Source organism: Sminthopsis crassicaudata, chromosome 5 (assembly GCF_048593235.1).
Source record: "Sminthopsis crassicaudata isolate SCR6 chromosome 5, ASM4859323v1, whole genome shotgun sequence".
Lineage (NCBI taxonomy): Eukaryota > Metazoa > Chordata > Mammalia > Dasyuromorphia > Dasyuridae > Sminthopsis > Sminthopsis crassicaudata.
Genome location: NC_133621.1, coordinates 190607717 through 190676687, shown reverse-complemented (window position 1 = coordinate 190676687; position 68971 = coordinate 190607717). Strand labels below are relative to the sequence as shown.

Below are 68971 nucleotides of genomic sequence, written 5' to 3'. Positions count from 1 at the left end.
AAGTCCCGTTCAATAATGTTTTCTCTTCTCCAGGCTCTCATTACTTCTTGCTTGACATATTAGGACAAACTCCCTGTTTCCAGTCTTCACCCTTTATGATTTGTCCTCCATAGTGCCACTATATTAACATTCCTAAGACACAGGCCTATTTCATTCCTCTGCTTAAACCCCCCCCCAAAAAAAAAACCCACAAAACTTTATTGGCTCCCTCCTGTTTCTATAGGTTGGATTATAAAATCTTTTTTTATTAAATTCAGAAATTTAAATCTTAAATTTTTAAACCAGCTGGATTAAAAAAATATATATTCTTAGTCACCTACAGAAATCTTCAATGATACAAAGAACAAAAGATTAGATGTAAAACAACTTCTGTTATGTAGAGTTTGTTTCTATTAAATATATGTTAAATTTTAATAAGAGAATAGAAAATATTCCCTTTCCTCCTTCTGAATTTTAAGTTTTTAAGAAAAATTTTATACTCTTCTATTGTAGGTGCCTTTTTCTTCTTCTTTAATCTTTGTCACTTTTCTCTAACTTCTCCCTCATCTCTTTCCCCTACCCTCTACAAACCCTTCCTTGTATCAAGTTGGTATAATCAAGAAATTGGCTGTATCTGACAATATGTCCTATTCTGCACTTGTAATCTTGCTTCTTTGGCAATATTGGCAGGGTATTTACAGTCCTCCACAGTCTGGCTCCCATCTTTCTCCTTCATAATAACCAATATTTGTGCTGCACTTTAAATTTTGTAAAATTTATGTACTTTCATTGTCCCATTTGAGCCTCACCACAACCCTTTCAGGTATTACAGGGTTTTTCTCCCCTCTCATTTTATCGATGATTGAAGCTTAGAAAAATGATTACTTGGTTATAATCATGTAAGACAAAGGCAGAATTTGAACTCGGGTCATCCTGGCTCCAAATTCATCATTGAATGACTACATACAGCATTTATTAGGTACTTACTATGTACAAAGTATTGTGATAAATTCAAAGAATACAAATGGAAAAGTCCAATCCCTGTTCTGCAGGACCTCACATTCTAATGGGAGAAAACAAATATGAAAGATTTCCTCTAGAAGTCAGACGAAAAATACCATTTTCCAGCAGCAAATTTTTAAAGCCTCTAATTTAATTAATGATATGATGTCTGTTGCCGATATTGAACAATAGTACTAAGGGCTTGGGTCACAAGAACTTTCTTTTCTCAGACTTCAGTAGTTGTAATTGTGTAGCATGTGTAGGAACAGGTACCAACCTGTGAATCTCCAGGGCTTGCCTCCCAAGAAGGTGGCTGGGGACACTTGGAAATGTTATTCCCAAGCCTGTTGGGCTATGTCCTGGGCTATGTCTGTGCATCAGATGGTCACGGTGGTGATGCTTGTGGTTTAGTTTTCTAGACAAACTGTTTCTTCCTCCTTCCTCAGGTTGGAAGCTGCTCCAATAAGGCTCACTTTCCTGCTCTGTAAGGGGGAGTGTTAGTATCTGGTGATAAGTTGCTAGTTTTGCTACTGTTTCTCACTACCTCTATGTTCCAGACAAACTGGCATACTTTGTTGCCTCAAATCAACATCTCTTTTCATAGGCTGCTCCCCTCCCTTCCCAAGAATGAACTTCCTCTTCACCTTGTTTTAAAAATCTGTATATGAAGGTAAAGGAAGACATGAAAGAGGGTGGGTCCAGAGGTGGAGATGAGAGCAGTGTTAGATCTGGTAAAATACTAAGTGGAAAGAAAAGGTTCTAAGGAAGAAGTATATCTTGGGAATTTCTTTTCATTCCAAGCAAAAAACATCCTGAAGTGACACTAGAAATTGGTGCTATCGGTAGGTCAGAGATGTAGATGGAAGTATTTTAGGTAGAGTTGATGACCAGGAAGAAATAATGCAGAGTCAACAGGTAGAATTTAGTCAGGTTGTCACGTTAAAATTTCTAAGATGAAAAGTTAGAGATGTCGTCAACCCGACAGAACTGTCCTTTAATCTGTAGGTGGCTCGAGCTCAACAGAGCACAGGCTAGAGATAGGAGAGTCAGGAATCAAATAAAAGTTTAAATTAGTTAAATTAGTGAGGGGGACATGTTGCCAGAACCCTGCCTCTAGTGAGGAGGATCCATTTTGGAGATCTCAGTACTTATACCAATGGCTTAACAGAGAGCTGTAGCCCCAACAATGAGGGATAACACCATCAATATGACAAATTTGCTTCAAAGCAGGGTTCCATGACCAGAAATAACTCTGGGATTTTATTGTGGCTGAGATCATTCAGAAGATGAAAGCAAAGGATTGTTGCTATATCAACTCAGAACACAACTTGCTTACTGTGCCTTAACTCTGGAAAACAGGGTGTCTCCTAATATTTTGACAATGTTCTAGGAAAGGACTTGTTTCAGTAAGGAGACAAGGTAAGAATTTGATTACCTGATGCTGAGATATAATGTGAATAACCATTTTTGGGATATATATCTGTAGAAAGACGTGTGTGTGTGTGTGTGTGTGTGTGTGTGTGTGTGTGTGTGTGTGTGTGTGTGTGTGTGTTGTCTTTCAGTGGTTGGGATTATTTTAGAATCAAAGGTTAAGCTTCCATAATTAAGACATCTTAATCAAGAAGCATTTATTAAGCAGTTACTGGGTGCCAGGCCTTGTCCTAGGTGCTGGGCATACAGAAACAAAAATAAAAATCACTGCTTTCTAGAAGCCTTTAGTAGAAACAATGTGTACATATTGTAATTACATTCATTTTGTAATAGGAATTTCATATTTACTATGTATGTGTAATTATATATGCATTATATATCCATACAGTTTTGTATATAATGAATACAAAATAAAATGTAAGCTTTTTTTAGTGAGGGAGAGTACTAGCATTACTCAATCTTGAAATCAGTAAATAATTTATGAAGTTTTAAGAGAGTATAAAGGGCTTTGATAAGCTGGGATAGTCCTGACCTGGAGGACTTTGGAAAGTCCCCATTTTTAAGCAAATCAATGAAAAGCTTGTGTTAATTTTTTGATAATTCATTAATGTTTTTCCTTTCAACAGTCTAGAGGCTTCCACGGAGTTTGTTAGGTTTCAGAAGCTTGTCTTTGAAAATGAGGTAAAATGAAATAATATTTATAAAACTCCATACCTTGAAGTGCTACATAAATGCTAGCTATTATTATTAGCAGACAGTAGGGAGTAGGCTAGAATGTCCACATTCTGGAATCAGAAAGTCCTGAGTTCCAATTAAGTCTCAGATACTATGATCCTAGGCAAGTCACTTAATTTGTGTCTGTTTCAATTTCCTCATCTGTAAAATGGAGATAATAATAGCACTTACCTTCCACGCTTGCAGTAAGTTCCAAATGGAATAATATTTTAAAAGTTCCTTAAAGTGATATATATTTTTCCATTACTTTCATGAACATGCCTATAGATTTGTTAGTCTATGCTTTGTCTACCTGTATGCTCTCCTGCTATTGGATTCTCAGTTTCCCTTCCTTTAGTTCTCTTTCCCCCCAAATTTGCTTTGCCACAGAAGGCAGATTGATTTCTCACAGCATGGTTCAAGGTGACTAGAACCAGAAGACACTAAAGATATGGGATGATAACCTTGAGAGCAGCAACTCCAGCTGCTCCCTATCTTCAAATCCCACCCACAAAGGGTTTACTGGCTGCATTAGTTGGGGCTGTGGGCAAATATTCTAAGCATCTCTCACTTGGAGTATGTGCAAATATGCCCTACCAGACAGGGCGTGTCTCTTGCTAAGTGCATTCTCAGAGTGTTATAGGCTAAGGAACATGAAGTTGAAGCACCTTTAAGAGTCAAGGGTTAATAGAAGAGTGGGAGTCTTCCTTGGATAAGGGAGAAGTAGTCTTGCCTATAAATACCCTTGTAAAAGTCGGGAGTTTTTTATGGGGGGCTGAAAAATCTTAGGTGGGGGATTGAATGAAGATTGGAGTATTTGTAATAAAGTACAAATTTAGAGGCCAAAAAAAAAAAAAAAAGAGTATCTCTGCTAGTTGGTGTTTGTCTTAGAGAGATGAATGAATGGATAAAACATTTGTTAAGCACTTGCTATATGCAAAGCACTGTGAGAAGTGCTGGGAATACAAATAGAAAAAACGAATAAGATTTCATATGGGAAACCTATAGGAGGTTTCATCTTGTAAATCAAATAGAATGGTCCTGTGGTCCTTAGAGTAAGTACATTAACAAAGCAAGGGAGAATCAAATGTCATTTCCACTGATAAAATGGTATTGGTTGCTGATATTGAACCCTTTGACAATCCTAAGGACTTCGTTCATAATAATCCAGCAGGCTGTATCCCCTCAAGGTTTGCTTTCCAGGATAGTGGCTGAAGGATCTGGGCTGAAAATTTATTATTATTATTTTTTTTTCTGAAGCATTTGGGGTTAAGTGACTTGCCCAGGGTCACATAGCCAGGAAGTGTTAAGTGTCTGAGCTCACATTTGACCTGGTTCGATTTGCCTGGCAACATGCTGCTTTCTGTCTCTCCTGTAGGGTGCTCTGTTGCTTCAGCTATGCTGTCTGGCTTGGTCTGTGAGTGCCATTTGGTTAGCAGTTAGTGGAAATAGCTGATCCCTTTTCCACAGGAGCTACTTCCTGAAATAACGACTGTAAGTTAGCAGCAAAATTAGTGGTCCAGGGGGGTGCTATCATTCCTGGGGTTCCTGTACTTATTTCCCTAAATGGTAGTGGCATTCATCTTTAGCATAGTTATGTCTTGAGAAGGATGCTGATGAATAAGGCACTTTATCAAATGAAAGACAAAATTTTTATTTGTAATTTCATGTTTTTGTTCATTGCATTAGGGTTGAAGGAAAGTTAGGAAAGGGGAAAGCAAATGAAAGGTGAAAGTGGAGAATATATAATGAGAATGATACCTAGGAAAACACTTTTTCTCTACTTCCATTTGGTAACACAATTTACTTTTAAAATATTTTATTGGCATTTTTTTTTGTTTGTTTTGACAACATCCCAATTTATCTTCCCTTTCTCTGTTCCCCAGCAACATGTCTGTCAATGGATACAATATTTCATAACTTTTGTTTTCCCTTTGCAAATGTAGTACCCCTTTTTTTTTGTTTCTCTTCTTTATATGCCTAGGGTATGTTCATATAATTTCCCAAAGATACCATTTCCCTCTGTATTCCAACTCTGTTCACTACTGCTACTCCAGAAAAGGCTATTTTTTTCCCTCCCTCCCTCCCTCCCTCCCTCCCTTCCTTCCTTCCTTCCTTCCTCCCTCCCTCCCTCCCTCCCTCCCTCCCTCCCTCAATCCCTCCCTCCCTTCCTTCCTTCCTTCCTTCCTTCCTTCCTTCCTCCCTCCCTCCCTCCCTCCCTTCCTTCCTTCCTTCCTTCCTTCCTCCCTCCCTCCCTCCCTCCCTCCCTCCCTCCCTCCCTTCCTCCCTCCCTTCCTCCTTCCTTCCCTCCCTCCCTTCCTCCCTCCCTTCCTCCTTCCTTCCCTCCCTTCCTTCCTTCCTTCCTCCCTTCCTCCTTCCCTCCCTTCCTCCCTTCCTCCCTTCCTCCCTTCCTCCCTTCCTCCCTTCCTTCCTTCCTTCCTTCCTTCCTTCCTTCCTTCCTTCCTTCCTTCCTTCCTTCCTTCCTTCCCTCCTCCCTCCCTCCCTCCCTCCCTCCCTTCCTTCCTCCCTCCCTCCCTTTTTCCCTCCCTTCCTCCCTCCCTTCCTCCCTCCCTCCCTCCCTTCCTTCTTTCATATATTCATTTTTATTAGGCTTTGTTTTCCAAATTTTTGTCCCTCTCTCCCTTACCTCCCCCACACCAAGGCAGCAAGTAATATGATATAGGTTAAATATGTGCAATTCTTCCAAGGGGATATTTTACATTTGCTTCTATTTTTCTTTTTCTTTTTCTTTTTTTTTTTTGTTTTGTTTGACTGATTCTTGATGTTTCATAGTCATTCATTTCCATTTGTTCAATTCTAATTTTTAGTGAATTACTTTCTACTAGCTTATTGATCTTCTTTTGCCAATTAAACTTTCAGATGATTTTTTTTCCCCATTTCACCAAATCTATTTTTTAAAGAGTGATTTTCTACAATTTCTGTTTCTTTTTCCAAAGCTCTCAATTCCTTTCCTCATTCTTCTAACTCTCTTTTAAGATCCTTTTTGAATTCTTCTAAGAGAGCCTTTTCAGTTAGAGAGTAACAACTCATATTACCCTTTGAGACTTCATCTGGAGTTGTTTTGCCTCAGGGTTTGAGATCTGTTCTTCCTTGTCTTCTTAATAGCTATCTATGATCAGAGCTCTTTTTTCTTTTATTTGCTCACTTTTAGAGATTGAGGTCTTCTCTTAGGGCAAAAGAGAGATTGTTCCAAGCTTCCTCTACAGGCAACAGTGGCTTCATGCTGCTCTGGGGCTGGTGCTGCCAGCTTCCTTCCCCTGCTTGTTATGCTGGGGTTCAAGGGTTTGTCTTCTGTAATTGCACTAGAGATCTCACAGCTTGTCTGCTGATCCACTGGCGTCTGAACTAGACAGAGTAGCCAACACTGCTGTATTTTGACTAAGAGCCTCCCAGTAGTTTCTCCCAGCATGTGGAGGCCTCGCTGCCCTGGACTTCCCTGTGCTGCGCCTGTGCTGGGCTGCCTCTTCCCCTGCCCAGTTGAGACAGATCTTTCCTGAAATTCTTCCAAAATATTATCTGCTGGAAATTTGTTACACTTCAAATATTTGTGGGTTCTGTCACTTCAAAACTTGTTCAGAGGCTTGATCTAGTGTTGATTCTGAGGGAAACCAGGAAGATCTCGAGGACTGCCTATTCAGCCATCTTGGTTCTGCTCCTCAATATATGCAATTTTTAAAAACATATTTCCATATGTGTTATGTTGTGCAAGAAAAATCAAACCAAAAGGGGGAAAAAAAACTTAGAAAGAAAACAAACAAAAAAAGATGAAAATAATATGCTTGAAACCACATTCAGTATCCATACTTCTCTCTCTGGATATGGATGGCATTTTCCATCTCATATCTTGAAAAGGTCAATTTCTAAATCCCTCAAAATGATGAAGAACAAAGAAGCCCCAAAGGTGTTCAAAACCCTAGAGTCACCCTGTGATTAAGACCAACAATAACAACCCAAAGCCACTTTGCACTAGTGGGGATTTTAAACATCAAATCCTCCAGTCTTTTCCCTCCCTTCATCTGCCCAATCCTTCATCCCCAAATCATGAATCAACTATTGAATGAGTGTCAAAGTTCAGGTTCTTTGCTTCCTTTTCCCAAGATCTGGTCCTTGTAGATCCAGATAAGAATGAAATAAAAATCTTTACTGGTTCTAATGACCCATTACCTCTGGGGCCTCAGGGTCCCAGCTGACTGAACACTCTCCACCATTTTTCCTGACTTCCTTTCGTATTGTGAGTAGATTCCCTCAATAAAGCTGGAGTGCTTCACCTTCTTATGTGTTCTGTGTTTCCTTGGACTAAACTTTGGTATCCTGACCCTTTCTAAGTTGGTATGAAGATAACAATGAAATGAAAAAGGTGCATTTTTTCAATTCTCAGAGGCCAAGTTTGATCATTAGAATCATGTTGATTTTCAAGATTTTTTTTTTTCTTTTTGGTAACATACAATTTAGAGAATCCATTAGAAAGAAATGCAGGTCACAGCCATAACATATACTCTACCCATAGGAGGGTGGATCAATGTTTTTCCATAACTGTATGTTCTGATAGGTGTGTCTGAGGTTGGACATTCCAGCATTTACTTAGGGGCCTGCCAATTCTAGAGCAACTGGTTCTTGAAAATGAAGGGCTAGAGGTAATAGTTGTAATCTTTACCGATAGAGATAAAATATAGCCAACATTTGTATAGATGGGTCCAAAGTGACCTCTGAGTACAAGGAAATAATGATTGCTACTACCATTAATCTTTCAGTTTCAGGAACCAATTGCTCTAGAATTGCCCCCAAATAAATGAGGCAGTTAAAGGAAGATATTCAGTAAGGAAAGTTTTTATTTTAGATGTTTTTAGGGGTTATATTCCATTGTGGTGGTGGCTTTTCTGGTCTGTTAAACCTGTTAGGGGGTTGAGAAATTCGTATTTTCTAGACTGGGAGTAGCGGACAAATATGGACTAAAGAAGGAAAAGGACACAAGGTGATCACTGGGAAATTTTATGAACAAGGAGCCCTCTTCATATCCAAAGTATGTTGAGATAGAAGAAAGAGAACAGCCAGAAAAATAATTGAAAAATGATGGTTAGAAAAAGATATACAGTAATCTTAACTTAAAGATACTAGGTATCAATAGCAGGCTAGAAAGAAAATAATCTTCTCAGTATTTGTATGCTTAAATAAAACAATCAACAAGGGTTAACCCAGCTGAGGGCAGATACTGAATCAGGGTGTGAGTCATTTGTCTTTCACTGGAATGAGGAGAGACCCCTGGCACTAGAGAGTCAAGGGTTACCCACGCCCACATTCTTACCTAAGCCTCACCTGCCCCAGGTATGTGCTAAAACTGCTGCTAAGAATGACTGAAGGAACCCAAACTCTGTGAGTCACACCTAAAAGGGAGAGCTAAGCAATCATGAAATCTACTCCAGCACTGTGAAACCTTTATATCTGCTTTCATTCTAGCTGCCCCTGCTCCAAATAGAGCCAATCTAGTGACTTGCAGGCAATAGTTGTGTGATTGTTGTTTACTGAATCTGAACTGAATTGTAAGGAAATCAGATGTCCCTGGGGTAGCACCCAAACAGAAAGGTCCCCTGCAGCCTGCTGTGAGTGACTTCCTGCTGCCACCAACCTAAATATACAAACCACACTGTATAGCTAGTTTGGCAATTCAAGGGGTTTTTTTTGATTCTTTTTGTCTATTTTCTAACTTTTTTTTTTTTTTTTTTTTTTTTTTTTTTGCTCTTGTTTAGTTCTTTCAGTCACTCTCTCCTCACTTCTGCTTCTCAGAGAGGATTCTTATTTTCTTTTGGAACTCAGCTTGGGTGCTTTTGTAAACCCTTCCCTTCCCTTTCTCCTTCCTGAAATCATCTTATTTTTACATGTTGTTTTCCTTTGTAGAAAGTCTCATCTTCAGAGAACTTGCAATTTTACTTTTATCTTTGAGGCCCCGTCATCATCTAGCACAGTGCCCTGTACATCATAGAGAGCTAATTTAGGATTTTCTTGGCAAAAATGCTGGTGTGATTTCCATTTCCTTCTTCAACTCATTTTATAGATAAGGAAACTGAGGCAAGCAGGATTAAGTGATTTGTCTAGAGTCACACAGCTCACTGGAGGCTAGATTTGAACTCAGATCTTCTTGACTCAGTACTCCATCTTCTGGGCCATCTAGCTGCCCCCATTTTCTATTCAGCAATTCCACTTTTTAGGCCATCTTCAAAGTTACTGCTTTTCCTTAGTTGTCGGCTTTATTTCTATACCAGGTGAATGAAGCTTAGAACTAGTTTTTCAATGAAATAAAGAGAAACTAGAAAATTATGATAGCATTAGAATTATAATTTGACAATGGTATAGACTAAATAAGTGTTTTTTTGGGAATCTAATAGTTAATTTTTCTAATGGAAATTTCATTCTATTTTTCATATAAGTGCACATGAAAATTTTTGGGATAAATTCACTCTTTTATATTCCAAGGAATCTATGATCTCAATGATGTGAGCATCTCAGTAATGAAGATTACAACCAATGCATATTCTCCCACAAATTCAATAAAGTTGGGGAAAGGAAGGGATGCCAATGTGGTAGGGTGACTTTTTTGTGTTCTGTCACTGCAGAATTGTCCCGTGGATAAATATCTATGTGGAGGACTGATAATCCTGCAGTGGCAGAACACAAGAAAATCTCCCCGAGATAGATCTCATATGAGAAAGGCAAGAAAGACTACTATCCTGTATAAACATCAGATGGCAGTCTGAAGAAAAGGTGATGTAGTAAAGCTGAAAGAATTTTTAAAGATGTACCAAAGTACTGAAGAGGAATGATTAAGAGTCTTCAGTTATTGATAGATGGGAAAGGATAAAAAGAGCTCCTTGTATAGAACCTGGCCAAACAATGACTAAGGTGGGCTTGGCCAGAGTATGACAACTATCAACAGTTATTTGGAAGAAGTTAACTTCCACTAACTCCTTAACAAAGCTGACCAAATTCCTGGCAAAGAGTAAGAGCAAAGCAAAGTTGTGTGAAGGTATCTGAAGAAAAATGGCCACTTTTTCCTCCTGCTTTACAGTATTCAATTTGACAAACATTTATTAAGCCCCTTCCTAGGTACAATGTACCATGCAGGATTCTTTTTTTTTTTTTTTTATTATATATATATATATATTTTATAATATTATCCCTTGTATTCATTTTTCCAAATTACCCCCCCTCCCTTATTCCCTCCCCCCGACGACAGGCAATACCATACATTTTACATGTGTTACAATATAGTCTAAGTACAATACATGTGTGTGAATATCATTTTCTTGTTGCACAATAAACATTAGAATCCGAAGGTACATGCAACCTGGGCAGACAGATTGTAGTGCTAACAATTTACATTCCCCTCCCAGTGTTTCTTCTCTGGGTGTATCTACCTCTGTCCATCATTGATCAACTGGAAGTGAGTTGGATCTTCTTTATGTTGAAGATTTCCACTTCCATCAGAATACATCCTCATACAGTATTGTTGTTGAAGTATACAGTGATCTTCTGGTTCTGCTCATTTCACTCAGCATCAGTTGATTTAAGTCTCTCCAATCCTCTCTGTATTCCTCCCATGCAGGATTCTTGAAAAGATCTAGAGTCAGTTCCTGCCCTCATGAAATTTATAACAATTCATGCTATGTTCATTTTTTCCTGTTTTTTCCCCCCATCTTCTCATGGTTTTTCCCTTTTGTTCTGATTTTTCCTCTCTCAAAATAATTCATAAAGAAATGTGTATTAAAAAGTCAATGTACATGTAAAACCAGAAAAAAAAATTAATAAAAAAAGAAATTTACAATCTAATAGGAAACATTCACAAATGTTTTTGTGCCTTTGTGATCCTGGAAATGTGCATAAAAGTTTTTGGCCCTCCTTTTGTACCAGAGAAGTTTGAATTTTTTTCTTTTTTTTCTTTTATGAGGTAATTACAGAACCTTATTGTAAAATTTGCATTAAGTATTTGGTCATAGGCTCTGCATTATCTTCAGCTTCCACAAAACTCCCCCCAAATTCTCATTTAATTTCTTATGTTGAATCTTGATATATTGAAACCGAGATGGGAAACACAATGAGGAAGAGATAATTGCATCCATATGTGGATGAGATTATTTGTAAGGTCTTTTTCAGCTCTGAATTTACAATCTTTTGTTAGAGAGTGGATTGATGACCACTACCATTCTTCCTTTTAATTGTTAATGTTCCAAGTCTTTTTAAAATACCTCCTTCTTTTTTGTTGGTTTTTTCATCAACCTACTGCTTCTATTTGGAACCTTTCTAACCACTTTCCTCCCTTCCCTTCATTTGATAAGAATGCAAATGTTCAGTTCATTTCTTTATATCTCTTAGTCTTGGACTTTAGCCCTAGCCCACTCAGATATGAATGCAGGCAAGAATCATAGGAAACATTTAGCACTCTCTTGTCACTTCTGCTTCTCAGAGAGGATTGTTATTTTCTTTTGGAACTCAACTTGGGTGCTCCTGTGAACCTTTCCCTTTCTCCTTCCTAAAGTTATCTTGTTTTTACATATCTTGTACATATTGTTTTCTCTTTGTAGAAAGTTTCGTCTTCAGAGAACTTGTCATTTCATTTCTGAATTTGAGGCCCCATCAACACTGAGCACAGTACCTGGTATATCATAGAGAGTTAATTTTGTTGTTTAATTTAATCATGGGGCAACTAGGTAGTGAAGTAGATAGAACATCAGGCCTGGCCAAGAAGACTTAAATTCAAATTTGGCCTTAGTCACTTATTAACTGAGTGACCCTACCCAAGTCACTTAATTTTGTCCATCTCAGTTTCCTCATCTATCAAATGAACAGGAGAAGGAAATGACAAAACACTCCAGTATCTTTGTTTGGAAAATCCCAAATGGGATCATGCAGAGTGAGAAGATTGCACCACAAGTTGAATTGATTTGGTTTTCTCAGTCTGGACATTCCTCAAAGGAAGGTGTCCATTAATATTGTTATCAGATATTTTAGAAACTCCATAACATAAGCTGTTAAACTCAGTGTCAACTGAAAACCAACAGTTTTGTTGTTTTTTCTAGGTGGGAAAGAACAATAAATCAATTTCTTATTTATGTGTGTTTCTAGACAGCTCAGGCTGAATCATTTTTATTATTATCCATCATCAAAATACACACCTACACACAACTCTGAGTTAAGTAAGATGTGTTGATCTTTATCAGTAAGAAAACAGTAGGATAAAAAAAGTAAGGGTTTCACCCAAGAGTTAATGATTGTTAGAAATGACAGCCAGTGTCCAGTCTTAAGAATTCCTCCTTTTAAGTTTGTTGCAGACAGAGTCATAAGGTTAGAGTAAGGAGACTTGAACTGGAATCCTGGCCAACTCAATTATCATTTCTGAATTTGTAAAATTAAGTCAATTAATCACCAATAAATAAATATATTAAGTATCTATTATGTGCTGGGCACTGTGCAAAGTTTGAAGGGAAAAGAAACAAACAAACAAACCAAAAAACCCCTCCAACCAAACCCAACAAAAACTTAGACCCTCTCTTTGAAAAGCACGTAATCTAATGGGGGAAAGGGAAAATAAGATCTCTTCCAGCTTAAACTCAAGATCCTGGAAAATTGCCTTCCATTACACATCCAGAGATGTGTGAGCCTTTTTTTTCACATAGTCTCTTAGATTTAAACTTCTTGAGAGCAGACTTTGTGATGTCTATTTTTATATCTCTAATTTAATCCTATACAGTTGATGCTTAATAAATATTTGTTGATTTGGATCTGATAATGAATATATTTTCATTTTACTTTGTGTGTGTAGATTTGTAATCAGTCTATAAACATTTATTAAACACTTACTGGGCACTAGGCTGTACTAAGCATTGATACTACAAAAAAAGACAAAAATCAATCTCTACTCTCCAGGAGTTTACAATCGAATGGGAAAAATCAACAGGTAAACAAATATGTACCAACTACTTATTTACAAGATAAACAGAAGCTAATTAACAGAAGGAAATCACTAGAATTAAGTGGGTTTGAGAAAGGATTCCTGTAGAAAATGAGATGTTAGTTAGAATTTAAAAGAAGCCAAAGAAGGCTGTGGGCAGAGAGGGGAGACAGAGGAAATATATGGAATGGAGAGATGTAGTGTTTTGTTTTTGGAACAGCCATTGTCCCTGAATCAAAGAATACATGACAGGGAGTAAAGTATAAGAAGACTGGAAAGGTGGGAGTTTAGTTATGAAAGGCTTTGAACACCATACAAAGGATTTTGTATGTTATCCTAGAAGAGATAAGAAGTTTATTGAATATGGATGTGATGCTTTATGAAAATCACTTTGGTGGTTGAATGAGGGATGGATAGAATTAAGATAAGTAGACCCAACAGAGTTTGCAATAGTTGAGGAGGGATGAAGGCCTGTGGACTAGAGTCTTCTATTCAACAAACATTCATCAAATACTTATGTGAGTTAGTTTGATGAATTGAAATTCATGAAAGGGATCAAGCATGAATTTATAGATCTAAAAGACATTAGCATAAAACTGGTAATTGGTTTTATTGATGTTTTTTGGCAAGGCAATTGGCATTAAGTGATTTGCCCAGAGTCACCCAGCTAGTAAGTTTGATCCTCTTCAGGACTGGTACTTTATCCACTGAGCCATCCAGCTGCCCCAGTACTGCTAATTGGAATCTTTGAAGTCACAAAGCAAGAGAGTATAGAATGAGAAGAGAAGAGGATATAAAGCAAAATTTTTGGGAACTTCCTCAATTAGTGTACAGGTCGATGATCTAGTCTAGTTGGCTGGTTCATTCTCCACGTCTCTATATCCCAAAACTCATATACATGAATTCTTTTCTTTCTGTACACATTCTCAGTGACCTCATCAGCATTCATAAATTCAATCATCATCTCAATGGCTATATTTGCCACATTTATATATATGGCCCTAATCTTTCCCCTGACCTTCAGGAACAGCTTGATTCTGTTTAGAATTGAGCTCATTATCTTCCCTTTAAAACCATCCCTCTTTTAAACTTTTTTATTACTCATCTCTTATCAAATCTAGGAGTGAATATTGTAATATTCTATATTATAGGTATTCATAGGTATTTTTCAAGGCTAAGAGTTGCAGGAACACAATTCAGGAGCTTAGCTTCAGAATGCCCTGCATTTGGCTTCAATTAAAAGCTAGAAAGTGTTGGCTAATGCTATTTGATTCACACTCTTTTGGAATATCAGTGGTCAGTAAAGAATGTCTCCTGGTTATTTTCTTTGGTCCCTTTTCTGTAGCTGTAAGGGAGCCTCAAATCTTCTCCATTAGCTTCTCAGTTTTTCTGCCTCACTGGCTTGGTTGTGCAGAATACCAACCAACTCTTTGATGACTGTTTATGGATATGTGAAACAATAGAATGGGGTTGGAGTAGGCCCAGGTAGAGACAGAGACTCATATCCCAGATCCATTTTTCCTTGCCTCCTATATTACTATTTCCTTCTCTTTTAATTCTTTTCTTATCATCAAGACATAAGTGAATTATTCCTAGGACTTTACTCCCTTTATGATCTCTGATGATGATAAATTTCTTTTTTTTTTTTAAATAATAGTTTTTATTTACCAGATATATGCATGGGTAATTTTACAACATTGACAATTGCCAAACCTTTTGTTCTAATTTTTCCCCTCCTTCCCCCCCCCCCCCAGATGGTAGGTTGACCAATACAGGTTAAATATGTTAAAGTATAAATTAAATACAATACATGTCCAAACAGTTGTTTTGCTGTACAAAAAGAATCGGACTTTGAAATAGTGTACAATTAGCCTGTGAAGGAAATCCAAAATGCAGGCAGACAAAAATAGAGGGATTGGAAATTCTATGTAGTGGTTCATAGTCATCTCCCAGAGTTCTTTCGCTGGGCGTAACTGGTTCAGTTCATTACTGCTCTATTGGAACTGATTTGATTCATCTCATTGTTGAAAATAGCCATGTCCATCAGAATTGATCATCATATAGCATTACTGTTGAAGTGTACAATGATCTTCTGGTCCTGCTCATTTCACTCAGCATCAGTTCATGTAAGTCTCTCCAGGCCTTTCTGAAATCATCCTGTTGGTCATTTCTTACGGAACAATAATATTCCATAACATTCATATACCACAATTTATTCAGCCATTCTCCAACTGATGGGCATCCATGTTGTTTCCAGTTTCTGGCCACCACAAAGAGGGCTGCCACAAACATTCTTGCACATACAGGTCCCTTTCCCTTCTTTAAGATCTCTTTGGGACACAAACCCAGTAGCAACTCTGCTGGATCAAAGGGTATGCACAATTGGATAACTTTTTGAGCATAATTCCAAATCGCTCTCCAGAATGGCTGGATGTATTCACAATTCCACCAACAATGTATCAGTGTCCCTGTTTTCCCACATTCCCTCCAACATTGCACATTATCATTCCCTGTCATTCTAGCCAATCTGACAGGTGTGTAGTGGTATCTCAGAGTTGTTTTAATTTGCATTTCTCTGATTAATAATGATTTGGAGAATCTTTTCATATGGCTAGAAATAGTTTCAATTTCTTTAATGATAATAAATTTCAAAGAAGACACATTATCTCCCTGCATTAGATTGTAAGCATTTCATTTTTGTTTAGTCCTGTTCATGATCATCATTACCTTTTTATATTTCTCTTAACTTTAAATTTTTTTTACAGCTTTGCTCTTTTCATCAGGAATGCTTGGAGGTCCTATATAACATTCAAGATCCATTTTCCCCATTGTAGGATTTTAGTTTTGTGTGGTAGGTTATTATTGACTGGTTATAAGCCTCTATGTTTTTTTCTTCTGGAATATCATATTCCAATCTTTCTGCCCCTGTAAGGTGGTAGCTACTAAATTATATTAAATCCTGAATATGGCTCATTGATACTTGATTTTTTTTTCTTTTTGATTGTTTCTAGTATGTTTTTTCTTGACCTGAAGCTCTGTATTTTGTCTAGTATCCTCCTGAAGATTTCATTTTGGGGGTTTTCTTTAGGAAGTAATAGGTGCATTCTTTCTATTTTGCTTTGTACTTTGGTTCTTAGATATCTGGGCAGTTTTGTTTAAAGATTTCTTGAAATATAAGGTTTAGGTTCTTTTTTGGGGGAGGGTGTCATGGCTTTTAGATAGTCCAATGATTCCTAAATTTGTTTTCTTTCATCTGTTTTCCACTTCAATTGTTTTTTATATGATTCATTATACTTTCTCCTATTTTTCCAGTCTTTTGTCTTTGTTTTAGTATTTCTTTTCTCTGGGAGTCATTGATTTCTCTATTCTAATTTTCAAAAAGTTTGTTGCTCAGTCAAGGATTTTTATCTCTTGTTCTAAGGTATTAATTCCCTTTTAAATTCCTTCAGAATTTTCATTTTTCCTCTAACACTTTCATTTCATTAATAAAAACATTTTTAACTTTTTACCACTCTTCATTTCTTTCAGGAATTCTTAGTTGAATTTGTGTCTAATATGTGTTTTTCTTTGCAGCTTTAGATATTTTCTTCTGGGTTTGTGGCTTCAGAATATCTATCACCAAAATAGCTTTTTACTATGTGATTCCTTTTTCCCCAGGCATCTATATGACTTCATACTCGATGTTCAGTCTAGGTTCTGAGCACTTTTAAAGGAAAAGTCTGGGCTAGTCCTGTTACTGCTTTCTAGAGTCAGTAAAATATTCTATTATTCTAGGATTGCAGGACATCTCAGTCTGGAGACCTGCAAACTTTGAGTATTTCCAAAGGGATCTGATTCAGAGCAAAATCTGATTGCTATCTGCCTGGTCTAAGTGATACAAGTTCCTAATTTAAGTTTGGTTCTCAGCAGTAAGTATTTAGTCGCTATCAGTCATTTATGAAGGTTCAATAATAGAAATGAGGTTTTCTTTTGATCTTCAGCTTTTCCAAAATTATCACTTTTCACAATCTCTTTCGGTACCAATTCTACATAACATTCTCTTTATTATGTTTCTTCATAAAATAACAGTTAATATAATTCTTCCAAGAAACAAATTTTTCACCTTCTTTTTCTTTATTCTCTATAATTTCAGAGACTATTTCTTATAACTCTTTTAAGTTTCTTTAAAGTTGCTAGTATCAAATATGATAAAAAAAGGAAAATGATAAATGTTGGAGAAGATGTGGGAAAATTGGAACACTAATGGATTATTGGTGGAGTTGTGAACTGATCTAACCACTCTGGAGAGCAATTTGGAACTATGCCCAAAGGGCTCTAAACCTATGCATACCTTTTGATCCAGCAATACTATTATTAAGTCTGTGTCCCAAAGAAATCATAAAAAGGCAAAAAGACCTACTTATACAAAAATATTCGTAGCAGCCTTTTTCATACTAGTAAAGAGCTGGAAATTGAAGGGATGCTTCAAATGGGGAATGGTTGAACAAGCTGTGGTATATGAATATAATGGAACACTATTGTACAATTATTTCTTATGATATTCTTATGATAAACTGCCAGATTTCAGAAAAAAAAACCTGGAAAGATTTGTATGAACTGATGCAAAGTGAAATGAGCAAAAACAGGAAAATATTGTACAGTACCAGCAACATTGTGTGATGATCAACTATGAATACTCAGCTCTTCTCAGCAACTCAATGATCTATAAGACAAGTATAAAGGACTCATGAAGGAAAATGCTATCCATATTCAGATAAAGAACTAGTTGACTCTGAATGCAGATTGAAGTATATATATAAATATATATTTTTATTCTTTCTTCCTCTCCTTTTGATCTGTTACTTTTTTCACAACTGTGACCATACAGAAATATGTTTTACATAGTATCACATGTATAAATATTATCAAACTGCTTACCATCTTTGGAAGAGGGAAGTAGAGGAAGGAAGAAAAATTTGGAGCTCAAAATATTTTTTGTTTGTTTGTTTAATATTTTTATTTTTTCCCCAGTTACATGTAAAACATTTTTTTAACATTTGTTTTTTAAAATGTTGAGTTCCAGATTCTCTCCCTGCCTCCCCATTCCCAACCCCAACTAAGAGGGCACATGTGAAGTTATGCAAAACATTTCCATAAAAATCATGTTATGAAAGAAAACAACCCTCCCTCCCCACAAAAAAAACCCTCAAGAACAACAAAGTTTTTTTTTTTTTTAAGAGTATACTTCAATCTGTATTTGGATATAATCAGTTCTTTCTCTAGTTAGCATTTTTCATCCTAAGTTCTCAGCGTAGTTTGGATCATTGTATTGCTGAGAATCGCAAAGTTATTCACAATTGATCATCCCACAACATTGCTATTACTTTGTACACGGTATATTTCACTTTGCTTGTGTACTTCAATTTCACAAAAAAAAATTTTTTTTGACATGTAACTGGGGAAAAAAGAAAATATTATTTTATAAAAAAAAAAAAAAGAAGTTGCTAGCCCCCAAAGGCAAATCCAGTATATTCCATTTGGCTTTTATAGGTATAGAAACATATTATAGCCTCATTAGGGGAAGCTTTTGAAATAGGTGTTACACTTAGTTGCATACTTATTGTCTTCTTTTAGAGAATGTCAGATGTTTGAAGTCAGAAACATTCTTTGTTTCCCCAGAGCTTGGCACAGTGCCTGATATATTATGTTTGTTTAACAGATATTTATTTTGAATTGTTGAAGTCAGAAAGAGTGTCAAGACCTGAGTAAATATATGCAGAAGATACCAATGCTGATTGTGATGTCACAATTTTAATGCTTCTTTGGGATCACTTTTCAATATCACATGATGATAGATTCATAAATTTAGAGTTAGAAGGGACCTTAGAGACTAGTTCAACATTCTTATTTTACAAATGAGGAAATTAAGGCACAGAGAAATCAAGTGACTTATTCAGGGTTATGGAGCTCATAACTATTTGAGGAAGAAATTCAACTTCAGGTCTTACTGACTCCATATTTAGTGCTCTCTCTAATATACTGTGCTACTTCTCACAGAGCAGTGATTCCAAAACAGCTGAAAAAATCTTGGGATATTGATTTTAGTTATTCATTTTAAAATAAGATTTATTTCTATCTTTTGTTTTTATTTGTTGTTTTCAGTTGTGCCTGCTTCTTCATGATCTCCCTTGGATTTTTCTTAGTAGAGATGCTAAAGTGGTTTGCCATTTCCAGCTCATTTTGCAGATGAGGAAGCTGAGGCAAACAGTGTTAAGTTATTGCCCAGCTAATAAATGTCTGAGACAGGATTTGAACTCAGGTCTTCCTGACTCTAAGCCTATTGCCCTATTATTGCCACTTATTGCACCACTTAGCTGCCTATCTTTATTTTTGTATCATAGTCATTTCATTATCATCTATTTTTCTATCACATATGTAGATCCATATCTTGTTACAAGAAAAGCTTTATTTGTTTTTATACCAGAGCCATTTTATAATATATTTTTTACTCCTTTCACTACTCAATTGCACTCTTGTAACAAAACACAAACAAAATGTTCTGTATCCTCCCAAAAAAACCAGTTAAGCAAAATCAATTAATACAGAAATCATGACTGACATCAAGAGCATGTATGCCGCATTCTGCCCTATGATCCTCAATGAGAAATAACAAATATGTTTTATCATCTGTTCTCTGGGACAAAGAATTATTATTACAACAGTGATTGTAATGATGATGTAATGATGAAAATACAATGATTATTACAATAACTAAGAGTATAGCATCCTTTTAGTATTCTTTTCATTTTTATTATTGTAGTCTTTGGGTATATGATTTTTCTGTTTCTGCTTATTTCACTCTACCTTCCTACCCAAAAAGTTTTTCTATGTGTTGTGATTTATAATGGATAGTTCTATTAGAGGTGCTTTTGACATATCTGCCCAGTAGTGAGATTGCTGGATGAACACTTGGTCACTTTTCATTCCAGATTATTTTTCAGAATTATTAGACCAATTCATAGTTCCGCCAAAAATGTAAGAGTGTTTCTGTTTTACTATTATAGCCTACAATTGAAGGTTGCTTTTGCCAGTGTGACTGAGAAGATATAAATAACTATGAATATACATGCTTTTGAGCACAATTTCTACCGAGGATAGAGATGGGGCTCTCTAAGAGGAAAGATAGAACTCTGGTCAAACTACTAACTAGGGCCATGTGGTGCCATAGAAAGAACCCTAGTGAAAAGATAATGATAAATGTTGGAGGGAATGTGGGAAAACCAGCACACTAATACATTGTTGGTGGAGTTGTGAGCTGATCCAACCATTCTGGAGAGCAATATAAAATAATACCCAAAGGACTATAAAACTGTGTATACCCTTTGATCTAGCAGGGTCTCTACTGGGCTTATATCTCAAAGAGGTCTTAAAGGAGGAAAGGAACATGTATGTGCAAAAACGTTTGTGGCAGCCCTTTTTGTAGTGGCAAGAAACTGGAAACTGAGTGGATGCCCATCAGTTGAGGAATAGTTGAATAAGTTATGGTATATGAATGTTAAGGAATATTATTGTTCTATAAGAAATGATCAGCAGGATGATTTCAGAGAAGCCTGGAGAGACTTACATTAACTGATGCTAAGTGAAATGAGCAGAACCAAGAGAACATTGTACACAGCAACAAGATTATGCAATGATGAATTTTGATGGTTGCGGCTCTTTTCAACGATTAGATGATTCAGGCCAATTCCAATAGACATGTGATGGAGAGAGCCATTTGTATCCACATTCAGATTATGGATCACAACTTAATATTTTCACTTTTTTTGTTCTTGTTTGCTTGCATTTTTTTTTCATTTTCTTTTCTTTTTGATCTGATTTTTCTTGTGCAGCATGATAAATGTGGAAATATGTATAGAATTGTACATATATAACATATATCGAATTACTTGCTGTCTAAGGGAGGAGGAAGGGCAAGGGAAGGAGAAAAAAAATGGAACACCAGGTTTTGCAAGGGTGAATGTTGAAAACTATGCATACATTTTGAAAATAAAATACTAAAAAGAAAGAAAGAGAAAGAAAGAAAAGAAAGAAAGAAAGAAAGAACCCTGGCCAGAATAAGGAAAATTGGATGCTCATCCTAATCTGAACTTGTCATGTTATATTTGGAGAAAACCACAACCTTCAATGACCTCAAATATGAAATAAAAAATTTGGATGGAATGGTCTCTAAGATCCATGTAGTTCTGATATTTCATGAAAGTTATGAGGTGTGGTTGTATTATATTATTTTACTGGTCTTGACAGCAGACAGTGTATCTGGTTGATTCTTATAAACCACATAATTTCCTAGGAATTCCAGGAGCAAATTCCTCTATACCAAAATTCTTTCCCACCCAGCCAAACCAGGAACCCAATTGCTGAAGCAATTACTTGTCTTTGTTCCATAATAATTATCTTCCTTGGAAGAACTGAACAGGTATTTTATCTCCTTTTCTCAATACAAATAATACACCCAAATTGCTCATTCTCCTAAAGGGGTGGAGAAGAGGCATTTTGTGTATCTTCTTTCCTGCTACATTATACTTAAAAAGATTTTGTGCAACAGAATATTTAGTCTATATATAATGTCTAGCCCATCATTATCTCCCCCCTTTCTGAATTCCCATGGAAATTTATAATCATGAAACACTTTGAAATGTGAATTATTATTACTTTCAATATTTATCTTATTTCTTTATTTAGATTCCCCCTTCATTTCTTTTCTTATCTCTCTTAATAACTATCATATCCAGTAATCATGTTTATAAGTGTCTTCCCTCCCCACCTCAAGTATTTTCTCCTCATCAGTAATTCAGATATGGTTTATTTGGATCTTGTTATTTCACCTCCTTGAAGTCTGTTAGTTACTCTATTATCTTTTCCACACTTCTTTACTTTCAATTTGCTGCTAAATATTTTCATTCAATTCCAAATCCACTTGAATGTGGCAAAACTCATTTCTCTATGCTGTTCATAAAATTACCATGGATAAAAGTCACTATTTTACTAAAATATCTTCAATATCACCTTAATCTAATAGTCTGGAGCATCTTTCAAAAAATCAAACATAACCTTTTAATTATGAAATCATCTTTTTTTTTTTTTTTTTGGTGAGGGGAGGCAATCAGGGTTAAATTACTTACCCAAAGTCATACAACTAGTAAATGTCTGAGGTCACATTTGAATTCAGATCCTCCTGACTCTAGGGCCTATGCTTTATCCATAGTACCACTTAGTTGCCCCAAAGGCTTCCTTTTTTTTTTTCCCCCAAATGCTCACTAGTGATCACTTTAATAGTAAGTGATGGAATTTTTTCTTGTGAATATATTCCATTCTATTGCTTAATTTAGAAGCCATGGTAATATCTAATCTTCTCTTGTCTTATAGTAATTCATCCCTTCTCCTGAGGCTTTTAAAGAATACTGGGTGACTTAATCAACTGGAAAATCCATAGCTAGCACCAGCCTGGTTCTCTGCCCCAACTGACTTTTGAGAGGACAGAACTGTCCCCAGCTGAGTGCTTTGCGCACTCTCTCTCTGGATTGATGGGTTGTTGTGTAGCCCTTCTTAATTCTGTTTCTTAGTTCTCTGGCCTGGAACAGGAGTATAGACCTTAGTTTCAGAGCTTTGCAGCACTGGTGCTTTTGGGTTGCAGTCCTCAGCAGGATTTTACTCCTGAAAGGCTGTGGCTAAGCTAGCTGCTGAGCATAAGCAAACTTCTACGTCCTGGAGCCAGTGTCTGTATGGCCCTGGAATGAGTGGGAGTGGAGGTAGGGAGGAATGAAAGTATAAGGGTGGGTTTTTATGTAAACCTATGTCATAATCTTGGGTCTGCTAATAGTCTTGTTCCTAATAACTTGAAAGGTGGGGTGAAGTGTGCTAAGTTCAAGGTCAGTAGCCATAAGTTTCTGTCTGTTTTTTTAACTTTCTTTTGAATTTTGGATATTCTAGATCATGGAGACAAGTTGAAGTTGCTGTATCTTTGGTCACAATTTCTGCTTTGGAGAGGTTTGAGAGGTTGTAGGATCTATTTAATCCAACCCAATACATGAATAGAATACCAGTATTTGTCATCTAGTACTTATTGAAGTTATTCATTAAGCAATTCCTAAAGATACAAGTACAGAAGCAAGACAATTTCTGCACTTAAGAAGCTTAAATTCTGATGACAGTAATAGTGGTGATTAGGGAAGGGTATTTTGATTTGGAAAGTTAAAGGGATTACAGGTGAATTCATAAGGGAGTTAATTGACCATTCCTTTCCATACTAAGACAGTATTGACTTAATTATGGTCCAAGATTAGCAAACTGCAGGGTGTACATGTGTGAAGTGGTATGACTGAGGCCAGTTAGACAATAATAGATCAAGTAAGGTTTTCAACAATAAAACAGTTTAAGCCCTAAGGCAGATTCAATTTAAGATTGCTTTCAGGGATCAAAGAGTTAAATAACTGAGATAATGATTCTGGTGGGCTGGCAAGGTTTCTATTTGTCTGTCTCATGCCATAAATTCCAGCCTATGAAGAGAAGGATTTACATTAGATCAAAAAGAGCAATCATATTTTTCCCACTATGTTTTCTGATCCCTGAATTTATATATCTACATACAAACATACATACATATATATATATATATATATATATATATTACATGCAATGATATAGTCTCTCCTGCTGTCATTTATATTGGTTATTTTTTAATAAATTATAATCTTCTGGAACCATATTCCAGTCATGGGACTCATTTCACCAAATCCCAATGATATTAATGAGGCCACATTGACTCCCTCTCTTTAGAACACAAACAGGGAACTGTATAATCAGCAAAGGTGTGTGCTATTTTCATAGACTGTCTCGTATAAAGGGAAAATTTTTTTTCTTTAGATGATAAAGTCTTCTACATTTTCCTACTTAAAGATGATATCTTATATTAGGATATTACAATACCTCCCAAGGTGATCCATAAACACTAAGAAGTCAGCCTAACAAAATTAATAGATGAAAACTAATTATTATTCTTATTCAGAACTTGAGGGTGGGACTTTTTAACTTTTCCACATAAGCCACTCAGTGCTCAGCATAGTGATTGACACATAAACACTAAATAAATTCTTGTTGACTGAGTGCTCATCAATGCAATTTTATGACTACAAATGACTAAACGTTTTATGGCTTTTCAGATAGTTTTATGACTGTATGCATCATATATCTGGGATAGACATTGTAGATGTACAATGATTCTTTCTTAATATTGAATAGGAGTAACAGACCAGGCTGGATTACTTTTGACAAGTTGTTTAATGCTTTTAATGATTTCATTTGTTTTATGCCTTAAAGACTCATCTTTCTGATGGAGATGTTCTCCCAGGAATATTGGGATAATGAGTTACAGTTGTAAAATTTAATATACTTCCATTTTTGAAAGGATTCAAGTTGCAGGCTCTACAGCACAAGGAAAAGATGTGTAACCCAGGGTTCAAGCTGGTTCTTTTGCACAAGATTCATGTCACTAGTGGAGACGATGTTGACTTAAGGCTGCATATTTGTGTGAGAGGCAGTTGGCACAAGAGCTTGGGAAAAGAGAGATGTTTTTTCTTTCCCGTTTCAAGAGAGAACGTGAGTTTCAGTCTCTCTTTGAGAAGAAACCCAAAGAAAGACGTTATTTTAGGAAACAGTTGTTCTTGTTGCTGTTCATGCTTTGTTTTCAAAGGGGACCAATGACATCATGGGGTGATAATCTTAATAGGTTTGTGAGTTGGATTTAAGAGGCAGAGTTGCACAAAGTTGTCAGCCTTACTCTCTCTTCCTGAGTCACCAAAGTCCAGTGGCAGGACAAAAGTCAAGATCATTGGAACGCAGTGAATGATCTTGACATCTTTCATATCTAACCAAGCTCTAAGCTTTCCACGGCACCTGGGTGTTCAGGGAGGACTGGCCTCTCTACTTTGAGGGCTTGCCATCTCCTTTTCAGGGCTGCTCATCTACCTTTGGTGAAATGGGCAGATGAAAACAATTTGTTCCAATAGCCATGAAGGCAGTGAGCATTACTCAGCATGAGCACTAGCTCAATATGTCTTTGATTTTTAGCTTGCCTCCCTAGAGACTTTGGGATAATTCTCCTTTGATAAGATCAGAGTTGCTGATCTTGGTTGATCTTGATTGAACAGATATTTTGCTCTCCTTGTGAAGGACTCATTCATTCTGTATGTCATCTGAATATTCTAATCTGTATAACCATCAGTTACAATGGTGAAGCTTTGAATGCTTGTCAGTATACTTAAAAACAACAGATTAAAACAAAGATCCAATGATAAATTTAAGAACTACATCCAAATGCCCTTATTTTGTTTTTCAAAATGAGAAAGGTTATATTAGAAAGTATCTAGTTCTAGTGTTTTGTGATTGTATAATTTTGTTTCTATACCATTAGTTTGTACTGCCTCCCCTAAAGAGGCAGGGAGGCCATATTGTTCAATTTTCTTCAAAACTGAACTTCAAATTTTAGGGAAGTGGTAATATTGTGGAAAGAGCATTGAGTTTAGAGGTTAAAAATCTGAATGTCAAAAAGCCTCATTTCTAATATATATATATATATATACAGAGAGAGAGAGAATTGACTCAATTTTATAATAATTAAATAATAATTAAAGCCATTCTCCAATTGATAAATGGTCAAAGGAATAAACAATTTTCAGATGAAGAAATTGAAACCATTTCTAGTCATATCAAAAGATGCTCTAAATCACTATTGATCAGAGAAAGCAAATTAAGATAACTCTGAGATACCACTACACACTTCTCAGATTAGCTAAAATGACAGGAAAAGATAATGATGAATGTTGGAGGGAATATGGGAAAACTGAAGCATTGTTGGTGGAGTTGTGAATGCATCCAACCATTCTGGAGAGCAATCTGGAATTATGCCCCAAAAGTTATCAAACTGTGTATGCCCTTTGATCCAGCAGTGTTTCTACTGGGATTATATCCCAAAGAGATTTTGAAGGAAGAAAAGGGACCCACATGTGCAAAAAATGTTTGTGGTAGCTCTTTTTGTAGTGGCAAAAAACTGAATGAACACTGAGTGAATGCCTGTCAGTGGAAGAATGGCTGAATAAACTGTGGTATATGAATGTTATGGAATACTATTGTTCTGTAAGAAATGACCAGCAGGATGATTTCAGAGAGGCCTGGAGAGACTTACATGAACTGATGCTGAAAGAAAAGAGCAGAACCAGGAGATCATTGTACACGGCAATAGCAAGACAAAGATCAATTCTGATAGATGTGGCTCTCTTCAACAATGAGATGATTCAGGCCAGTTCCAATGATCTTGTGATGAAGAGAACCATCTACACCCAGAGAAAGGACTGTGGGACCTGCGTATGGTTCACAAATAGCATTTTCACTCTTTTTGTTGTTGTTTGTTTGCATTTTATTTTATTTCTCTTTTTTTCTATTTGATTTGATTTTTCTTGTGCAGCAAGGTAATTGTATAAATAAGTATGCATATATTGGATTTATACCTCCTAGTCTTAGATGGACTATTTGCCAACTAGAGAAGGGGGTGGAGGAAGGGGGGGGAATTGGAACACAAGATTTTGCAAGAGTTAATGTCAAAGAATTATCCATACGTATGTTTTTTTAAAAATAAAGTTTCAATAAAAATTAATAATAAACCTGTAAAAATTTAGAAAAAGGAAAAAAAATTTGAATGTCAGTTCTGCCAGGCTATGCTGTTTATGTCATGGGACTATATAAGAAAGTTACTTCATCATTCTGAGCTTATGTTTTTGTGCATAAAATGGGGATAGTATCGCATCTAAAAAAAAAGCAGGACTTGCCACAGTCATATCAGAACTTTTGCTAGTCTAACTTTACTTGATGATAGTTAACATAAATTCACAGAAACCAAATCAGAGAGGAATTCCATTAACATCAGTCATTTAGGAGAATAAGAAGGAATGTAATGAATGTCTGGATCAAGAGGCAGGTTTTCTTTTTTTTCTGTGCCATGGCTATCCTCAGGGAAAATTGCAAAATTATTCAGCTTTCTATCATCTTCTGATAGACACATACTCACAGCATCTCAGAACTGGAAAGGGTTGGATATTACCTATATTCCAATAAGAATCCCTTCTGAAATATCAACTCCCTTATTCTCAGGCAGCTATCATCTTGTATTAGTCTCTGACTCCTTCCTTCTTCTCCCACTCCCCATTTTGTCATTCTCCTAGGCACTGTCTAGCGTCCAGGGGGCCAGAATTACCATCATATTCCCTCATTAAAACTACCATTCTCAATGGTAGAGCTCAGGGTAGAGTCGACAGAAAAAGAACTAATTGAATTAATTTACACCAAGATGTGAATAACTTGCATTTATCTTAATGTTTTAGCCTTTTCAGGGATATTTCTATTTTCAAAGTGGAAACTTATTATAATTAATTGTATTCGTATTTCCATTGTTATAGATATTCCTTCCACTTGCATAGTTAAAAAATCATCTATGTGTTCTTATCCTGTGTGGTTATTATTCATACTTTCCTATAAATTCTTGAAAGAATATTTACTCAATACCCAGTTATTTTATCATTTCATCCATACCAGTGTAACATAAAGTCTGTCCATTTATTAATTCTCACTTTCTTAACATAGGCTGTAATATTTTTCTCTAAAATATAATCTTCTCTGGGAGCAGGTTTCTTGGGGGGTTTCTGGAAGCAGCCAATAATCACCACGAGTGCAGCCAGGAGTTAAAGTCCAAATCCTTTATTGTCTCCTTCAAAGTCTTTTCTCCTTCACTTGAGCCTCCAGCCAGCACAAAGGTGGAAAATGGAATGAATCTGTCTGCCTGGGAGAGTAGGCTTGTGATTTAGTGGGCTTCTCCTTATATATGCTCTCTTAAAGGTGTGAATCTTGTAGAACTCTAATAAGTACTAAGTACATTAATGAACTAGAGAACTGTTAAGTACCATGCTAAATTAGATAATTATTGTCTCTCTCAATTCCAGTGACTTAGCACCTTGTAAGAATTCTAACAATAGCCCACTGGATTTTTTTTTTCCTTAATGCTGATTTTCTAATACTTTCACCACTAGGAAGCTAAAAGAGATTTTAGAGTTCAATTAATCACACCCTTTCATTTTACAGATAAGACAACTGAAGTTCAGAAAACTTCAGTGAGTTAGTCATAGTCACAGTCACATGGGTATCTTAGGTGATAAATTGCATCCTACTTCCAGCTGCCAACCATCCTCTGTGTGATTTTTATTATTCTGGAATATTGATTATTTCTTGGCTCACAATCAAATAGGATGGATGAGAGAAAATTAGGTGTCACTGTTAAAAAGAGTTTCAATTAGTGAATATTCAATTTCTCCAACATTGTTTTCAAGTCCATAACTTCCTTTTTGTATATAATTATTTTAGACTTGCCTAATTCTAACAGAAGAGAGTTAAAATCTATAATTAAATGCCACCATCTGAGCAATATGTTATTTTCATTAAGTTGATTTTTATTAGGTGGATTGCCATGTTATCTCTTGGTTCTCATTGAAGTCTTTGTAATGCTGCAAAGATCAATGTAATTTCCACAATATTATCTGCAAATAGAAACAATTGTAGAACATCACCATCAAAATTAATGTTATTGATGAAATTTTAAAAACATAATTATAAAGTACATATGCCTCACTTTTAAGCCTCATATTTTTTTGGGGGGGGGGAAGGAGAAGGGATTTAGATTTATGACTAAGGAATTCTTACTAGTTTATATCGAAAGAATTTCCACAGAGTTCTTTTTACTAATTAAATGATAGATTGAGGTTCCCTTTCACATCCCCATTCCCCTGCCCCAAATAAAGCTTAAAACTGAGAAACATATGCTAGAAGTTAAGTGACTTCAGCATGATCACCCAGTCAATGTTGGTTAAATCCAGGTACAAATGCTTTAAATATCTTTGATATGACTGTTTCTGTCACATATATTCTCTTTGTTCCATTAACATAGGCATAAATTTAGATTTTTATCGTTTCTTGACTGGATTCTCTAATATCTTCTAATTGGTCTTCCTTTTTCCAGTCTATCCCTTTTCTAATATAGCTTTCACATATCTATTAAATTATTGTTTTTAAAACAAAAGATTACTCCATTGCTCAAAAACATACAGTGGCTCACCATTATTTCTAGAACAAATTTATAGAATTCTCACTTTGAATTAAAGATCCTCCATAGGTTTCTTCCTTTTTATGTGTCCCTTATTTCCCAGAGCATAATTGATTTTTATAAAAGCCCTGTGCATCTTATAGCAAAAAGGAAATTTTAATATAAAATCTAGTTTTTTCAATTTTCATTTTAAGTCTATAACTTCTTCCTTGTTTTTTAAAATTATATTGAATTTTCAAGTTCTAATAGAGTTAAAATCTCTCAATATATGGCCTTTTAAACCTTTAAATTAACTTTTAAAATGCTTCATGACTATGCCATTTAACTGCACACATTTAATACTGATATTCATTGTCTACGGGGGTTTAAGCATGAAGGTATTGTCCCTGTTTATCTCTGTTAATACTTTGTATTTTGGTTTCCTCTTTGCCTAGAATAATGATTTTTTGGGAACATGGGAGGCATGATAATATTTATTCCAAGCATCTCTATATCTTCCTATTTTATGTATGTGTATCTGTAGACAGCATATTGTTAAGCTTGTTTTTTCCCCTAAATATATTCTATAGTTCTTTTCCTTTTTATAGTCAAGTTAATTCTATTTACCTTTATTATGATAATTATTATATTTAGTTTCCCTTCTAAAATAAGCAAACACGTAAAGGATCTGAAGTTTCATCAGTGCAGGGAATTCTTGGTCTGTAACATGTAGGATAAAATACAAATTTCTTAGCCTGAGCTAAAGGTGTTCATTTGAGCCTCACAATAATCCTATGAAGCAGGTATTAGAATTATTCCTTTTTTATGGTCAAGAAAACTGAGGTTTGGAAAGATTGAAGAACTTGTCGGATCATATGCCTAGGAAATGCTCAGAGCAGGGCTTGGCAAAATAGTTTGAGGGGTTAAATCCCATGCAGCCTATTTCATATGGATTTCAAGCTTAGAATGCTTTATTTTTACAATAGACTTTTCTTTTAAAATTCAAAAACCACTCCTTCTCGGGCCTACATAAAAACAGATGGTAAATTGTATTTGGTCCATGGGACTTAAGCTTTCCCTCCTAGTCTAGAGGCATATTTTGAACCCAATTTTTTTTTGATACAACATTAGTATTTGACAATTTGATAATTCCAAAAATGCTAAGGATTACAATATTTCAAATGGATCTATGATCCCATTGGCTCAAGTTCCAGTCATTGAGTCATTCTAGTAATGACAATCCATTCATATCTGTCTATCCTGGATGACCATTGTCCATGTTCTTTGATAGACTCTCCATGTGGGGTTTACCCAACATTCTGGTTCTTCTTCCTTTCCTGAGGAAATTAGTGGAATAAAACAGCTCATCTTCTGTTCTATTATATGTTTTCCTGTTTGCCGGTTTTTACTCCTATTCTTCAAAATTCCTTGATCTTCTTCCACTTATCATGCTCTTCTTCATTAACTTCTGCCTGATTTCTAATTTTATTTTGGGTTGAAACTTTCATGTGTCATGTCTTGCAGTCACACAACAACCCCGGTAGCATTGAAAAAGATGAGCCTTTGTTTCTAATTGAAGTTTGATGTCATTAAATGAGCTTTGCTATATTCTGACATCAGTATAGCCTGGTCTCTTTCTTCTATTTCCATATGAATCCATGTCCATTTATATTGTAGGTCCCAGTTATACATATTGAGGGGTAAGTTCTATAGGTTTTTTGATATAGTTTTTTTTTTTTGTATTATCTACAGATAAATGTAGGTAATAATTTGGGCAAAAGGTCTTCTTCATTTGCTTGGTAATGATAAAGTCAGCTACTATACCAGCTATGTGGGTTCACTGGATAAAGTGCTGGGTCTGGAGTCAAGAAGACTAGAGTTCAAATCTGGCCTCAGATGCTTACTATCTGTGTGACTCTGGGCATGTCACTTAACCCTGTTTGCCTCAGTTTCCTCATCTGTAAAATAAGTTGGAGAGGGAAATGGCAAACCACTCCAGTATCTTTGCCAAGAAAACCTCAGATGTGGTCATAGAGAGTTGAAGATGACGGAAAGGACTAAACAAAAACAACAACAAAGGTCAACTCTTTCAAATGCTCATGGACCTGTTCTGGGAAGTTTTTAGATGATCTCAGGCTTAATGCAATTGGTACATTAATCTCTTCAAAAGGATTATCTGGAGGACATTATCAGTCATATAGACTTTTCAAATTGGTCCATATGCTAGGTTTCGTCTACCATGGAATTGAACAATTTTGGAAAGGATTTGGCTCCGTCTTTTTATAATTGGCTTGATGTTTAAAATTTTGTATAGCAGCAGTGTAAGAAATAAGTATTAAGGGAATAAGCATTAGTCATAGGAGATTTTTTTTTTAAATCTCATTTTCCAAGACAATCCCAATAGATTTGGATAGAAAATGCCATCTGGAAACAGAAAAAGTACTATGGAGATTGAATGTAAATCAACACATGCTATGTTCACTTTTTTTTTTCACTCCCATAGTTTTTCCCTTTTGTTCTGATTTTCCTCTCCCAAATTCATAAAGCAGTGTGTATTTAAAATAAATAAATAAATAAAGGGGAAAAAATCTCAATTTGAAGATACTATCATGGGTTATTGAGAAAATCCAAGGAAATAAATAAAAAACACTAATAAAAGAATAAACTAGCAAAATAATAGCATATAACAAAACTTGCAAAAATCATTAGCTAACTTATATTACCAATAAAAATGAGGAAAAGGTGATAGAAATAAAATACTTTAAAATTAGAAAGAGTATTGTCTAAATGTTTGGAAATTAATTTGTGAATATATAGGATATATGAAACTAATTGTAAGATAATTTTGGTAGAAAGAAAGAACTAAACAATTGGAGATATTTTCATTGATCACTGTTAAAATGAACTAGTATAGCTAAGATGACAGTACTTTCTGAATAAATCAATACACTTAATGCTGTATTAATCAAAATAATGGTATACTCCATAGAATTAGACAAAATAATAACAAAACACCTATGAAAGTTAAAAAAAAATCAACAGAAAGTGTCAAAAATAAAAGGGAAGAGGAACTAGTACTCAGATTTAAAGTTGTTACAAAGTAGTAATGATTAATAGTATATAGTTCTATAATTTAAAAAATAGATCCCTGGAATAGATTAGATCAGTTGTTCTTAATTTTTTTGGCTTTAAGATCCCTTTATGATCCACATGTGCAAAACGTTTGTGGCAACCTTTTTTTGTAGTGTCAAGGAACTAGAAACTGAGTGGATGCCCATCAGTTGGAGAAGGCCGAATGAATTATGGTATATGAATGCAAGCTTGGAGAGACATACATGAATGATGCTAAAAGAACATTATATACAGCAACAACAAGATTATGTGATGTTCAAGGCTCTTTTCAACAATGAGGGGAATCAGGCCAATTCCAATAGATTTGTGATGAAGAGAGCCATCTGTACTCAGAAAGAGGACTTCAAGGACTAATGTGAATCACAACATAGAATTTTCACCTTTTTTGTTGTTTGCTTGCTTTTTTCTCATTTTTCCCCCTTTTTGTTTTGATTTTTCTTGTGCAGCATAAATGTTGAAATATGTATAGAAGAATTTTACACATTTAACATATATTGTATTACCATCCTCTAAGGGGGATAAGAGAAGGGAGGGAGAAAAATTTGGAACATAAGGTTTTGCAAGTTTTGAAAACTATCTTTACATGTATTTTGAAAATAAAAAGCTATTAATTTATAAAAGGTCTCTTTATACTCCTAAAAAGTTTTTGCGGTCCCCAGAAGGCTTTTGAAAATACGGGTTCTAAGACAATTTTCACATTATGAAATTGAAACTATTTCCACTCATATGAGTGTTCCAAATCACTATTGATCAGAGAAATGCAAATTAAGACAACTCTGAGATACCACTACACACCTGTCAGATTGGCTAAGATGATAGGAAAAAAATAATGATGAATGCGGGAAAACTGGGACACTGATGCATTATTGGTGGAGTTGTGAATGAATCCAGTCATTCTGGAGAGCAATTTGGAATTATGCCCCAAAAGTTATCAAACTGTGTATGCCCTTTGATCCAGCAGTGTTTCTACTGGGATTATATCCCAAAGAGATTTTGAAGGAAGAAAAGGGACCCACATGTGCAAAAAATGTTTGTGGTAGCTCTTTTTGTAGTGGCAAAAAACTGAACACTGAGTGAATGCCTGTCAGTGGAAGAATGGCTGAATAAATTGTGGTATATGAATGTTATGGAATATTATTGTTCTTTAAGAAATGACCAACAGGAGGAATACAGAGAGGCTTGGAGAGACTTACATCAACTGATGCTGAGTGAGGAGATCATTATACACTTCAACAACGATACTGTATGAGGATGTAATCTGATGAAAGTGGATATCTTCAACATAGAGAAGATCTAATTCAGTTCCAATTGATCAATGATGGACCGAATCAGCTACACTTAATGAAGGAACACTGGGAAATGAGTGTAAACTGTTTGCATTTTTGTTTTTCTTCTCAGGTTATTTTTATATTCTGAATCCAATTTTTCCTCTGCAACAAGAGAACTGTTCAGTTCTGCATACATATATTGTATCTAGGATATACTATAACATATTTAACATGTATAAGACTGCCTGCCATCTAAGGGATTCAGAACAGAAGTGAGTGCAAGGGATAATGTTGTAAAAAATTTCCCATGCATATGTACTGTCAATAAAAAGTTATAATAAAAAATAAAGTGGAAAGACAAAAAAATAGGTTCTATTTATTGATATTTAATGTATTAGAAAATTAGAAATGGAAAAATTAGAGAATAATTGCTTCATTAAAAAACCCCTCTAATAACAAACCCATATACCACCATTTATCCTGCATTAGTGAATATTGTGAATATGTGTATGTATGTATGTGTTTGTGTGTGTATGTATATCTATATCTATCTACATCTATATCTATATCTATGTCTATATCTATACTAGATAAATAGTGCTACTTGGCATATTATATTAAGGAAAATATCCCTGAATTTCTATAGTTTTAGGTGTTTTTTTTAACATGAAAATCAATATTGTATTTTAGGAAATATATAAGGTCATAGAAACACTGTGCAGTGGAAAGAGTGCTGAATTTGGAACTTGAGGACCTGATTTCAATTCCTGACTTTGTGTGACTTTGAACAAATCATTTAGCTTATTTGTGAATCTTTTTCTTCAACTTCGAGAGGAGGGATTGCTCTAGATGACCTAGAAGATCCATTCATAAATACATGATTTTATGGGAAAGTTAAGTGAAGAAAGCAGAATAAAAAAACAATATATATATATATATATATGTTTATTACAATCTTCTAGTCACAAAATATTATTGTATTACATATAGTAAACAAAGTTTAAATATAAAAGATTCTTCCTCACACATTAGGTGTATATACTTATCAAAAGAAGTAAAATACAATTTTTATAAGTGAAAATAAATATCAAAGGAAGCAAAATAAAAATAGAATGATAAACAGAAGGAACTATAGTTGGGACTCAGCCAATTACAAAGTGCACATTCTCATTCTCTACAGACTGCATTCCAGAGTTTCAAGTGTCATCTCTAAGTAGACATATATTTGCTTTCTCACATATTCTCCCACATACTCCTACTTCTTTCCTCTGACCCAGAGAAATAGTGTGGATTGAATTTAGTCAGAGGTGAGACTAAAGCAATTTCAAGTTAACTGTTTACTAACAGTGTGTTTTGTGCTTTCTCCCCAACATTTCAGTTAAGTAGACAATGCCAATATTATTGTACCCATTTTAAAAATAAGAATACTAAGAATAAAAGACATGAAATAACTTGGCCAAAGTGACAGTTAAACAGTGTAAGACTAAACCCCAAATATTCTGAATCTAAATGCCATTCTCTCTCCATGGCCATGCTTATTGGTGAATACTCATTGGATAGCCAGTAGGCTACCCGATCTTTTCATCTTGCCATGCTATCAGACATATTCCTTATACTTTCCATTTTTTTGTGCTGGGAACAATGATAATGTTACTGCTACTGTTTCTTCTTGAAAAGGTGCATCATTCAATTGCTTTATGCTTCCACTCACAATTCCTGTGATTTCATGCATTTTTGGCTATAACTCTCTTGTGTATCTTTTCTTCTCATTTTGTAATATAAGCTCCTTGGGAGTACAGAATAAATGTACATTTGTGCAATATGCCACAGTGCATGGCATAAAGTAATATCCGGATCATTGCCTTTTCATCCATCTATCCATCCATCCATCTGTCCATGCATTCATCTGTCCATCTATCCTACTATATTGCCTCTTGTTAATTGAAAATAGAAAGTGCAGGCAAAAATTATCTCATTTTGTAGCTAATTTAAGGCAGATAGCCCCCCCCAAGTGATAAACATCAAAGAATATGAACAGGCAATTTCCAGAAGAAATTAAAGTTATCTTTAGTCACATGAAAAAATTCTATAAATCACTATGGATATGTATTACAACAACTCTGAGGCACTACCTCATTCCCATCAAATTGGTTAATATGACAGAAAAAGAAAATGACAAATGCTAGAGGGGATCTAGAAAAATTGGGACCCTAACACACTGTTGGTGGAGTTGTGAGCTAGATTGAAGAATAACTTGACTATTCTCAAAGGGCTATAAATCTGGCACATACTCTCTGACCCAGAAATACCACTACTTGGTCTGCATTCCAAAGAGATCAAAGAAAAAGGGAAAAGATCTATTCATAAAAACAAAAAATAGCAGCTCTTTTTGTGGTAACAGAAAGTGTAAAATGGAGGGGTTGCCCTCAATGAGTTGTAATATGTGATTATGGTGGAATACTATTGTGCTTTAAGAAATTATGAATATGGTGAGTTCTGAAAGATTTAGGAAGACTTATATTAACTCCTACAAAGTGAAGTGAGCAGAACCAGGAGAACATTGTACACAGTAATAGTAATATTGTAATGATGATCAACTGGGAAAAGCTTAGCTGATCTGATCGAGACAATGATCCAAAATAATTCCAAAGGTCCTATGATGAAAATGCTATCTATCTCCAAGAGAGAGAGAACTGATAAACTATGAAGGCAAATTGAACTATAAATATATATTTTTAAGAAACTTGCCTTTTCTTTATTTGTCTACATAACATGGCTAATATGAAAATGTTTTTCATGACTTCACATGTGTAGCTAATATTAAATTGTGTACCTTCTCTAGAATAGGGGAAAAGTGGGAGGGAATTTGGAGCTCAAATGTCTGAAAAAATGTTTGTAAAAATCTTTACATGTAATTGGGAAATATTTAAGAAAATGAAAACATATTAAGAAAAGAAATTAAGTCAGAAAAAGCTGAATCTTCTTGCCTGAGATCATACAGTTGATTCAGGAGGAGAGATGACAAGTAAATCAGAACTACAACATGGATTTCTGACCAAAGAGATTGGGCTCAATCCCAGAAAAGGAGAGTCCTGATGCAGGGGGTGTTCTAAATAGAGCCAGATGGCAAGTTATGATGAAGTGCTGATTAATTTATGATATTATGAAATGGGAGCAGGCACACCCAGTTATTTGGGTATTTACCAGGAAAGACCATGATGGCAGCTGGAAGTGAGGTTACACTTTAATAAGGCAAAGAAAGTAGAAGGATGAACAGGCACAGAAAGTGGAGAGACAAGAGGCAAAAAAGGTACAGAGGCAAATGGTGTGACCACGGTGGGATTATGTAGTGAAGGAAGGCAGACGATGATGTGGGAAAGTGGATGAGAGGGATGGGGAGAGACACATTGAGTCATACATGTAGCTGTGAATTAGGATTGAGAGCACTCAGCAGCATGGATACAGGATGGAGATGGAAAACGTCTAGGGTAGGAGACAGGAATTTGGGGCTTCATATTTTGGGGAAGCAGGCAGATTTGTCTTTGTCATTTTGGGATTAGTTTATTAAAATATCCAAATCATCTCAAAGTTGTCAGTAAAACTTTAAAGTTAACATATCCATATTATCTCAAAGTTATCTGTAACATAGGGTGTTCCGTTCGTCTTACCATGGGTGTGATTTTTGATTAATATATGGCACAATCTTCAAATTATGCTCCTTTGCGCTTTGGGACAGTCTGTGTGTAATTTTTGGATATCCTTTTTCAATCTTGTTTCATCATTTGTCAGTCAGACCTGACTCTTTGTGGTTCCTTTTTGGGGTTTTCTTGACAAAAATACTAGAGTGGTTTACTATTTCCTTCTCCAATTCATTTTACAGATGAGAAAACTGAAGCAAATAGTGTTAAATGACTTGTCCAGGGTCACTCAGCTAGTGTCTGAGGTTAGATTTGAATTCCTGTCTTTCTGATTTAGGGCACACTATTCACTGCAATCTTACTTTCTGCTATTGTTACTTTATACTGGCTACTTATAAACGTATTTATTGTACTCAGAATGGTGATTTCCTTGATCTTTACATACTCCTATTATCCTTCTGATCATTAAATTAGTTGTTCTCAAGGTTCTTTAGCTTTAGGGCCACTTTGTTTGGCAAGTGAAAGACCATCCACAGGTACTTTTTTTCTTCTTATGTCTCTCTTCTTTGTTCATCCTTTCTCTTTCCTGACTCTCCTCATATGTCTCCCTACTTCCTTTTCTCTCTCCACCAGACTTTACTTCCTTTGATTAATTGAAAAGCAGGAGTGGGGTAAGAAGAGGAAGGTTGAGCAAGAAGAAGAAAAGGGGGAAATAAGGAATTGGAGAAAGGAAGAGTAAATTATTCAGAAGAGGGGAGTTCATTTTTGTACATGTACAAACAATGGAGCCATTGTCTCTAAAAAGCAGCTGTTAAAATGTCACCTGGGAAAAGAACTGGAAGGGCTAGCCCCTGAAAGTTTCCCATGATTTAAGTACACTGGGTTTATAGGATAAGCTAATTGTCACTTTGGGACGGGTTTATAGATTGCCACAATGGAATAAGAATCAGTGTAGATTAATGTCAATGAGCTTGATGGAAAGCCAGTGATTTTCTGTGAGCAGGGGCATGAGGGCAACCAGTGAAAAACTCATGCTCACAATTTTGAATAGGGTTTGGCCCTAATGCTCCTTGCTAATCCTAATTGTTTTATGTGTCATTCACTTGTGGTTTTTATGAGTTGAAAAAAAGAGAGACAATGACAAGAGTGTGTTAGCTCCTGAGTCTTAGCACTGATATGAATTACACCTCTGACATTTATTACCTGGGCAATCTTGGACAAATAGTTAAACTCTCCAAGTCCTATTTTCTACGTGTAAAATAAGTGGGCTAGGCTTAATGGATACTGATATTCCTTCAGACCTACATCTAAGAGGCATGACATCTATGTTTAAGTATAACACTCTTACGCTAAGGTCAAGATAGAGTCTTGACGTGGGACTTGATTGGTATAGTAAAAAGAGAATCCCTACATCAATGGAAGTAGGTGATCATCTTCTCTGAAACCTAGGGTCTTGTAGAGTTGTCCTGAACACTTGCCCAATGATTTGCCCAGGAGAGACATGATTTCTTCCTGTCTCTAAATACAATTCATTATGCTACACTGCCTCCCACACTGAATTTTCAAACTACTAGAAATACAAAACCAAAACCAAACCTAGAATTTTTTTTTTCCCACACGAACTATTATCTGGCAATATCTCTCTGAATCCTATACTTGTGCCATTGGTTTTGTTGTATGTGTGGCTTTATATTGTTATTGTTAAATTTAATATTAGAAAATTAAGCTTATTATCTTTTAGGTTTCAACTCTATTATTAATTAGGTTAATAATTGCCTCCCAGCTTCATGCTTTTATAATTTTATTATATTATTATTAGATTATATATTGGATGGATGAATATATATATACATATTATATTATTATCAAATCATAAATTTGATAAACCTGCCATATATTCTTTTACCCAATATTTTAGGAAGGTGGGACAAAGTTGGTCAGAACAGTTCTGACCATTTGATTTCTATATCATCCAAGCTTGATAATGAACAGGCATTAGAGATGATGAAATATTTATGTGCTAAAGGGCAGAGGCATGTCTATACACTGTTATCCCTTTAATATATATGAAGGAATTTTCTGTTAGGTCAGTTTACCTAACTGAAATTGCCTATATGTTTGATGGCCTATGAAAGTTTAGCTTGCTGGGCGGTTAGGTGGCGCAGTGGACAGAGCACCAGCCCTGGATTCAGGAGGACCCTAGTTCAAATCTGGTCTCAGACACTTAACACTTCCTAGCTGTGTGACCCTGGGCAAGTCACTTAATCCCAGCCTCAGGGAAAAAAAAAAAAAAAAAAGAAAGTCTAGCTTGCTAGCTCTGAAGGTAGCAGAAACAAGAAAACTATTGTTGGAGGGATACTTCCTGTAAAATCAGAATGTGAGCTCCTTGAAGGGACTGGGTTTCTTTTCACTTGAATTTGTATTTAGTGCCTGGCACGTGGCAAAAACTTGTCCACCTTCCTGCCTAGAAGAGAGGTCGCAGGGATCCCAGATGATAAAGCTGTCAGCAGAGACATTGTTAGGTAACATAAGGACACTTCAGAAAGAGAAAGGACATAGAGATCTTGAAGTCCCAGAGACAAATTGCCTTGCGCTCATGGGATCCCTATTCAGGTGGATCACCATTAGTATATGTTGGTGTGTATCATCCTCCGTTGATGTTGGGTATTTTTATAAAGAGTACATTTCAGGCTTCGAGGGGAATGATGCCATCTTGTCAAAGTATTTCTGTTTTGCGCTAAATGTGTCTACTGGAGGCTCCTGGAATTTAGTTTTAGAAGTAATGACCCTTTCAAAGGTACTTGAAATTGGAGTAGTACCCCTTCTTTGGGGGACTCAACCTGATACTGTAAAGGAGGGCTGCACTTCAGGGACTTGTGATTTTCTAATGGTGTAAGTTAAAACCCTTCTACAGTATGATAGATGCTATTTAGGAGTTCCTGTGGCTGAACATTTTAGCATCCTCTAGTCAAGTGGATCATAAATGGGGGGCATTCTATTCACCACTCTCCCTCGATGACTAACCAGTTCTGAGTGTGTCTAATTATACTCTCGGGCCGGCCGCCCTCTTCACAAGGACTTGGTCTGAAACTTAGTCAAATGACTTGCTAAAATCTTGATATGCAGCACCGACGGCATTGTCCCATAGTCAGTAACCGGCTTCCTTTTTATACGTCGGTCCAGGCAGTAAAATGGAAGCTCCCTAAGAGCAGCGACAGGTTTTATTTATTATTATTATTATTATTATTAATTATTTGGATATCTGATTGTATAGAACACTTAAATATTTGTCTGGTCGAATTGAATTGAAGAGTAATCGTAACATCTCACGGCCGGGGTTTCCCTTGTTCACTGAGGGCTCCCGAGCAGAAAGAGAAGCTGCCACTTGTTCTCATCCTCAGTATTCCTCTGGCTTCCATCCCAGTGCAGGTGGAAGGAGCGCTGGAGGGAAGGGATGGGACTGAGTAGAGGGAAAAGTGGGAGCCACCCCTCTCTCCCGCCCAGAGGGAGGAGGGGGCGCCCAGGGCCGAGGTTTTCAGGCTTTGAGCTCCCGGGACAGAAAGTTGAGCGGAAGCATGAATTCAAATTCTTCACTTCTCTCCCACCTCAAAGTGAGAAGTCCTTGCGGGGCCCCTGACTATGGGACTGACTAGATGCCCCAGGTGCAGCTTTCCCTTGTATGATCAACAACTCCGGAACAGCGGGAGATGCTCGGCGGTCACAGGCGAGGTTGCACAGCATCTGCGGGGAGCAGATTCCCTGGGGTGGGTGAAAGCTCGGGCCAGGGGAAGGATGCAGGGAGAGCCGCACCGGCTGTTAACGGACTCCCGAGGGATCCCCCTCCTTGCCCAGTGAACTGCCTGGGAGAATTGCTGCTCCAGACCTTACTCTTTCACCTCTTGCTCAGCGACGGGCCTCAGAGGAAGGAAGCCCGCCTTAATGAATCGCGCTTGATTCAGCTGGGCCGGGAAAGAATAAGGTTCCATCCCCACCCTTTCGGGGGTGACTGTGCAGCTTACGTCAGGGAGTTTTGAGTTCATTCTCTGGCACCAGGACTTTATTTTCATAACAGCATGAAGTTCAGTGGAGCTGGAGTGGGCGTGTCCTCGCCCCTCCACCTTTCCCCCACCCCTGAGCTCGCTCTTTCCCTCCCCTCCACTCCCCGCCCTCTTCCGTCTTGAGTTGCATTTATAACTGTTCCTGGGGTCAAGTGAGGGATTGCTGCCCGAGAGCCCAAGGCTACACACTAACGTTTCTGGAAGGAGCCCATTATCCCCCAATTTCAAGCCACTTCCCAAAGCCAGGGGTAAGTCAGGCCCACGAGGGCCAACACTACCCTGTAGCTTTTTTGGAGTTAAATAATAGCTTGGGGCTTGAGATACAGTCTCAGGATGCTAGGATGGGGACCGCGGAGGGACCGAAGAAAACGAGGGCAGAAAAACCTGTAATGGGATAGGTCTGCCTGCGTGAAAAAACTCTCAAAAGAATTTCTTTGGCTGGTTTTACGTTTGATTCTTTTTTGGCTGTACTTTCAAGACTCAGAAGTAGAGTTAAAAACAAAAACATAACGAGGGTTCTGATTTTCTGGGACTCAGGTACGAAGTTCTGAGGGAGGAGAAAAGCTTGCAAGAAACCTATACCCTAACTTTGGTCAAGGTAGACGTAAACAATTGACTAGGTCATTTGGAGCCATTTTTTTCGGATTACAAACCTTTAGCTGCCTGGGAAGTGGAGAGTTTCTGGCGATGATCGAAGGGTAGAATAATGATGGTTGGTCCCCGGTGCCTTGTTTTCTTCGCGCTTAATTTTCTTTTTTTCTTTTCCCAATAAATTCTCCAGTAAGCTGTAATCTTCCCTGTGCTCAAGGTGGAAAAGCATTATTTTTCATCCTAGAAAAGTAAGACCTCCTTTTTTTCATTCTGATTCTCTGTGAGAGATCCCAAAGGGTACATATCCAACTATGCTGATCTAAATATCCTGATATAAAAGTGGACTATTGTACTTTGATCTTTTAATCCCATTGGGTGGCAAAAGCCAAGACAATCTTTGCTTAGAGATCACAATCAGGCTGGGGCTGGAGAGAAGAGAGCAAACAAATTTAGCTGTAGATAACACGGGTACACGTGTTCTGATAGTCCTTGCTCCACGCTGCTCCTACTTCTAAACAGTGATTACAATGAACTGATTATCTGCTAATGATTTGAAATATTCTGATTAGTTATCTTTTATGATTAATTAAAGTGAACCTATAAGCATCCCTAAGGAAAAGTTCATGTTAAAGGGAAGTCTGTTTCATGTCAAAGGAACGGACTAGGTGACCTGTGGAAGTCTTGACTTCCAGTTTTGTGTTTTGATCAGGCTATCTTCCTCTGCAGAATACTAGTATAAATCAATTCCTGGGGCAGAACTTTTGAAAGCTTCAGAGAGCTAGATATAAGGGTGAGTACTAATTTGTTGAAGGGGATATTCTCATCACTGCAGATTCTCTTTCTAGGAGTGCTTAAGGGGTTGAGGCCCATGGAAGGGGGTCAGAATAGATTCTACTTGGTAGGGGATTAGTTTACTGAAGCTATGAGAGCCGCACCCTCCAGGTGTATGTTGGTTGTAGCCTCCTGGTGGAGAGAGGTGAGGGACACTAGGTGGTACATTGGTACATAAAAGAGTCCCTCCCAAGGGTGTGTAAACCCACAGAGTTCTTTAGCACTCAAACAGGAGATCTGGCCAAGGAAGATTATAGCAGTTCAGTGTGGTTTAGTGCAGGGCTTCTTCAACTTTTTTCTACTTGCAATCCCTTATCAGCAGAAAATTTTTTTACATAACCCATGTATGTATGTATGTATGTATGTATATACATACATATATACATATACATATACATATATATATATATATATATATATATATATATATATATATATATATATATATATACATTCACATGTAGAGAAGAGAGGCAGTTTCACAGTGCTGGAGAAGATAGCTATAGAATGTACTAACACTAGACACTACTGATTTCTTTCCTAATGTTTTCTAGTATCCTAGTTTTTGCTTTTCTGATCATAAAGTCCATATTAGCTTATTTGAGTTCTGATGAGGTTAGCAGTTAGCTGGAGAGGTATATATATATATATATATATATATATATATATATATATATATATACCCCCACATTCAGTTATGAGACCCCATATGAACCACAGTTAAGCTGCAGTTTAGAAGAAAAGTGTATCAAGAAGGTAGGTTCTAGTTTCTTTGCTAAACTATTATCTGTGCTTTTGTTCCGTACTGTCTGAATCTGTGGATCATACTGTTCATGGCATTTTCTTGGCAAAGATACTAGAGTGGTTTTCCATTTCCGTGGCTGGTGGATTAAGGTAAACAGCCTAAATGACTTGCCCAGGATCACATAGCTAGTGTGTGACTGAGGTTGGATTTGAATTTGGGTCTTCCCGTCTCCGGGCCTAGCCTTCTATCAACTGGGCCATCTAATTAGATCGATTAGTTTTGTAATTTTGGGCAATTCACTTGGCCTCTCTAGGCTTCATTTTTCCTCATTTAGAAAATGGAAGATTCAAAGTGTGGAAAGTCAATCTGAGATCAAACCAGATTAAGAGATATTGGGGAAATGTTTAACAAAAGAAATAAAAATACAATGCAACATAGATAATATTAATTTGTGGTTTTCTAAATCTCTCTGTATAGGGCAGAGATCCCTTTCTATAGGATTAGATGAACTCTATGGATACTTTTATCTCTGATATTCAAATATGATAATTCTATTGTCACCTGTGGCCCAAGGTACAGATTCTTAAAACAAAAAGGGCTTCAGATCTAGATTTATACAGTCTGAATTTGATTCCAAGGTAAGTCAGTCTTTCCCCCTACTCTATCCTTCATTACATCCCCATTCCTGAGTGGAACTTCTGGGAAAATCTCTTTTTCACAAAATTTAAGTATGCTCAGATCTAGAATCTACCCCTGAAGGGATCAAAAGCATCCCTTCTAGAAAAGTACTCAATGGACAAAGTAGCAGATGACAGATATAAAAGATCTATTTATTTTCTCAATCTCAAAAGAATTGCTTAAAGGAAAAAACTAATAAAGATGTATTAACGTATTTTAAACACTTTGTGCAACTGTTGAATAAATATTTCATATTCACCTCAGATTTGTATTGTCTTACTATGAACTTCTTGGCAAGTCAGGGCATAGTTTAAGATTTAGCCCTACTTCTGCAGAATTTTCCTGGTTATTTTTTTCTGGCAGTGGTTTATCTTTGAGAAGAAATACTGTTATAGCAATTTACTTCTCACTCTCTGCTCCCAGGATGCTCACTGACTTATTTGTTCTCCAGTTTGAGGAATCCTAATTTGAGAATACAAGAAAGTCCATTGCTTCGGTCTTCTAGGTGAGTTCTAATTCTGGAATTTTGGCCTGATGGACAATTACTTTGGAATTCACATGAAGAGAAGAGAGGCAGTTTCACAGTGCTGGGTTAGGTAGCTGTAGAATATACTAATACTAGACACTAGGTGCTTTCCTGATTTCTTTTCTAATGTTGTCCAGTGTTCTACTTTTTGCTTCTCATAATAAAGTCCATATTAGTTTATTTTTGTTCTGATGAGATTAGCAGTTATCTGGAGAGGTATTTGATCTTTTGGTGGCTTTTGCTGGATAATTTTCTCACAAATGATATATGACGAAACTCAATCCTCTTGTTTTAGTCAGACATTTTTCGTTAATTACCTTTCTGGATTAACATATTTCAATAAATGTTTTATAGAATTCTTATAAGATTTTTTTTGGATATGTGCCATTTTTTGATTCTCAATTTCCATGGAGATGGTACCAATGTCTGGAGTAGGATTATGCCCAAAGGAATCCCACCCCTTTCTAAGAAGAAATGACACCTGGATATCATTTCAGAGATTGCTATGTACAGAGGGTCCTGCACTTATGGTAACTAATGAGTAACTGATGTTAATTATAAGGACAACATTAAGTTATTCAACATTTACTGAGAATATACTAGACAGAAAACAATGTATTCAACAAGAAAGAGAGAGCAGTCCTTTGTACAAAATAAGTACTTAAGAAATTTTTGATGAAATTTAAAGTACAAGAAAATTATACAAGAAATTTCTAGTACAAGAAACAACATTTAATTAAAAAGATAACATTGATATCATATCATAGTATTTAAGTGTTGGAAGACACAGAGATTATATAAACCAATCTCTTCTTATAGAAACCAATTATTATATATCTTATTATATAAACCAATCTATTCTTCAACACATAAATGATCAAAGGGTATTTCTCAATGTATCAATATCATATGAGTACTGTTCCTTTGGATGGTGAGAGAACTGCAAGACTTTGTTGTCAAAGGACCAAGTGAAGAAATTTGGACTGGTTGAACTTGGAAAAAAGAAGGCTTAGTGGGAAGATCATTACTATCTTCAAGTATTTGGATGACTGTCACGAGTTTTAGAGGAAGAAGACATTTTTATAATTGAATGTAAGAGAATAGAAAACAGAGCTAAGGGTGGAAAATACATAGAAGTAATTTCAGGTTTGATGGAAGGAAAAGCATCCTAATAATTGCAGTTGCTCAAACAGAACGGGTTGCTTCTGTAGGTCATGGATTCCCTGTCATTGAGCTCTGCATATCTTGTAGAAAGTTTGCTTTTTCAGATGTGGATGAAACTACATTCACTCTGAGGTCATTGCTAATTCTCATATTCTGTGATGAATTGGGAGGGTATGGTGTTAGAGGGGGCATCAATGTGTATACAGATTGAAATCTCTAAGTATGAGGGCCGGTTCTGTGGAAAGAAAGCCTGAGCCAGATACTGAAATTCTTGAGAAAAAAGAGATTGCATGTTGATAGATTACCACAAATAGTGTCTGAGTTGGGTGAGATAGAGAGATAACCAGAATCTCAAAAAAAAGGAGAAGTTGCTGAAGATCTGAAAGCAACAATAAAAAACAGAGAATGTCTATTCCTCTTCATAGGAGAAGGAGCACCAGGATGAAAGATTAATGATGAATCTGGATCTTCAGGAGGAAACAAGGTTTCTGAGTGTTTGTTCATGATTAGAACAGAGTTCCAGAAAGCCTAATGGAAGGAGAAGACTTTCTTTTAATAATATTTTATTTTTCCAATTACATTTAAAGATAGTTTTCAACATTCATTTTCATAAGATTTATTACAATTTTTTTCTTCCTCCATTACCTCCTTCTCCCCAAAGCATTAAGGAATTTGATATAGCTTATACATGTATAATCAATTTAACATTTCCATATTAATCATATTGGGAACAAAAAACCAGAAATAGAAGGAAAAACCATACGAAAGAAAAAAAACCCCAAAAAGCGAAAATAGGATGCTCTGATCCCACATTCAGTCTCCATAGTTTTTCCTCTGGATACAGATGGCATTTTCCATCTCAAGCCTATTGGAATTGTCTTGGATCACCACATTGCTGAGAGGAGCTAAGTCTATCATAGTTGATTATCACACAATCTTGCTGTTACTATATACAGTGTTCTTCTGGTTCTGCTCATTTCACTCAGCATCAATCCGTGGAAGTCTTAACAGGCTTTTTTGAAATTATTTCTTATAGACAATAATATTCTACTATATTCATATACCATAACTTATGCAACTATTCCCCAATTGATGATCATCACTCAATTTCTAATTCCTTGCCATCACAAAAAGAGCTGCTACAGACATTTTTGCACCTGTGGGTTTTTTTTTTTTTCTTTCTTTTTTATGATTTCTTTGGGATAGAGACCTAGTAGTGGCAATGCTGGATCAAAGAATATGCACAATTTTTATAGCCCTGTGGGCATAGTTCCAAATTGTTCTCCAGAATGTCAAAACTCCACCAACAATATGTTAATGTACCAGTTTTGCCACTTCCTTTCCAACATTTATCATTATCATTCCCTGTCATCTTAGTCAAACCGATAAGTGTGAGGTGGTACCTCAGAGTTGTTTTAATTTGCATTTGTCTAATCACTAGTGATTTAAAGCATTTTTATATGTCTGTAAATGGCTTTGACTTCTTCCTCTGAAAATTGTCTGTTCATATCCTTTGACCATTTCTCAATTGGGAATGAGTTGTATTTTTATAAAATTGACTCAGAGCTGGTTTTTCAACTCAGGTTTCCTAATCCACTGTCCAGTACTTTTTCTTGTCATAGGAGCCTTCTTCAGTGATTCTTAATTAACATTTTTATGCTAAAACTAAGTAAGCATGCTGAATCGTTAAAAATTTGTTTTTTCTCTCAAAAATGTGTATTTAAGATTCTTCATTTAACTTCTGGGATTTGGAAAAGCACAAATTTGGAATAAGAAGAAACAGTTTGGAATTCTGTCTCTGTGCTATTCTATGAATTAGCTGGGTGATCACTTAATCTCTCTAGCCTTTACTCCCCTCCTCTATAAAACAAGGCTCTAAGATGCTTTCCAATTCCAAATCCTGTGTTGCTAAAATTTAATATATGAACCTCACAGGAATATAAATTAGCACTTTTTTGAAAGAGGTATTTTACCATATGTTGGTAATGAAAGGTAGTTGAAAAAGCCCCCTTTTACAGCAATGATTATTGTGATTATTGTTATTGTTTCAAATAATGCTTCAAAGACAATTAATGGTCCCCTCCCACCTCTACAGTGGAGAAGGGTACATCAGAACTGAAAGTAAATTGTTATTCCCTTACCTTCTAGAAAAAAGAAAGTACTTATTCTTTTTTTTTTTTCCTGCTTAGTGGTTGTAAGGATCTATCTCACATCAACTTCAAAGAACAATCTCTCTTCTGTGGTCCTCTTGACCAGTTGTTAAGACATTCATTGCAGGTACCAAAGTGAAGGCAAGAGAGGAAGGGCAAAGACATTAGGGGAGGAAGAGTTTCTATATGGTCTTCTAGGAAAATCTCTGTTATCAGTGTTAAGTTCATTGGACAAAACCCTACTTAGTCTTGAGAGCTGCAAAATTTAGTTCTCCTTATTTACCTACCAAAGTTAAAATTACCTGCCAAGAAACTGGAAACTGAGTGGATGTCCATCAATTGGAGAATGGCTGAATAAATAATGGCTTTGAATGCTATGGAATATTATTGTTCTATATGAAATGATCAGCAGGATGATTTCAGAGAGACCTGGAGAGACTTACATGAACTGATACTAAGTGAAATGAGCAGAACCAGGAGATCATTATACACGGCAAAAACAAGACTATACGATGATCAATTCTGATGGACGTGGCTCTCCTCAACAATGAAATGATTCAAATCAGTTACACTTGCTCAGTGATGAAGAGAGCCATCTTCACCCAGAGAGAGAACCGTGGGAACAGAATGTGGAATACAACATAGCATCCTCTCTCTGTTGTTATTTGCTTGCATTTTGTTTTCTTTCTCAGTTTTTCTTTTTTTTTTTTTTCTTCTTGATCTGATTTTTCTTGTACAGCAAGATAACTGTATAAATATGTATACATATATTGGATTTAACATATATTTAAACATATTTAACATGTATTGGACTACCTGCCAGCTAGGGGAGAGGGTGGGGAGAAGGAGGGGAAAATTTGGACAAAAGGTTTTGCAAAGATCAATGTTGGAAAAATTACCCATGCATATGTTTTGTAAGTAAAAAGCTTTAATTAAAAAATAAATGAAGATATAATGAGAAAAAATTAAAATTACCTGCCAAAAAACCAATTATCTTCATGGGAATGAATGAAAAGATTAGGGAAGGATTCTTCCTGCCAGACTCTAACTACTCTTAGAGATCAAGGAATGGGAGAAGTAAGTGTTGAAAACTGAAATGAAATTTTAAGCTGACATGGAATGTGATTCCACTTGCTCCCTAAATTGGACTTGGTTACTGGACCTGCCCACCTCTGACTACTGATCCCTAAATTTCCTTACAATCACTCAGAGGGAATATGTGGACAGATTATCAAGTTCATGAAAAACTGGAACTTGTAAAAAAGGAGAGATTTTTTTTTCAAGGAGATGTCTTCCATGGGTTATCAGGTAGAAGAAATTTATAATATGTTTTTCTTGAAATGTAGCCTCTCAGAAAATATTTGAGTGGGTGAAAGAATAAACACGTTAATGACAGGGGGATCCTGTTCCATTTGCTTAAAATAGAGGGAATTCTGTCTCCTCTTCCTCTTCTGCAATAGCAAGAGGAACTATATACCAGGGATGTTCATTAAAAATGATCAATCATATCTCTAATATTTAGATGTCACCTCTGCTTATTTCATTTATATCCTTCTTCCTTCTATTTCTCATTCTCTTGAGAAAATATCAGAACAAAATCTGGATCCTTTTTTGTCCTATTCCTTTTGACTGCTGTACACAGTGGAGTTACCTCAAAGAAATAAGGTCAATGAAGTCTAGCCAATTAGACATGTGTGTGTGTGTGTGTGTGTGTGTGTGTGTGTGTGTGTGTGTGTGTTTTGGGGGGGGATAGAGGCAGAATAGTAGAAGTATATTGAGATCATAGGGTGTAGTTTATAGTGTGCTAAACCCGAAGTCAGGACACCTGGGTTTGACTTCCACTTCAGATACCAGCTATATAATTAAAGGCAAATCACTTATCTTGTTAATCTTAATTTCCTTTATCACATTACAAAACAGGTTTAATAATGATTATCTTTCACAACCATTGTGAATAAAATACTTTGCAAACCTTAAAGTGCAAAATACATGTGGGTTATTATTATTATTCCTAAATTGTTCTGTCTACTATGAGCTTGAGTAAACTGGACAAAAAAGAGTGTCTGGGAGATACTTTGATCTCAGACTCATTTTCTCTTTTACTTGTATGGTGTACAGATACTTAGTAAATGTTGGGAGTCAGAAGACAGAGATTTCACAATTAGTGTTCAATAGATATTTATTGTGCAAGGTATTATGCTAGACCTGGGAAATATAAAGGAAAAATCAAAAAGCTTACATTCTTAATGTAGGCCATTGGCTTTGAATGTGAAGCAAGCATTTTGCGATTGGGAATTAGAATTTAGGAAGGAATTTAGGTTATATGTAAATTAATATGCATAAATTTATGTACATGCATTTATAGAAGAGTACATACATATGTGTATATATAGGGACATCTATCCAGGTATATATGCATGTATACATATGTATATACACACCTATAAGTATATATATATGTGTGTGTGTATATATTTCTATGAATCTCTCTCTCTCTCTCTCTCTCTCTCTCTCTCTCTCTCTCTCTCTGTCTCTCTCTGTCTCTCTCTGTCTCTCTCTCTCTGTCTCTCTCTGTCTCTCTCTCTCTCTCTCTCTGTCTCTCTCTCTCTGTCTCTCTCTGTCTCTCTCTCTCTGTCTCTCTCTGTCTCTCTCTCTCTGTCTCTCTGTCTCTCTCTGTCTCTCTGTCTCTCTCTGTCTCTCTGTCTCTCTCTCTGTCTCTCTCTCTCTCTCTCTCTCTCGTTGCTCAGATTTAAAGCACAGACTGGGATTCAAACAATCTTGGGAGTTTGTCACTCTTTTTCTTTCTTCCTCCAACATCACAATTTATCTAATTCTATCTCAACTCAGGATTTTCCTTGGGAATCAGTATTCGCCTATAATGTCTATGTCTCCATAATAAAAGAAAATAAGCCTCAAATTCTGGGCAAATACCCAGGATTGTCAGACATTTAATATAGGACAGGCTTTATTGGCCCAATAGAAAAAAAAGCAATCAAAAGGATTTGTACTCAAGTCCATAATTGGGAAAGCCATCTCTCCTTGCCTCTTTGGAATATCCCATTTTTCCAAGGACACCTCTCTCTCTCTCTCTCTCTCTCTCTCTCTCTCTCTCTCTCTCTCTCTCTCTCTCTCTCTCTCTGTATATATATATACTATATGTGTGTGTATGTATGCATATTTATTCAGACTTAAGGTACTACCTTACTTTGACATCTTTCACATTCTTGGTTGCTAGAGAAATAAACCACTCTACTCTAGAAAATTGCATTTCAACCAGAGATCTTTTGGATTGAGATTATTACCAGTGGAAAAGCATTTTAATAGTGAAAACTTCCCCATTCCCTGCACCTGAACAATCTACTTAACTCCTGGTATCGGTGAAGGACAAGATTCATCTCCGATTCCATATTTTGGCTTTGTTCCTTTATTTCTTAATTTAAGCTTCCATTTGTTCCAGGATTTGGTCCTATCTAGGAGCTCCCCTTTCTTCACTATCTCAGGTACTTTGCTGATAGAGCTGTAAGCTCTTTGAAGGCAGGGACTATTTTTCTTTTTGCTTGTATTTGTACCCAGGATGCTTAGCCCAGTATTTGGAACACAGTGAATGCTTAACAAAATATGTGTTGCTTACCTAACTGGTATTCTTTTCTGTCTTTGAATTCTTCTTTCCCTGATCTTTTTTCCACTCTGGTCCCTTTAACAATAGGTATAGATTCTTAATGCTTTTCTTTAGCCATGATGATCCTTTCCTATTGCCCCTTCCCTCCCTTTTTTCTGAGTAACACATGACTTCCTGGTTGAGAGCATGCTGTTGGTATGCTGGTGGAAGAAGGGAGGGACTGTTTATGATATAAATCACAGAATCTTGGGATAGGAAGGAGCCTTTGACGTCATATAGTCCAATTCCTATCCGAACGAATATCCCCTCCAAACTATTTCCAACAAGAAGGTTAGAAACTAAGGAATTGGAGAACGTTTTTCCTGGGTCAACTATTTGCTCCTGGAAAAAGGTCTTATCCTTTGAAACGTGACTTCAGAATCACACAAATGTTAATGCTATTGGTTTATAGTCAGAACTTCCTCCTCACAACAATTACTTTCAACAGTAAACAGGAAAAAAAAGTTAGAAGTCTGAAAGTTTATTCATGTGACAATGTATTGTGTAGGTAGGAATTAGAAACAGGATTCTGTTATTTAAAATTAAAACAATACTGACAAGAAAATATAGAAGCTTTAATAAAAGAAATACCCAAAGAATAAGATATGAGTAGCTAGCTAAGATAAGTTATCATAACTCATGGTACTCTGTAGAGAAGCCATTCGGCCCGAAATGAAGTCTAGCTGCTTTTTAGTACGTTGCTTTGCATTTAGTGGAGACTTAATAAATGTTTGTTGAATTAAATTTGATTTTAAGCTGCCCATGGAGCTTTGTAGTAATATCTATGATAGGTCCATTATGACCCATTATATTATTCATCTTTTCCAGAACAACTGCACTGCTCTCCCAAAGTTTTCCCAATATAACCATTCACTGTTGTCCTTAATCTGCTAGGATTTTGGCATCACAGGCAACGGGAAACTAGGAAGGAATGAAAATAATTTCTTGGGAGATAGGCTTAAAAAAAAAAAAAAAGCAGAACTCTGACTCATATAGCCTGACTCATATGAGGGAAATAAGGCTTGTGTAACTGGATTGATGTACTCTTTCTTGATTATCCCTTGGTGGATTTTGCTACCTCCTCTCTTGATGACAGATTGAAGGTGGAGCCTTGAGACTCTTACTTTACTTGTTTTTATTTATTTTTTTTTTCTGAAAAAGAGAATGAGGGGCAGCTAGGTGGCACAGTGGATAGAGTGCTGGCTTTAGAATCAGGAGGATCTGACCTCAGACACTTATTAGTTGTGTGAACATGGGCAAGTCACTTAACCCTCATTGCTTCAAAAAAAGAGAACTAGAAAAGACAGAATAAAAAGAAATGACCTATACAGAGAGCTAGTAATAAATTTGTAGAGAGTAAGAGAGTTCTTAGCTGCTCTTAAAAAATTCAGAAACTAGACTCGGATTAACAGTATCCTAGGGTACTGAAAAGTTTGGCAGATGTGATTGCTGGACCATTATTATTAGAGATTTTTGAATGATTAAGGAGGTATCATTGGACCCCAGATAGGCAAGGAATAATGGGAAAAACAGTGAATTTAGAGACAAAGAGCCTGGATTTAAATTTGCCTTTATAAACTTTAATGTCTTCATCTGTAAAAAGAGATATTTGGACTAGATGGTCTATAGAGTTCCTTTCCGCTCTATGTCTATGATTACATGATAACAATTTTTTTTTTTTTAAACGGAGGAGGATGGAGTCTGGAATCCCTGGCAAAAATCTAGAAGGTACTTTTAAAAGGATGGTTAGTGAACGTGTAAGAAAAGAAAACTGTAATTACAAAAGCCAGAAAATCTTCTTTAATTTCATTACTAGACTAATGTCATTTCCTTTTTTGATAATATTATTTTACAAGTAGGTAAGAAGATTGTTTCTAGATACTATTTATCTAGATTTTCGTAGAATATATTTTTTAAGTCTGAATCCTTTATTATCTCTTTCAAAGTTTTGTCTCCTTTCCTGAGGCCCAGTTAGCTTTCTTTTCTTTTTTTACATTTTAAAAATTAATTTTATAATTATAACATTTTTTGACAGTATATATGCATGGGTAATTTTTTTACATTATCCCTTGCATTCATATCTATTCCGAATTTTCCCTCCTTCCCTCCACCCTCTCCCCTAGATGGCAGGCAGTCCCATACATGTTAAATGTGTTATTGTATATCCTAGATACAATATATGTGTGCAGAACCGAATTTCTTGTTGCACAGGAAGAATTGGATTCAGAAGGCAAAAATAACCTGGGAAGAAAAACAAAAATGAAAACAGTTTACATTTAGTAGAATATTTGACAGAGTCTAATTTGCTCTTCTTATGAAGAAAAAAGAGGGTTGTGAGAGCATTAGTATATTTGTGTTGATTCAGAACAGGTTGAATTGTCAGAAGCAAAGAACATTCATGTTTTGATGTTGACTTGGAAGGTCTCTAGTGGAATTCCATAAGATTCTGTGATTAATTTTATGTTATTTATGATTTTTCTCAGTTACTTGGATAAAAAACAAGAGGGAACGTTTATCATATTTGCAGATGACACAAAGCTGAACTTAACACATCGATTGTGACAATCAGGATTCAAAAAGATCTTTACAGGGCAAGATTTTGGGCTGAATGATGATAAAATTTGGGAAAAATGTAAAGTCATATACAAAGTAAAAAACAGACTTCATCAGTATAATAGTTAGTCTATAGTTTATTTGAAAAAAAATCTGAGTATTTTAGTAGACTGCATGCTCCATATGAGATAATAGAATCCTCAAAGGCTAATCCATAGTTTTTAGGACTACATAGACCTATACTATTCAAAACATTTTTTTGTAAAATCCTGTCCAGCTTTGAGGTGTTCCCTTTTAAGAAGGATGCTGATAATCTGAAGCCTGTCTAGAAAGAGGTGAAGGCAAAGAAAGCACCAATCCCAAGCAATGGGAGGATGGCAAATGAAGGATGGGCTTTGAGTCTCAGATATGAATTATTGTTAGCCTGATGTAAAGATGTTTCAGTACAAGACAAAGAAAGTATCAATCCCAAGTAATGGAAGGATGGCAAATATCTAAAATATGAAATATGGCCTCATAAGCTCGGGTAGGTGTCTAGAGGTGGAAAAATGAAAATCAATTAGTTGTTTCTTTCATTGTTTTCTGAAGACAATAACAATCAAAAATATTTGCTGAATGAAATGTACCAGTAAATTTATTAATCACATTGTTTTCCTGTTATTTAGAGAACGTGTCACTGAAAACATCTTAGTAATTTATGATTTGATCCACATTAATGGTGATTGTTTTAAAGCAAAGTTGTGTAAAGCATGAAGACATAACAAAATCAACACCAGACTTAACCCTTTTAGAACAGTTAGAGATGTGGGTAGACCTTGCTTTTTTGGTTGGGCATCTGTGATTTCTTTTTTCCCACTGAGGATATTCCTTTAAGTCCCAACTAAAACCTTTTCTTTTATTGGAAGCCTTCTCCAGGCCCTCTTAATTCTAGTGCCTTCCCAACTGCTAATAATTTCCTATTATTATATTGTATAGAGTTTCCTTTGTATGCATTTGTTTGTATGTTGTCTCTCTCATTGAACAATACTTAGTACATTGCCCAATACATAGTAGGTGCTTAATAAATGTTTATTAATTGACCGACTGATGCTCCTTCTGTCAATATGGATCAACACTTGTTCTGTAATTTATAGTCTTAAAGAGTTGCCTGGAGGTACCAAGAGGTTAAAAGACTTGTTCAGGATCACATAGCCAGTTAATATCAAAGACAGAACTCTAACCCAGTTCTTCCTGAGTTTGATTTCTGTTTTCCGGATTGGGATAAGGACAAGACTTCCCAGGAGAACTTCAGGGAAGCTCGAGGAGATTCAGAGCCAGGATTCAGGAAGAAGAGGATTAGAGATTTTACCTTTGCTCTGGCTGGAGGCTCCAGAAGCCTCTGCCTGATTGCTTTTTGTAGGCAAACAAAAGTAGCTGAAAAGGTAGCTAGATGACTACTTCTTTTGATCCCAATCTATTTCCTTGGATATCAAGGACTTCTCATGTCTCTCCTGGTGCACCAGGTGGTTTCTGGGAAAATGGTCATGATATTAAACTTTGGAACCAAGGGATTAAAGAATGAGTTCTTTGATTTTAGGACAGGACAGCATCTTATGTATAATTTATGTACACGTGTATGCATATATATATATATATATCTGTGTGTATTTATGTATATATACATATTCATATATATTTAATTAAGTTAATTTTTATAAATATGAGGTTTACTTTAAAAGATCTGTCCAAATTATTATCAGAGAGAAAACATCTTTCTATCACCCTCATATATTTAACTGGGTCTTCTGTAACTATTAATGTTTTACTCCTTTTTTTTTCTCTTTTTCTTCTGTCTAGGACTACTGTTTCAATCATCATGGCTTCTGCTTCACAGAAATGCAAATTCAATTCAGCCTCCATATACTATAAGCTCTGTGACACGGACAAGCCTTGGGGGATTGTGCTAGAGGCACTTGCAGCAGCTGGAGTTGTGACCTCAATCGCCTTCATGTTATCTCTTCTTATTCTCATCTGCAAGGTCCAGGACTCCAGTCGCAGAAAAGTCCTTCCCACCCAGTTTCTCTTTCTCTTAGGTGTGATGGGTCTCTTTGGTCTTACCTTTGCTTTCATCATCAAGCTCAGTGAGAAGACTTGGTCTGCTCGATTCTTTCTCTTTGGGGTGCTCTTTGCTCTCTGCTTCTCTTGTCTACTAGCACATACGTTCACCTTGGCCAAGTTGGTCCGAGGGAAGAAGCCCCTCTCAGTACTGATGACTCTAGGCTTGGCCTTGGGCTTCAGCTTGGTTCAGGACATCATTGCTGTTGAGTACGTTGTCATCAACATGAACAGGACCAATATTCAACTTTTTCCTAAAATGCCAAGAACCCAACTCAATGAAGACTTTGTAATGTTGCTGATCTATGTCCTCTTTTTGATGGCTTTCACCTTCTTCATGTCTTTATCCACCTTCTGTGGTTCCTTTTCTGGTTGGAAGCGACATGGTGCACACATCTACATAACCATGGTTTTCTCCATCGCCATCTGGATAGCCTGGATTACTTTGCTTTTACATGAAACCTTTGAGGAAATTTGGGATGATACCATCCTCAGCACTGCCTTGGTTGCCAATGGCTGGGTCTTCCTATTAACGTACATTTTGCCTGAGTTTATCCTCCTCACCAAGCAACGTAACCCAAGAGACTACCCTGTGGAAGACAACCTTTGTAAACCTCAATTCATGAAACAGAGCTATGGCATGGAGAACAGAGCCTACTTGCAAGAGGAAATCACTCAAGGTAATGTGTGGAAATTCACTTACACAAGGAGTGGGAAAAGATGATTAGAATTTGAAAACTGTAGTGTCATATAGTATGACTCTCATTTTATAGATTAGGGAAACTAGGCATAGAAAATTCAAATGACTTGTCTAAAGTCACAAAGCTAGTAACTAAAAAACAACAGATATTTTTATTCTTAATCCAGTATTCTTTCCATGGTACCATAGTTACTTGTCAAATATAATTCCCAATATTTAAATGACTCTTTCTGAGTTTTATAGCACTTTAACAAATGACCTCATAGAACATTTACCAAAGAATTATGGGGTAAAGAAAGCAGGTATTATTATCCCAATTTAATAGATATAATTTTTAAAAAGTTCCATAGCTGTGTAGTATTTTTTAGTTTATTGCCATCTATTATCATTTATTTCATCCTATTCATGACAGAGGGGAAAACTCTTATTTTATCCTCGTAACAATTCTGTGAGGTATTAGTAAAAACATAGGTAGTTCAAATAACTAATCAAGGACACATGACTGTTATCTGGAACTAGAATCTAGATTTTGTTAGTAGGGAAGGGTAGCCAGATGGCACAGTGGATACAGTGCCAGGCTGAAGTCAAGAAGATCCATCTCCTGGAGTTCAGATTTTATCTCAGACACTTACTAGCTGTGTGATCCTAGCAAGTTATTTAACTGCCTCAATGTTCTTATCTGCAAAATGGGATGGAAAAGGAAATAGCAAACCACTTCAGTGTCCTTGCTAAGAAAACTACTCAAAAAGGTTCATGATTGAAGCAACAACAAAAAGATGGAATTCAATCACTGACTTCTTGGGAGAAAGATGATATACTAATAGAAATTTGCCTACATCTGGAGCTTGCCCTTGACAGTAGTAAAGTTTTGGGCTATCCTTGGTGTGAAAGACAATTTTACCTAACCAGACCAGTAGATGGTTTGGGGACTAGAGGTTAAGACTTTTCAGGGCAGACTAGTTGGGTCTGTTCTCAGTCACCAGTGAGCCTGCCCTCCACAGTGCCATAGCCCTGAGAAACAATCCCTCCTGGCTTATTTCTCAGGATTATTGTGGTTCCCCAATAATCACTTGGAAGGATGATGAGACAAAGGCAATGATGAAAAGGGTGTGTGTGCAGGGAGAGGTTTTTGGAGGAGAGGGAAGAAGTATTTTTTAAATTCTCACTCTTTCTGTCTCCAGATGTTCACAAGCAGGTAAATTTTGGTGAAAGGCTTAAAATTTTAACTGAAATGTTACCTACTATGTGCCAGGGTACATAGCATTACAGTATTTCCAATGCCATAACTTTCCCCAGCTTTAGAAGCTCTGTTTGCTCCACTATACATAGAACAGGGTTTTCAGTAAAAAATTCAAAAGGATTATTTTACTATTTTTTTTTCTATTTAAATTTATTTTATGTTTAATTTGTGGAATAAAACAAGCATTTCCAAAACATAGTATAACAAAAAGATGAATGCACATGAAACTGCAAAATCTACAATTTGCTATTCCTTTTAAATAGACAACAAAGTTATTACAATTCTTTACTCTCCTTTCCCCTGCCCTAGAGATGGCCACCATTAGACACAAATATATATATTCTTTGCATGCTTCTGTTAATCTAGGAAAGTAAAAATGGGTTAAAACCAAGAGTGGAATTCACCCATAGAACCTTTTTGGGACCCTGAAGATTATATCAATAATAATAATAATAGTAATAGTGATGATGATGATAACTAACATTTATGTAGTGTTTACTATGTCCTAGGCATTGTGCTAAATTTTACAAATGTTATCTCATTTGATCCCCACTATAACCTTGAAAGGAAAGTGTTATCCCCATTTTACAGAGGAGAAAACTGAAGCAAATATATAAAAATGACTTGATCAGGATCACACAGCTGCTCTGAGTCTAAGGCTAGTTTTAAATGCAGGACTTCCTCTACCCAGTCCCAGAGTTCTAGATACCTGCCATAGAAATATTCAAAGACTTTGGGAAAGTATTTTTGGAGACTTCCTTGGAAGAGAGGCAATGCTAAGATCAAAGGACATCTTTGATTTGCTTCTCTAGCACATGATGTAATATGACATAGAAATATGATTTTTCCCCCTTTTTCTCTCTTAAAGGTCCTGAAAGTCCTGGAAGCACCCTCTATGCTCCATACTCTACGCATTTTCAGCTGCAGGTAAATTGTTCCCTTTCCTTTCTTCCCCTATGGCACTGGGCATCAGAACTATCTCTTATGCTAATTAGGACTCTAGATCCAAAAGTATAGATTCAATTCTTCTTTCAGTCAGGATACCCTGGAAGAGACTGTGATTGAAGGAAAAACTAGACTAAAGGGGTTCTCATATGTTTTTTTCAATAAAATCTGGGCTAAGTTTTATAAAAATTAAAATGATATAACACCTGTTATGTGCAGGTGTTTCACAATAATGGTCTTATTTGATTTTAACAACAACCCTGAGAAATGAGTTCCCCCATTTTAGAGATGAGAAAACTGAGGCAAACAGAAATTAAATGTTTTGTCTAGGATCACACAGCTAGTAAATGCCAGATTTTCCTGACTCTAGGCCTGGTACTCTAACCACTATACCTCCTAGCACTCTCAGTTTAATAACAACATTGTTACTAGTTTAATATTAACATTATTTCTTTTTTTCAGAGTCGGGATTCTCAAAAAGATTTCTCAATTCCACGACCCAAGACCCGATCAAGCCCCTATGATGATTATGGTGGAAGGAAATAAGACAATTAATGTCACCATGCCAGATGAGAAGATAAATACAAAACAACAGCCGAAACAGCTGAAGGGTTTACAAAGAAATGGGATAAGCCCCAAATATGCCAAAGAAACTGATTAACAGTGGGGGTTGTGGGAAAATCTCCTTCTCTCCTAGCCTCAACTTTCTCCCAACTCTTGGAAAGAAGGGGGCAAACCAGGCTGATGTTCTGGTCAATGTTGTATATTTCTTTCTCCGGTCCCCACCCCAGAATATTTTCTTTCACAAGTAATTTTTGTCAACTCAGGATTAGAATGTCCAGCTAGGTGAGGGAGGCCCCCATTTCAGTATATGAGTGACCTCCAACTTGATCATTCTGAATACATATTTTTGGTTCATTGAACTTTATAAATTCAACTCATTCTTCTCAGGCAGATTGCCTAGCTGTTTTTGTGGTGATCCATGGTCTTTGTGAAAGAACAGGATCAAAAAACTGAGTCTAAGCCACAAAGGACCAAAACCAGCCATCCCAATTCATGCCTGCCTTAATTTACCCCGGCCACTCCCTCAACCAACTCCCTTACATTTTTCTTTCTCTAAGGGCACAATGGACTTCCCCTGCCACTCTAGATTTAGCAATCTCCACAGACCTGCCCATACTGACCTCTTCTTTTCCTTGGCATTATTTCAAAGGCCAAACCCTCCATTTGTTTCCCATTAAATTCCAAGTCTAAATTTTGTCTGGAATTCCCCTTCCAGATGTCTCTTGCTTGAATAAGTCTGATGCTCTTCTCTCAGAAGAATTTGCTCTGTTTTGGAAGCAAAGTTGAGGCACTGACTCTCATTCCTAAACCTAATTGCGCATCCTCTGTAAATAGTCTAATATTGCCTTTAACCCTCCCTGTTCAGTACATGTGTGGTTAGTGTTTACTAATGTAGGTAGACTTTCATTATATATAATAAGTTATTGATCATTTATCAAATGGAATGAATAATAAAAGGTGAGTTAGTAACTGAAGTAATTTATTCTCCACCCCTTCCATGATTAGAGCAAGTTGTGGGGATTATCTCTTCTGGAAGCTAAAACAAACTCTTGCTCAACTTTGGGCAAGAACTTGATGGAGTGAAGCTCTTTCCTGATGGATCTGAATTCAGCAGAGAAGCTGCATCTTCCTTTCTCCTCTCCACATTTGGGACATGAGTGTCTTCCCCAGTGAAGTGGTCAGAATGCTTCTTTCCAGGAAAATGGGTAGCCAGTTTGTATAAAGCCAGGATAGTCATTGGATTATCATGCTTTTTAGGGAATAACAACTAAACTCTAGCCTAAGCCATATGGCGTTCGTCTACCAATGTACAGCTTTAATATTTCTTGCTAAAAGGGATGGGGAGAAGAGAGATTAGGGCTGGGTAGTATAGTGTTTTAGTACTATTGGTTTGCAATTTTAGGTTCTATTGCTCCTTTATCATCCTCTTACAAGAAGGATTATCTATGCCTAGATGTGTATTCAGGGGTTATCAGGAGACCATTGTTTTTAATAATTCTAATGTAGCAAGTATTCTATGAGAACAATATCCCAGATCCAGTTATATCTTCCCATCAACTTTCTAGGGTTACCCCTTTCTCTAATGTCATTAACTCGAGTTTCTACTAGTTATTTTCCTACTCTTGGTTACCAGTGTCTAATAGTCAATTTGTATTTGACTATTTAATATAAATTAGTTTCTAGAAAGGGATATTTATTTTGAAGATATAGCAAGAACAAAAGTACAAATATTTGCCCCTATATTTTGTGGACATATTCTCCCTTTTATCACTTTGGTCTCTGGAAAGAAAGGGCTCAAAATTAGCAATTTCTATATAGCATCACTCTTGCCAAAGTTCATGTTCAGAAGTGGCAATTCAAGTGCTGATATGGTAGGCTGAATTTCTAAAGAACTCATTTGTAGCCTGGGAGGCTGCAAAATCCAAAACTGATTTTAATTGCTGGATTTACATATTCCTGGACTCCCGAGATTCCCAGATGCTTGTTCTCCTGACCTTTTAAAACTCAGAAGGCTACAACCTCCAGATTCATTTCCTTTACTAAAATGAAAAATAAAATAATGAAACAGGCAAGGTACTGATGTCTATATTCACAGAGACTCCCAAGGCTCTTGAATCAGAGTCCTAAGCCATATCCATCAGAGTTTGAGGAGAATTGGTGGTCAAGTTTGTGGTGGTAGTTTAATTTATGTGGCTCATGCTACATCAGGGTTTCATGATGCTTCTGCTAGGCTGGTTTGTCTACTCTGGAGATGGTAGTAAGTAGGGACGATTGATTTCCTTTCCACAGGAGTTATTTGCTTGGATGATAGCTATGAGAACTGGTTTAGAAGCAAGACTCATGGTCTGCACTACACATCTCTCAGATTGGCTAAGATGACAAGAAAAGATAATGATGAATGTTGGAGGGGAAGTGGGAAAACTGGGACATAATGCTTCTTGGTAGAGTTGTGAAGTGATCCAACCTTTCTGGAGAGCTATCTGGAACTGTGCCCAAAGGACTATAAAACTGCATACCCTTTGGTCCAGCAGTCTCTACTGGGTCTGTATCCTAGTAGATCATAAAGAGATCATAAAAAAGGGAAAAGAACCCACGTGTGCAAAAATGTTCGTAGCAGGTCTTTTTGTAATGGCAAGAAACTGGAAAATGAGTAGATGGCCATCAATTGGAGAATGGCTGAGTATGTTATGATATAAGAATGTAATGGAATATTATTGTTCTATAAGAAATGATCATCAGGATGATTTCAGAAAGGACTGGAGATACTTACAGTGCTGATGCTAAGAGAAGTGAGTAGAACCAAGAGGACATTGTACACAGCAACAACGAGATTATATGATGATCAACTGTGATGGATGTGGTTCTTTTCAACAATGTGGTGATTCAGGCCAATTCCAATGGTCTTGATGAAGTGAGCCATCTAAACCCAGAGAGAGGACTATGGGGACTGAGTGTAGATCACAACATAGTATTTTCACTTTTTTTGCTACTGTTTGCTTGCATTTTGTTTGCTTTCTCATTTTTTTCCTTTTTGATCTGATTTTTCTTGTGCAGCATGATATTTGTGGAAATATGTATAGAAGAATTGCACATATTTAACATATATTGGATTGCTTGCTGTCTAAGGGAGGGGGTGGGGGGAAGAGAGGGGAAAAACTTTGAAAACAAAGTTTTGCAAGGGTGAATGTTGGAATCTATGCATATGTTTTGAAAATAAAGTTTTATAAAAAAATAAAAAACAGTATTAAACCGATGGAAAAGAAAAAAAAAAGACTCATGGTCTGGGGGAGGGATAAACTGCTACTCTCAAAGTTTGTGTATCCCACAGTGGGATTATTCGTTTAATTTTTGCAGGTTCAATTAATTACTTCCTCCATTGTCCATCTCTTGGACACACTATCATCCAAGAAGCTGCTGAAAGGCCTATCCATCTAGGCTATATTTTTTTTCTTTAGATTTTAAAACCATCCAATGTGTTAGAGAGTCACAATCTAAAATCTTTTCCCCCCTCCAGATTGCCCTTAAAAGAACTATAATAATGCAGGTTGGTAAGAGTAGTTGGGACATATAACACTGTTTTAATAAGTTCATTTTAATGTAGCAAGTATTCTATGGGAACAATATCCCAGAACCAGACTGGTTCTGTCTCTCCATTAGTTTCTAGGGCTACCCCTTCCTCTGAGGCTATTGACTTGTTTCCATTAGTTATTTTTCTACTTCAGGTTACCAGTGACTAATGGTCCATTTGGATGAACTGTGAGAGCTATGGCACCAATTGTGGCCATATTCAGCTCTTAACCTTAGTTTAACCCTTCCTGGTGCTTTGCAAGCTATCTTGGTGGTTGCAATTATAAAAGGATTGACAATGGTATGAGGAAGATTGGTGTGCCAACATATTTATTGTCCCAAATGTTGTTATAGAATAAACTCTCTACAACTCTTGACTGTGGATGTTTTATATCATCTTCCTTATTTGTATAATAGATGATTTAAAACATTAATTATTAAAGGAGCTTAATTGGATTTTTATGGTTTACAAATTCCTATTGCATTAAATAGATAAATAAATGATCCTTGAATTTGTAATAAACCAGATTTAGGCTTGTCTCACAATGTTTCACAAGTGCTGTGGGTGGGAACCTGGATGAGGATGATGACTTTTTAACCTATTACTCGAGGAGCTGATTTTGGCATGTCTTGTATGAATTCAAATTGGTTTTAAATCTACTTATAGGTAGTGAATATTTCTTTTGGTTTTGAGAGGTCAGATGGAGACTTTCCTCATGCTGGCTTGCTTCTTTTCTACCTAATTAACTATTAGGAATAAATTTGAGCCTCTAAGGTAGCCCTTCTGGAATCTTTTCTTCTGATATCACACATTTTTGCCTAATTTCTTCTTCCTTAGAATGAATTTCCCAAGTCCACCTGTTTCCTCAACTGATCATCTCCTTCATCACCATTGAGACAGTCTTTCTTTTCAATGAAGAGTCTTTTTAGTGAAGGATTTCTGAAACTAAGGGCTTGTCACATGGGTTTTGGTGTGGAAGAAACCTCAGCCATGTGTGAACTTTTGTCCAACTTGCGTTCCACCAGAGCTGTAATGGCCTTAACCTTCTGGTGCTCTCACAGGAATCTCAGAAGAAAGTGGGTAGGGTTGTGGGATCTTTCATTCCAGAAACTTTAGGAAAACACTGGGTTGAAATGTGACAACATCAAACGAATGGGAGGAGACCTTAAAACTAGTTCCAGAAGTTTAATTGAAGGAGTGGGCAAAACCCTGGCTCCCACTTTGACAGAATTGATTCATAATTATAGTAATAGTCAACAAATTCTTGGCACCAAGCAATTAGTGTTAATCTATTGACATTTCTGTAGGGTGGAGCAATATTAACTTCCTCACTTTATGGAGGAGAATGACTTCTAAATTTATACCTGACCAGGAGAATAACTGGTGTGTTTCTGCTTGCTTATTTACCCTTCATCAGAAAGAAAATGAAAAACTGCATGACTTAATGGAGAAATAATTGGTCTCTGAGTCAAGGAGACCTGAGCTCAAGTCTATTCTTTGATACTTATATCCCATATAATTCTAGGCAAGTCACTTTACCTCTCACTCCCAGGCAACTAAGACTATAAATTGCATCACAGGTACCAGTCTCTTGATAGAGAAGTTTGGGCTTTATTGGTAGTGGTAAATTGGTGGAGGAATTTCTTCAAGGAGAGTTCTATTTGCCAATGAGACCCAGAGCAGTAGTAACAGCTTGTCTTTCATCAAAAGAAAAACTGAAGTGGGGATGAAAGTGGTATTCTAAGGCATCAGTGTTGACCCTCAAGAGAATACAATTTATTTAAATTGATGTTATTCTGTCACTTCAGTTGTGTCTGACTCTTTGTGATGTCATTTGGACTTTTGGCACAGATAGTGGAGTAGTTTGCTATTTCTTTCTTCAACTCATTTTATAGATGAGGAAACTGAGATAGATGAAAGTTAAATGACTTGTCCAGGATCACACAGCTAATAGGAATCTGAGGGGGCATTTGAACTATTCTGCTATAAGAAAGAAAAAACAAAACAAAACAAAAAAGTGAAAATAGTATTCTTTGATCCATATCCAGTCTCCATAGTTCATTCTCTCTCTGGATGTAGATGGCATTTTCCATCTCAAGTCTATTGAAATTCTCTTGGATCACCACATTACTGAGAAGAGCTAAGTCTATCATAGATGGTCGTCATAACTTTCTCTTCTCATTCTGCTCGCTTCACTCAGTATCAGTTATGAATTTGTCTTTAAAAACATTTAACTGTATTTCAATATAAATGGTTTCTTTTATAATCCCATGTGTGGTCAGGCTATATATGTGAGGGCCATCCTCCATACAAAGCATGGGGGGTGTTGCTAGCATCTTCTTCCCCCCATCCTTGTCCAAAGTAGAATTCCTGCCTGGAGGGAAAGTAGGAAATTAGGGCTGGAAGTCACACTGTCCTCAGAGAGGGGGGTGGTATGGGACTAGAATTATTTCTATCAATCTGTTATAGGTTATACATATACAATAATTTAAAAAATAATTTCCATATTAGTCATGTTAGAAAAGAAAAGTCAAAACAAAAAAGGAAAAACCTGAAGAAAAACAAAATAAAAAGATGAAAATAGGATGCTTTGATCTCTATTCAGTCTCCATAGTTCTTTCTCTAGATGCAGGATGGCATTTTCCATCCCAAGTCTATTGGAACTGTTTTGAATCATTGTATTGCTTGAGAAGAACTAAATCTATGATAGCTGATCATTATCCAGTGTTACTGGGTACAACGTTCACCTGGTTCTGCTCATTTTAGAGCATCAGTGTACATATGTCTTTCCAGGCTTTTCTGAAACCAGCTTATTCATCATTTCTTATAGAACAATAATATTTCATTGCATTCATGTGCTATAACTTATTCAGTCATTTACTAACAAATGAACCCCAACTCAATTTCTAATTCTTTGGCACTATAAAAAGAGCTGCTACAAACATTTTTTGCACATATGGATCTTTTTTCTATTTAGGATTTTTTTGGATGCAGACCTAATAGAAGCACTATTGGATCAAAGGGTATGCACAATGTGATATCCCTTTGGCCATAGTTCCAAATTATTCTCCACAACATCTGGATCAGTTCACAATTCCATCAATAATGCATTAGTGTTCCAGTTTTTCCACATTCCCTCCAACATTCATCATTACCTTTTTCTATCATCTTACCCAATCTGATAGGTGTGAAGTGATATCTCAGAGTTGTTTTAATTTTCATTTCTCTAATTGATAGTTATTTAGAACATTTTTTTCATATGTTGGTTTTGATTTCTTCATCCAAAAATTTTCTGTTCATATCCTTTGACCATTTCTCAATTTGGGAATGATTTGTATTCTTATAAATTTGACTCAGTTCTCTATATATTTTAGAAATTAGGCCTTTATCAGAAACATTAGTTGTAAAAATTGTTTTCCAGCTTTCTGTTTCCCTTCTAGTTTTGGCTGCCTTGATTTTGTTTGTGCAACCCCTTTTTAATCTAATTTAATCAGAATTATCCATTTTACATATTTGGTCATCAATTTTTCCCTTCTCCAAAGATCTGACAGGTAAATTGTTTCTTGCTTTCCTAATTTGCTTACAGTAGCATCCTTTATGTCTAAATCATGAACCCATTTTTGACCTTATCTTGGTATAGGGATAAAATTTTTATTAACTGTAGAATGATCTATATAGGTCTCATTTTGTTCTGTTATTACTATTCTGCTGAACTAAACTACCAGAAGATTGTCCTGAGTCAGTCTTAGTCAAGGACAGACGTTTGATATAATACATTTCTTGAAGAATCCCTATTGCTCCTTTTCCCTATCTTATCCAGTCATTCATAGAGATATCTCCCAATATGTATGTTCTGAGTTTATTCCTTCTATACATTCACCTTAGTGTTTGAACCTATATAGTTTGGTTCCTACACATAGCTCTTGATTAAATAATTGAACTAGCTACATCAAACATTTTATGAAGTACTATTTTTCCTGTTAAGCAATTTCCAAAAAAACCTTGTTATATAAGGAAGGATTTATCATGCAATCATATGCTGGTAAATGTTTAAGAACTAGCTTTCTGGAAAGAAAAGATACACAGACACAAGACCTTTAAACTGAATGTTTTCTCCATCCCATTCTTGAGTCTCACAATCAACAAAACCATTAATCAAACTCTGGTTTGCAATATTTGGGGATTTTGATGATAACAGGCTCTTCTAAACTAGTAAAAGCTGATTCCAGCACAGCCCAGTGTTACTCTAGACTAAGCGATTCCTGTGATTTATGAAAGTGTTATTAATTTTATAACCTGAACCAAATTGTTAAAATTTTTTGATGGGTGTCATTTGTGTTTACATGTGAGACTCCTCACAACAAACACTACCCTAATCTACAAAGTACATTTTATAAAACAGTCAAGAAACACTGCCAAAAAAACCCAATCATGATTATGTAATCATGTATATAATCTGTCTTTGGTGGTGCCAAGTAATTGAAATTAAGGTATATAGCCTTCCCTTGTGCTAACTAACACTTAACTACAAAAATCACATGTATTATTACTTGCTTATACTCTTTTAGACAATTTTCCACACCGGTTTTGAGGATTTTAACTTTGCTAGGAATTTGGGATGTATGGGTGTGTGTGTGAGAGAGTGAGTGTGAAGTGTTTAATTGCATAAAAACATATTGATAGTGATAATATAAATTATCTAAATGTTTATGGGAACAGTATTATTTGGAATTGGAAAAAAACCTGGGAACTAGAAGTAAAGGAAAATTGGGAAGTTGAACCATTTAGGATACACTCAAAAGAAGAGTTATTCTGGAGGTTTTACCATAGATTAGAAGAAAAATTTGAACCTTAGTTATATTTTTTAAGAATTAAGCTACTAGTAATAGTCATTGACCTTCTCTTCTTGTGTCCCAGAGCATGTGCTTTCAGTCTGGGAAGGCTCACAGAATCACAGTATCTGAGTAGAAAAGGAGCTCCATGGCTGTCTGAGCCAACAAATATCCTTTTCCCAATGAATTATCACTCAATCTATTTGAAGACTTCTAGTGAAGGAAAACCATTACAACCTGAAGCAGCCCATTTCACCTTGGGGTAGCTAAAGTTTTCTTTATCTCAACCTTATATTTGTCTTTTTGCAACTTCTTCCAGACATTTCTCTGCAGTTTTGCCCTCTGGGACCAAGTTGTAAAAGCCTAATTTCACTTCCAGGTAATAGCCTTTTAAATACTTGAGTAATTATCCTACCTCCCTTAAGTTTTCTCTAGGCAAAATAATATTAGTTCCTTCAACCAATTCTTCATTGTTCTTGAGACACTCCACAGTCTGCCAGTGTCTCTTTCCAAAATGTGGTATTCAGGTCTGTATACCATATATAGATGTGAGGTCTGATCTGGGTGAAGTACAATGGGCTAGATCATCAGTTCTAGACCACATGCCTCTTTTATCATAGTTTAAGATTATATTATTATTTTTGGCTACTGCATCTCATTATTTATTGATTTATGTTGCAATAATGCATTAATACAACCAGATTTTTTTTTCAGAAACTGTTGTCTAGCCTCATCACCCTAGGTAATTTTCTGAACCTATGTAGGACTACATTTATCTCTTCTACTCTTC

General features: G+C 36.2%; 1 protein-coding gene across 1 annotated transcript; it reads left to right on the top strand.

Annotated features, from left to right (window-relative positions):
• The first annotated feature begins 41437 nt into the window (after window positions 1–41437).
• GPRC5A (G protein-coupled receptor class C group 5 member A) lies at window positions 41438–63020 on the top strand. Its single transcript, XM_074269134.1, has 4 exons — window positions 41438–41590; window positions 56075–57012; window positions 59141–59199; window positions 59680–63020. The coding sequence occupies exons 2-4, from the start codon at window positions 56094–56096 to the stop codon at window positions 59761–59763; spliced, it is 1062 nt and encodes a 353-aa protein (XP_074125235.1). The 5' UTR covers window positions 41438–41590; window positions 56075–56093; the 3' UTR covers window positions 59764–63020.
• Window positions 63021–68971: the final 5951 nt, after the last annotated feature.

Coding starts and splice junctions, on each gene's coding strand:
- GPRC5A (XM_074269134.1), top strand. CDS start 56,094: ATGGCTTCTGCTTCACAGAAATGCAAATTCAATTCAGCCTCCATATAC. Junction 57,013..59,140: donor GCAAGAGGAAATCACTCAAG/GTAATGTGTGGA, acceptor TCTCTCTTAAAG/GTCCTGAAAGTCCTGGAAGC. Junction 59,200..59,679: donor CTACGCATTTTCAGCTGCAG/GTAAATTGTTCC, acceptor TCTTTTTTTCAG/AGTCGGGATTCTCAAAAAGA.